At 35.3% G+C, this 52,350-nt stretch overlaps 1 protein-coding gene across 1 annotated transcript; it reads right to left on the reverse strand.

Moving 5' to 3' along the window:
• Positions 1 to 26,475: 26,475 nt before the first annotated feature.
• On the reverse strand, positions 26,476 to 29,563 carry LOC145088634 (uncharacterized). The gene is made up of 5 exons (XM_079027008.1): positions 28,965 to 29,563; positions 28,188 to 28,673; positions 27,576 to 28,094; positions 27,361 to 27,496; positions 26,476 to 26,655 (listed from the first exon to the last, which is right to left on the reverse strand). Exons 1-4 carry the CDS (start codon positions 29,409 to 29,411, stop codon positions 27,413 to 27,415), a joined length of 1,536 nt encoding a protein of 511 aa, XP_078883134.1. The 5' UTR covers positions 29,412 to 29,563; the 3' UTR covers positions 26,476 to 26,655; positions 27,361 to 27,412.
• Between the last annotated feature and the right edge of the window lie 22,787 nt (positions 29,564 to 52,350).

Genomic DNA, 52,350 nt, shown 5'->3' on the forward strand with positions numbered 1-52,350 from the left:
TCCAAAATACTTAAAAACACTTTCTTTTGCTCACAAGGCTCAAACTATGTAACACTCGATTTATTGCACATTTCAGTTTAAACCCTTTAGGGGTGTATTGTTTGCAAAATTAGTCCATGAGGGGCTAAATTGTCAACTTTAGGAAAGTTGGAGTACGCTGGGCATACTCTTTGTACGCTAGCCGACAAGGATTCCTCTATACACTCAAATAAATTTTATATGTTTGAGAAGAAAAAAAGTATATAATGAGTGGATGATGTATTGATCAAAGGGTAAATGACACTGTAGCCCTACAATGTTTTAGGTTTTGATCGAATCAGTCCCTTAACTTAATTTATTGTTTTTTAAGGGAATAAAATGTATGTTGACCTGTTTATTTGGTCCCCTTAACTTGGAATAACCGGTTCTATCTTCCGAACAATCAATCGAAGATGACGTGGCTTGTAAGTCAAAATTAAAGAACTGTAGAATGGAACATATAAACATACATACACCATTACTGTTCACACCGACTTATCAACTATCAAGCTTCGATCATCACGTCATGAGTTTAACCCCCCCCCCCCCCCCCCCCACCTCTCCACTGGAAATTGTTACAACCGTTTAGCTGCTTTTGTTCTCAAACATGTTGATCTCCCCTGTTTTTAAGCTTTTACCATTTGCATATGTTCGTAATAAAAGACCGAGAAATTACAACACAAATTGTCTTAATCTTCCTTCATGCAAATAATAGCGCTACTGTTTCGAAGATTTTCTAAACACACTTACAAACTTCCCTTGATTTCAAGTTCAAAAGCAAATACAAAAAGAAACATTACAGACACACACACATGCACAAATAATATGAGAATTATGAAGTCGATAGTGCTTCAATACACAAGAAAAACATTACAGACACACCCTACTGGCACCCAATTCACCTCCGACAACCACTATCGGTACAAACTCAAAATCAAACTAACATAAACCTCATATATGCAATTCAAACCTCAAATCACAATTACAAATTAGAATATACTTAGCACAAACCTCATATGATCATATATTTGCTTAAAATATGATCAGAAAACTAATCACAAACTAAATGCTTCATCATGGAGTTTGCAATATTGATGTTGGTCTAAAGGTCGGCGATGGTCAAGAGGCCGAGGAGTATGGTGGATCCCTATGGACCCTAACACTACCTCATTAAAGATATCTCCTCCTATTAGAGAATTGTGATGCATGGATTGAGAAACAGCTTAGAGACCTAAACATCATCGATGATGGTGAACAATCAAGGGAGGCGTCGAAGGCAATCTGCAACCGCCGCCGCCAGTCCGACATGAAATGTGGAGGTTTCAAATGTCGTTCCATGTCGTTCGATTCTTTTTTAGGTTTATGGAGGTTGGAGATATAGGAAGTGGAACACAGATTTGGATTTGTTGAAGAAACAATTTTGATAGGCGGAGTTGTCGAGGGTGGAGGGAATTTTTCAGGGGAGATGGTGTTCTTTTTTAGATAAGGACGATGGATCCAATCAAAGACAATAACAGAAGATAATAAATGGAGTAATAAGGTGAAAATGAGCTGGAAAACATATTTGATAATTCATTTAACGAGGTGGCAAGGGGTAACCGGTTTACCCCTTCATATTTTACAAAATGGCCAAAAAGACCCAACAAAATGGATTTTATTCCCTTAAAAAGCAAGAAATTAAGTTAAGGGACTGATTCGACCAAAACCCAAAACATTATAGGGCTACAATGTCATTTACCCTTGATATAAAAAATAAAATAAAAAAAATAATAAAAAAAAAGAGCTTGGAGAGAGAGAGAGATTATAAAACTATTTTAGGAAAAATTTGAAAAGCAAAATGACCATTTATGAAAATCTATCCAAAAAAAAAGTTACAATAACCACAAAATTTGTTACTCTATCAAATTATTATAAGTTTAGTCTAATAAATAAAATTTCAGTTAATTGAATCGTAATTTGACTTTGGGAACTGAACTTATTATTTAATTAACTATTAAACTTTTTTTAGAAAAAAACTTTTAAATATATTTTAGTGAAAAGTAGGTGTATTTTATGTCAGACTTGTCTTAAGATCAATTCGTAAAGATGTTTTTTATCTTTTATTTAGGAAGTGGCAAAGCTATTTATATTTTATGCGGATAAAAAAGGGATGTCTGCCGGTGTGATTGTTTTATTCACCGATTACTTTGATATAATATACCTCTGGCCCTGGCCTGTGTCATGTGCATCATTCTTGGTGTCAAGGTATGCCACTGCTCAACCTCATTATCATCATTTACGAAATTTACAAAATTAAATAACGAATTTCTATAAATAATCTTCAGGCTTCACAGTTATAAACTAATAATTGTTATTAAATTATGGAGAGTGGATGCGGCTAGGCTGAATCTTTTGCCACATGAGCACGAACAACCTCTTTTGCCACATCGTTTGCCATATATATATATATATATATATATATATATATATATATATATATATATATATATATATATATATGGAAAAGTGAATATACCCTTAAGGGTATATAAGTTTAGGTACCCGAACACACCATAATACGTCGTTTTGTTTGATAAATTCATTATAATGTTCATAAACTTCAATCTTAAGTTGATTTCCTTTCAAGATATTCGAAATTTCCGTATAATCTTTCTCTTACATCACATCTTTTTGCCGAACACTTATTAGGCTATATATATTGTAGATGAAAATGAAAATTATGTAAGAGAAAGATAAATGTGTAATTTATAAAAATTTTCGAAGTAAATCAAGTTAGAAGTTAAATTATAAGAACATTAGACAATTAGAATGTATTATATGATACAAAACAACGTATTATGGTGAGTTTGGGTACCTAAACTTATATACCCTTAAGGGTATATATATATATATATATATATATATATATATATATATATATATATATATATATATATATATATATATATGTTCATGTGAGACGACCTAATTTTGTAAGGCCGTGAGACGCATTTTTTTATTTTTTTTATTTTTCTTTTAATTTTTTTTAGTTAATTCAAGTTCCGAAAATAATATTTAAAAAAAGAATTTTTTGATTTTTCCATTTATTTTGCATTTTAAAATTATTTTTAGAATATGTACAGTGTAATATTCTATTTAAAATATTTCACGTATTTTTCAAAAAAAAAAATGGGATTTTTTTTTATTTTTTTTAGTTAATTCAAGTTCCGAAAATAATATTTAAAAAAAGAATTTTTAGATTTTTCTATTTATTTTGCATTTTAAAATTATTTTTTAGAATATGTCAGTGTAATATTCTATTTAGAATATTTCACGTATTTTTAAAAAAAAAACGGGATTTTTTTTTATTTTTTTTATTTTTTTAAGTTAATTCAAGTTCCGAAAATAATATTTAAAAAAGAATTTTTGGATTTTTCCATTTATTTTGCATTTTAAAATTATTTTTACATTTGGTCTCACGGTCTCACAAAATTAGAATGGTCTCAAATGAACCTGAACCTATATATATATATATATATATATATATATATATATATATATATATATATATATATATAGACAGAGAGAGAGAGAGAGAGGAGAGTTCAATTGAGAAAAAAAAGGTTGAGAATGGGGGAATCATTCTCAGCCAACAAAACATGTTTCCTTAAACTATGTTAATCATTACCTTAATATATACAAAAACATAGTTTTTTTCGTTTTTATTTTTATTTTTAAGAAGCTATTTATATCGAAAAATGATTTTAAATATACTAAAATTCATGATTTTTTATTCTCTACAAATAGAAATCTATATTGATATTGTTTTAAGATAAAATAAAAAATTTGTTTTTTTTATATTTTCAGCTATCGTTATTCATAAGTGAATAAAAATGAATCAGGTTTTTACTATAGTACATTCGTTATTCAGTTATGAATAAAAACTATGATTAATTTTTTTTTTTTTTACAATTTAAGTATCATTCATATATGAATATATGATATAATAAACATAGTATATTCATATTTAAATATTAGACGATGCATTCACTTATGAATATTACATAGTATATTCACTTGTGAATATAAGATGGTATATTCATTTATGAATATTAGATAATATTTTCATATCTGAATATTACATAATATTATATTGTATATCACATGTGAATATTATATAATATATTTATTTGTGAATATATTAGATGATATATTCACTTATGAATATTACACAGTATATTCACATATGAATATTACAAGGTATTTTCACAAATATATATAATTTTTATATGTTATTCACATATGAATAACATACAGACTTGCATATTTGTTTTTTTGTTTTAATAATCATATATTGAGAAAACATATTCATATATGAATATAACGTAGTAATTTCGTTTATGCATTTCATCAAACAGTTGGAGTGCATACAATTTAACTTTTTTTAAAAATGTTAAAAACATGATATTTTGACTATTTAAATCTTACAAAAGAGTAGATTGATAGAGAATTATATGAAATTTTTCAAAAAAAAAACGATTTGATATTTTTCCAACCTCAACTTTGAAGTTTTATTTGATAATCGATGTTGAATGAATGATATGAAGTGGATTTTTGTTGATTATCGATGATGCTGATCTAATAACGCTGGGAGTATAATTAATCATAGATGTTGAAGATCTGATCGTATTCAAGCACAATTGAAGGTTGAATTAAAGGAACCAAAAACGGATTTTTATTGTTAACTGTTGAATCGTGTTGATTATTGACGAAGATCGATAATTGATTAGCACTGGATGATGTTAATGATGGTTTAATTGAAGAAATCTGGATGATTGTTGAAAGTTGGAGAAGAAATTTGGATGACGAACGATGAATGGGTTTGAACTGTAATCTAATTATCTACAGATACGTATTTGAGATTGAAGGTTGTTATCATATTTACAAGTTTGTCATCGTGTCTTTTTATGCTTAGATAAAATGAGTGGCTGAGAATGATTCCCCCATTTTCAATCTTTTTTATTTTCTCAATTGAACTCACCTCTCTCTCTCTCTCTCTCTCTCTCTCTCTCTCTCTCTCTCTCTCTCTCTCTCTATATATATATATATATATATATATATATATATATATATATATATATATATATATATATTGAATTGTACGATAGCTATAAGAATGAATTTTTATGGATGAGACATGTATGTGGGGATCGACCACCGTATAAATGTGATGGAAGTTTATTTAAGATCATTTTAATACATTTTCAATTATTCCATACCAAATATTTTTTTTCATGTAAAGTATAATATCAATATTCTTTCAGACCTATAAAAGTTTATATTTATTTTTAACAAATATTTTAATTAATTGTAGTTTATTATTTAATCTATCAAAATAATAATTAAAATAAAAATTGAGTAATTGCTCTTGGAGTTCAGGATCACAAAGTAAACATTAGAAAATACAATCTCATCTAATTTACAAATGTAAAACATTCGTCATAGAGTATATAGTATTATAGAAAAGTGATTTAATTATAACTAGAAATAATATGTCAAGTGGCATTGCAATTGAAATTTCTAAATGTGAAAAGAACACAGCCAAGGATGAGGACATGACCTTGCTATAACTTCTAAAAACGTTATTTTCGTTATTTTTATTTATTTTTCAGCTAGTATAATTACAAATACTCATAATAAGTCAATTTTGGGGTTTTCAAAGAATTCGAACACTTTTTACATTGTTCTCGTTTTCATGGCTAAAAAACAAAAATATCTCTGCAGGATTATCCTGTTGAAAATTAGAACCAATAGACACACAGGGAAACTGACAAACAATATTGAAAATTATATGTCGATTAGTTGCGAATCATAAATCCAATCATTATTATGATTACCAAGTTTCGTCTAGAAACCAGATCAATCATTCTCGATTATATCTGATTATAAGAAAGATAGAAGAATAGTGTCATGTTATTGGACGAAAGTAAATTTGAAACAGTAAAGTAAAACCAACATGTTAAATGATGATCTTAAACTTAAAGAACTGCATAGATCGGACTCTTATCCTTAAAGGTTTTTACTTCGCTTCTATTGGTTGTAAGCAACAGAGTAAAATCCCATGATTTAATGCAGACTTATCGGTTTTCCAACAACAGTGGAAAACGATAAACGCAAACTGAATACTCAGAAAGTTGGAAGAAATCCCAAGAGAGGGAGAGAGGGCTTCGAAATTCATGTGTGGAATACGAATCCTAGGGAGCTGTATTTATAAGTATCGAAACCCTAGAAGGCAATAAAGGGTCCTCACAGACCGGACCCTAGAAACCCTAGGGCAACGCCTTACTCTCCAAACAAACCGTTTTTAGGCCTTCTAGAAGATTCTTTCACATTTTCATGAAGTCAACGTTGGTCAACCGTTTGACCGGATCGATCATGTCAGCTTGACTCGAACATTGCCAAAACTAAAATCTCCTTAGCTCTCAGCGACCGATGCATTGTGCGAAGTGCCAAGTACGCCATTCCGCGTACTCACAGCGTCAGCTAGTGCTAGGCTAGGCTAGGCGCATGTATGTGGGGTTGGCCCATCCCTTGATCCACTAAAAGCCTTTGAAGATCTATCAAGAGAAAAGCATTATAAACCCACTAAATATTTCTTCCCCCACTAATATAGGATAATAGAAACTAGCCAACTTGCTTACTCCGTTAAAATTTCCAACAATCCCCCACTAAGTTGGAAATTTTCCTTTAACTCAGACAAATGATGTTACTTGGGTGTCACTAAGATCAAACCTTGTTTAATGAGGACAAATAAGAAGTGACCAATTAAATGGTATCCTTATAGGTTTAAACCATAAACCTTGTGACCTCTCCAGTTTAACCCCCCCCCCCCTCATCACATGTCGTCTTTGCGTTCTCCTTGAGCACTAATATGGCCATACGCTATAAATACTTTTCATGACCCTTTAGAATATAAACCACTAATATTCACTTGAGGCGGCACCACCTCTAGATCATATATGCAAAGTTTTACAGCATCTTCGTTGCTCAGATGTAACACCCAGAATCTTAAGGAATAATTATGGAAATAAATTCCCTTTCTAGGTTTAGACACGACGTGTTGGAGGAACTAACATGGCTTGTCTAAACTGAAGAAACACGGCTTTCTTTAAGGTTAACACAGCATGTTTATGGAGCAACACGGCGTGTTGGCGGCTGGTTGAGAAAACCCTAATTTTCAGAGTTTTGCACCCTATATAATCTCCTTAAGTCCTAAGGAGTGGTCTTTTATCAGCCTCCAACTCCCCATATCGACCCTTGAGAACCCTAATCATATTTCCCTCTTATTTGTGAGCTAGTGTGGTGTTTTTGGATCCAAAGAATGAAGGAGTTGGAAGAAGGAAGTAAGGATTCAACAAGAAAATCCTCATCCTTTAGTTTGGCACTCTTCTGGACCTTTGTAAGTGTCCAAGATCCGATTTTTATTCCTCTATGTTGCTAGATCTTGATTTTTGGCCCTTTTTCTTGTTGTTCTTGAGTGAGGGAATGGTTAGATCTCATAAAGTTAGCAACTTTATGAATCTCCAGGTCTAAGTGACCTTGGAGAGTCTTGGATTTAGCTTATAGTCGAGTTTTGATGCCATGCATAGAGAGTAGGTCATAAATCCTCATTTTTGACCTATTTTTGGTTCAATACATGAATTGTACATGCATGTTTATAAAGCACCAACATTTGGGATCGTTTTGGTGCTAGAATCTCTCCTGGAAAGGATGGGGTTCTGACATCAAGGATTTAGGGCTTCTTAGTTAAGCTTTTGAACCTTCAAGCCTTGTGGTTGGTTTTTGGGACCATTGGAGTAGTCCCAAAGGATAAATTTGGAAGCTTTATCCTTCTTGATATCATTTGGGTCCAAATCTGAGCCTTGGAGTCCCTGGAATCGAAGAAAACAGTTGAATATATTAAGTTGTTGGAGCTTGGGCAAACACGTTGTGTTTGCAAAGCCAACACGGCGTGTTGGTTGGAGTTTTCCTGATCGTCTGGATGCTATCGAAACATGGCGTGTTTGCTAGTAAACACGGTGTATTGGGTCAACATGGACTGTTGACCTTGATCATTGACTTTAAATTTGACCAAGTTTGACCATGAGGGTATTTTTGGTATTTCTGGGATTTTGATGGAATTAGTCATTTGATGGTTGTAGGCATTTGAGTTGAGAGTTGAGATTCGGAGTCGGACCTTATCAGTTTTGTGCTGCTTGTGAGGTGAGTCGTCCTCAGTGTACTTACGGGTCGAAGGCACCAATGTTGGTCCATTGGATTGATATCCTGTTATGCATGCTATTATATTGTTATGATTTGTTAGATCGGTATCCTGGTAGATAGGATGTTGCTATGTTGTTATGATTTGTTAGATTGGTATCCTGGTATATAGGATGTTGTTATGGTGTTATGGTTTGTTAGATCGATATCCTGGTATATAGAATGTTTCAATGATGTTATGATATGTTAGATCGGTATCCTGGTAGATAAGATGTTGTTATGTTGTTATGATCTGTTAGATCTATATCCTAGTAGATAGGATGTTGCTATGCTTAGTGATCTGTAGATTTGTGTGACTAGCTGTAGACTGTTATATGTGCACATGTTGGTCGGTGGTTGAGGCTTCACCGCTTTGTGTGTAAGCCAACAAGTCGGGGCATTCCAACCCGATGGTTGAGGGTTAGGGTATTCTAACCCGAGGATGATTGGACCCATAGTATGTTGGCATTCCAACCCGATGGTTGATGGTCCTGGGGTATTCCAACCCGATGGTTGATTGGACCCATGGTATGCTGGCAGTCCAACCTGATGGTTGATGGGCCTGGGGTATTCTATCCTGAGGATGATTGGACCCATAGCATGTTTGCATTCCAACCCGATGGTTGATGGGCATGGGGTATTCCAACCTGATGATTTCTTGGACCCATAGTATGTTGTTATTATATTTGTGTTATTGTTTGTGTGTTGGTACTTTGGGGGAACTCACTAAGCTTCGTGCTTATAGTTTTGGTTTACGATTTCAGGTACTTCAGTGGATTATGGCAAGGCGAAGGCGTGACCGTACACATCCTTGGTTTTGCAACTAATTGGATCTGGGGAGACTCTGATTTCAAATAATGTTTTGGAAATAATAGTGTGTAAACACTTTTATTAATTAAGGGTATTGCTTTTGAAAGGTTTAAATTTATTGAAATTTTTGGGATGTTGCATTAGATGTCTCTAAAACTTTGTTAAGAGTCGTAACTCAAATCTCATTCTCGGCAACGACGTACTATCATACCTCACATAGATTTATCATTAATGACAGTACCTTCTATCATTAGTAACTTTGTTATTACCCTTTAAACTTGAAAATTAGGAGCACTAATGCTAAGTTGGGTTTCCATAACTAAGCGATTCTATTGTGGGTTTAGACCCATGACTCTCGTGGTAGAAGTAACCAAATCTCTCGTCAGAGGTTTGGTAAATGGATCAGACAAGTTCCTACCTATCTTGACATAGACAAATTTGATGGTACCACTTTCAATTAGTCGTCTCATAAAATTATGTCTCAGACCTATATGTCTCGACACCCTATTATATACTTTAGATAGTATGGCCTCACTATCACAGTACATGGGTATTGAAGACATTGGAATATCCAACAGACAAATATCCATAAGTAGATCTCAAATCCACTCTGCCTCTTTTCCCGTTGTTTCTTAGGCAATTAGCTCTGCTTCCATCGTTGAATGAGCTATGCATGTCTGTTTCTTGCTCGCCGAAGAAATAACACCGCCAACTAGAGTATAAATCCAACCACTTGTGAACTTTGAGTCACTAGTATGATGTATCCAACTAGCATCAGAATACCCTTCTAGTATTCCATTAGATGACGAAAAAGTCAACTCAAAAGTACTTGTCCTTTTTAGGTATCCCAGTCTATTAACTACCTTCCAGTGCTCGGTCCTTAAAATGACAAAATACTTATTCAGTTTTTTTACAACGGATGCGATGTCAGGTCAAGTGCAATGTGTAGCATACATCATGCTCCCAATTACACTTGCATATTTTAGTTGAGCCATTGCTCGGCCAGAATTCATGTTTAGTTTCACACTTGAATCAAAAGGAGTGTTGAATTCCTTAATATTCAAATGTTGAAACTTTGTCATAATTTTCTCTATATAATGAGATTAACTTGGAGAAATCTGACCGCACATCCTTTTCACCTTGATACCAAGAATTATATCAACTTCTCCAAGATCTTTCATCTTAAAGTTGGAGGATAGGTATTTCTTCGTCTCAACAATACCTTCTAGGTGAGTTCCAGCGATCAATATATCATCAACATACATGCGTATAACAACTATGTATTGGAAGTGCATGTGAAATAAATACACATGTCAACACTATTGTGTTGAAAACTGAAAGCAGTCACAGTGATGTCAAATCTCTCGTGCCACTGTTTGGGAGCTTGCTTCAAACCGTACAAGGATTTAATAAGTCTAAACACTTTATTTTCCTGTCCAGGTATCACAAAACCTTCAGGTTTCTCTAAGTAAATCTCCTCCTTATGATAACCATTCAGAAAGGTTGTCTTCACATCCATTCGATCAGTGTATAGTCCTTTCAAAGCTAATATTTCTATGAGTGCTCTAATAGAACTAATCCTAGCTACCAAGGCATATGTATCAATAATCGATCCCTTCTCGTTGCCTATAGCCCTTAGCAACAAATTTGCTTTATATGCATATACAGATCCATCTAGATGATATTTTTTCTTGAATATCTATTTGTATCCTATGGGTCTCCTCCCCAAAGGTAGATTAGCTAACTCCCAAGTTCCATTACCCATAATTGAGTCCATTTTGTCATTGATGGCTTCCTTCCACAAAGGATCATCTCTAAACGTCATGGCTTCAGTAAAGGTCTTAGGATCATCATCCAAGTTAATGGAAAATATGACCTCTCTTGTCATTTTCTTTTATGTTCCTTCGACCAAATAAAAAAAGAAATTGTCTCCAAAACTTTTCTCTATTCTACCCCTCGTACTTCTTCTTGGTTCCTCCATAATAGGAGGAGGTAGGAGGATTTCTCGAGAAGTACTTTTTGGTGTTGTGCTTTTGGAGTTTTCATTATCTCTAGAAAGCTTGTCTTCGAAGAATTCCACATCTTTGCATTCTACGGCAACACCAGATTCATCATCTAATAATCGATAAGCCTTGTTGTTCTAAGCATATCCAATGAACATGCTCTTCATAGCTTGAGCTCCCAATTTGGATCTCTTAAGATCAAGCATCCGATAATAAGCCACACACCCCCACACTTTCAAATAGTTTAGGGTAGGCTTTCTACTATTACACAACTCATAAGGGCTTGTAGGAATCACACGACTGGTGATTCTGTTATGAACATAACAATCAGTCAATAGTGCTCCCCCCACAGATTGTCTAGTAGACCAGATTGGTTCAACATGCAGCTAACCATCTCACAAAGGTTCCTATTCTTTATCTCAACCAAACCATTATGTTGGGTAGTACATGGTAAATTTCTCTCATGTTTGATTCCATTATCTTCGCAAAATGTGTCAAACTCTTAGTTGAAATATTCTTCGCCTCTGTCTAAGCGAAGAATTTTGATGTGTCTTTCAAGTTGATTTTTGAATTTGGCCTTATATAGTTTAAATGCATCAAAAGCTTCATCTTTTGATCTCAGAATATAAACATGTAGATATCGATTCGAGGCATCACAAAATGTGATGAAATACCTTTTTCCTACTCGAGTAAGTATTCCATTTAATCCACATATATCAAAATGAATCAACTCAAGCAATGATGTATTTATCTTAACTTATGGAAATGGTTTCTTTATGAACATTGACTTTACACAAGTTTCACATTTTTCAAAATCCTTTGTGTCATATTTTCACATTCCTTTAGATTGCATTTTTTCCAGTGTTTTTAACATTAGTGTGTGCTAGTTTATGCCATAAAGAAATTGAACAACCAAAAAAACCAGAAAAGTTCACTTCATTCACATTAGCAACTGATCCACCAATTACATCATTATTAGCAACACTAGACACACTTGCAACACTCGCATCATTACCATCAACACTTTGCCCACTCGTATTACCCTTATCACTAAGGCACAAACGGTACATCCCTGAACAATTGCTCGCCTTCCCAACATATTTCTACCCTTAGTGATCACAATTCGGCCTTTCTCAAGCTCCATCTTAAACCCACCTCTGTCAAACTTGTCCGTAGAAACCAACCCCTTCAAGATAGTAGGAACATAAAGAACATCTCGAAGGGTAACCCATTCACCATTTGTGAACTTCAAACGAACATCACCTCTTCCTTGAACTTTAGCTCTGTGACCATCAACATAGACAACTATCGTTCTTGGTGGAATTGGACGGTAAGTACGGAAGCTCTCTCATTGCCCATAAACATGCAAAGTGGCTTCAGTATCCACGAACCATCTTCGAGCATAGATTTCTCGGGTATGGGATGAGATCACGAAAATCTCTCATAGGTTCACACTTGCCACGATGTTAGTAACCTGCTCGACTACATGTGCTACCGATCCTAATTTGTGATCTTTTCATTCTTTCGTATAGTGCCCAATCTAGCAGCAGACATGGCAAGGTTTGGTCCTCTTTGGCTTTGAGTTAGGATTCTGATGACTCGGTTTCTTGAAGCTTTGTTTATTGGGTCCCAAGTTTCTTTTGTTATGCCCCTCGGACTTGGTCTTATGACCAGAACTCCCAGCTGATACATGGTGCACACTTGATCTGACTTTACGACGCTTGTCCCTAATGCAAGTTTCCTCCTCAATGCAAAGGTGTTTCATCAGATCATCCAAGGAGTAGTCCTCAAATTTTTGCATCATTCTCTTAGAGAAGTCTTTCCACGAGGGTGATAGTCTTATGATTATCGCACCAACCTGAAAGAGTTCTAGTATAGAGATGGAGAGCATGTTCAGCTTGTTGACCATGATGTGGAGTTTATGCACTTGCTCCATGATAGGTTTGTCACCATCCATTTGAAACTTTGGGTACTTAGTGATGGGTTTTGATCATGACAAACAAAAACATATATGTGCATGCAACCCTAATTCCTGATCTATGTTTTCTCTAATTGAACATACAATTTATGAACATCAAATTGAAAACCCTAATAGTAATAGTATATTTTCGAAATTTATAGAATAAGGTTAAGAAAACATACCTTGATTGTTATATAGCAATTAAAATTAAAATCCTAGTCTTCTTCAAACTTTGATAGCAAGCGTCACATTTGTCACGCCTCTAGTAGATCACACCCAAAACAAGCAAGAGGATGAGAGAGGACAGAGGACAAAGAGAGAGAGAGAGAGAGAGAGAGAGAGAGCTAAGAATTTTGGATATTCTTCTAGGGTTTCAAGTGACCGGAAATTATAAGGCTAAGGGTTCTATTTGTAGTGCAGATAGGATGTCCTGGATAATCCTAATTTGAATATAATATTATTAATTCAAATCTGGTAATTATCCACCTCCTTAATTATCCACATGGGATAATCTATAAACCCTAGATTATCCTTAGGAAAACTATCCACCCTTCCCTAGGAAGGTTCTGGAACCTCTTGCTCAACTATTGAACAATTGCACTTTAGCCCCTGTACTTTTAATTAATTCTTTTAATCCATAAATTAATTCCAATAAATTTCTGATTAAATATTAATTAAATATTACTATTTCTAATTAATATATTACTCTCATAATATATTAACAAATTATTTATTTCAATTTATTAATCAAATAATAAATTCAACCTCTCTCCAAAAATCATCTTATCTAGTTGCTAGTTATGAGGGCAATCCAGAAGGACTGTGCTGCTATCAATTCAAATATATATACCAATTATAGTTATGGGCTTAAACACCTAATCCAACAGTCTCCCACTTGGATACATCTAATAACTATAGTTGCCAGTATAACTTCTAAACTGATTAGCAAATTGTAGCTCTCAAAGCTGTTGTCGAACTCTGACTTATTCAGTTCTGTGTCCTAAGATAAGTGATCATATAATCCTCCGTTCTGCAAGATATCATGTGGACAAATGACATGGAATAGAATCAATCTCATTGTCCAATACTTTTTTTTCCTGATTTCTGATTTGTAATGACAAAGAACTACTAATCGAACACATCAATTTAGTCTTGGTTGGGCCCGACACTATAGGTCAACACCAAATCATCGAGGGGCCCAAGATATCGCTTTTCCTGTTAAGGAAAAAGGAACAGATAAACTTTGACTTATAGGTTTGTACTATTTAGGCATCAAATCACGCACAACAATATGCTTTATAACATCAAGATACTGATGTGTTTATGCATTATCAACGCACAACCAACTTGTAAACAACAACTCATATATCTCTGTTTAAAGATTATAAGATATTATCATCTCAGAATTACTCGTGATAAATTCCATGAAGTAATTTTATGAGCGTAGGTTAATCCAATACTTAAATCTCTATTTCAAAGTACTCATGAATATTGCAGCAAAGCCATTGCTATGTCTAAAACTCTTTAGACAATCTAAAATCCAATTCATGATAGTCTTGATTCATTAGTTACTTCAAAAAGTATGATCGACTCTGGATGTTTGAATAATTCAATTATTCGGGAAGTAAAACATGCAAAATGAAAGACAATAATAAACAATTGACAAAAGATAGTAAACAATAATCATAAATAATTCTCCATTACTTAATCATCAAATGTCAATTACATTTACTTTGTTACAAGTTTCTAAATATTTATCTAACTAATAAAACTAATATCATCTTTCAAACCATTGCTCCTTGCATGCAGAACGTGCTTAATCCTACTCAAACCCTTTGTGAGGGGATCTGTAGGATTCTATTCAAATTATACCCTCTTCACGACGAGGTGTCCTTCTTCTACTCTATGTATGATAAAATGGTATTTTTTGTCGATATGTCTCGATCTGCCATGATCTCTCGGTTCCTTTTTCAAGGAAACTGTTCCTTCATTATCACAAAAAATATCCATTGGCTGCTTTATGTCTGGCACAACTCCAATGTCTCTGATGAAGTTCTTCAACCATATAGCCTCCTTCGATGCTTCGCTTGCTGCTATCTACTCTGATTCACAAGTTGAATCAACCACTGTCTCATATTTGGAACTTTTCCAAGTCACTGCTCCTCCATTAAGGATAAACATCCAGCCAAATTGAGATTGGAAATTGTCTCTGTTTGTCTGAAAGCTAGCATCACTATACCCAGTTACTCTTAAGTCATCACTACCACCAAGCACAAGGACCCGGTCCTTAGTTCTTCGTAGATACTTAATAATATTTTTGACCATTGTCCAATAAGCTCTACCTGGATTTCCATGATTTTGACTAACCATGCTCAAAGCAAAAGCCACATCATGGAGAATACACGTTATAGCATACATGATCGATCCAATGGCAGAAGCATACGAAACTCGACTCATTTTTGCTATCTTTGCATCAGTACTCGGACTCTGAGTCTTACTCAGTTTGGTATTACTCTGGATAGGCATTTCTTCTTTCTTGGCATTCTCCATGCTAAAACATTTTAACACTTTATCTAAATACGTACTTTGACTAAGTCCAATTAGTCTTTTGCTCCTTTTTCTCAAAATCCTTATCCCTAAAATATATGTAGACTCTCTCAGATCCTTCATAGTGAAACAATAACCAAGCCAGCTTAACTTCTTGTAAAGTTGGAATGTCGTTCCCTATGAGAAGGATGTCATCAACATACAATACCAAGAAGGTTATTATACTCTCAATAGCTTTGACATATACACAAGATTCATCTTCATTTCTAGAGAAGCCAAACTATTTAACTTTCTCTTCAAAGCAAAGATTCCATCTGCGAGAAGCTTGTTTAAATCCATAGATTGATTTCTCATGCTTACACACTCTATTGGGGTACTTTGCATCCAGAAAACCCTCTGGTTGATTCATGTAAACATCCTCAGCCAACTTCCCATTAAGCAGGGGCGGAGCCAGAATTTTAATATAAGGGGGGCTTCCATCTATCGAAAGTTTTTAAAACAAGTTTATAGAAAACTACACAATGACCGTTTGGATCACTAAGAGTGGAGCGATACTTTGATTTTTGAAGTTGGTATGGTCCAAGTTTAATATATAATAATCTTTTAATATCATCTTCACATTGGTGACTTGAATATCTTAAAACTAAAAGTCGTTTTTTGTCTGGGATCACGAATCAAAGAAGCTAATGTTACTTGTCTAAAATTTGGCACATCATTCTTTTCAGGTTCCATATTAATCAGCTCTACGATATTATCATTATCATTCTTTTTGGCCTGTGGGTGCATATTATGAACACCGTCTTTAGTTTTATCACCAACCGGTGCAATAGGTCACACACTTCTTTTATTTTTGAAAAAAAAAATTGATGGTTTTTATGCTATGATTATAATAAACCAAATTATCATTCATAATTAACTTTTAATTACAAGTTATAGAAAATAAAATATGTAATACAAAAATAAAATTCATCTGCTTATTGATTAAAGAATTAAAATTGTAAGGGTTTATCAATATAGTCGTCGACTAATAAAAACCGTAATGGACAATCTTTGCCATAATCAATATAAATAACTATGAACAAGATTTGATGATTATATAAATGAGATATAAATCAGCAGTTAAAATAAAAATAAATTGGATGGAGGCGGTGTGATGATATGGGCTCAAATTTGGTTAAAATTCTTATACCCAATTACCCTTATTGTTTTTTCATTATAATAATTGTTTTTTAAAGAAATTGGAGGGGGCTACATATCAGTAATAAACAATGTGGGCTTAATATTTAATTGTTGGATTCATTTTATAAAAAGATTGGAGGGGGCAGAGCATCCGGCAGCCCCCTCACTATCTCCGCCACTGCCATTAAGGAAAGCGATTTTGACATCCATCTACCAAATTTCATAACCATGAAACGCAACTGTGGCTAGCATAACCCTAATAGATTTAATCTTAGCTACTGGTGAGAAGGTCTCATCATAGTCAACCCCTGGGGTTTTAGTAAAGCCATTTGCAACCAGTCGAGCCTTGAAGGTGTGTACCTTTCCATCCATGTCATCCTTCTTCTTAAAGACCCATTTGCACCCAACTGTCTTACGACCTGGTACATTGTCAACCAAATTCCAAACTTGGTTTTCATGCATGGACTTGATCTCGCTGTCCATTGCCTCTTTCCACTTGGCAGCCTCAGGGCCCGCCATTGCTTCTTGTAGTTAGCAGGTTCATTCAAATTTACCAGTATACTATCACTGATAAACATATCACCTTTTGTCATTATATGGAAACCATACAAAACAGGCGGAATGCTAACTCTACTAGAATGCCTAAGAGGTAATGGCTCGTTAATTGGTTCAACTGGAGTTTCTTCCTCAGGTTAAGCCCTAGAATTTTTAGAGGTTCCTTCATCATTTGACTCTTGAATTTCTACAAGATCAATTATACTCCCACCGTCCTCTTTGCATATGAGCTCTCTCTCGCGAAAGACTCCCCTTCGTGCTACAAAGACCACGTTGTCAGTAGGTCTGTAGAACAAATATCTAAAGGGCTTTTGTGGGTAGCCGATTAAAATACATCTCTCAGTTTGAGGTTCAAGCTTTTCGTGGGTCTCTCGTCTAACGAAAGCTTCGGAACCCCAAACCTTGATATGTGCTAAGGAGGGAACCTTCCCTATCCACATTTCGTGAGGTGTTTTGGCAACCTTCTTAGTTGGGACAAGATTAAGAATGTGGGCGGCAATCTCTAAGGCATACCGCCATAATGAGATTGGAAGTGAAGCTCGACTCATCATGGAACGAAGCATGTCTAACAAGGTTCGATTACGCCTCTCAGACACACCATTAAGTTATGGTGTCCTAAGAGGTGTTAATTGTGAAACTATTCCACATTCCTTCAGGTAGCCATGTAATTCGATACTAAGATACCCACCGCCTCTGTCGGATCTAAGCATCTTGATCTTCCTACCCAATTGATTCTCGACTTCTTGTTTGAAATCTTTGAATTTTTCAAAGGTTTCTCATTTATGCTTGATTAATTAGATATAGCCATATCTGCTATAATCATCAGTAAAAGTCGCATAGAATCGATTTACATCCCTTGTGGTGGATCTGAAGGGCCCACACACATCCGTGTGTATAAGATCCAATAATCCTTCACCGCTTTCATAAGAACCAGTGAAAGGTGATTTTGTCATCTTTCCAAGTAAACAAGACTCGCACGTATCATCCGACCTTAAGTCAAACGATTACAACACTCCATCCTTTTGGAGTTAAGTGATGCGTTTCTTGTTGACATGTACAAGACGGCAATGCCACAAGCATGCTTTGTTTAAACCATTAGACAAATCAATTTGTAAAACACTATTACCTAAATTGTCTAAAACTATCATAGTTTCATACACACCATCACAAGGTAAAGCTTCAAAATGAAATACACCATTTTTAAAAGCAGAAATAGATCCATTCTCATCATTGAAAGAATATCTAAAACCTTGTTTATATAAAGCATGAAATGAAATGATGTTGCGTTTCATCTCTGATGAGTAGCAACAATTTAACAAATCCAATCCTAACCCACTACTAAGCATTAAGCTATAAACTCCAATCTTGGTAACAGGTGAAGATCAACTATTTCCCATGATCAAGTTCATTCTCCCATGCTCCACATCCTCACTTTTTCTTAGTCCCTGCAAATCAGAACCAATGTGAAAACTACATCCTGTATCAAGGACCCAAGAATGAGAGTATGATGAGTTATTATATAGGATAGTGTAAATACCTGTCGAGGTTGGCTTCACCTTTCCATCCTTTATATCTTGCAAGTATTTCAGGCAGCTTCGTTTCAAATGCCCTTTCTCGTGGCAGTAGAAGCAAGTAGCCTCCTTAGGATCAGAGGCAGGGGGAGCGTCAAAATAGGCTTTTCCTTTGGGTCTATTGCTTGAGGACCCAACTTGGGACTTTCCCTTCCAATTCTTTTTAGGAGGACCTTACCTTTTCTTCCCTTTTCCTTGCCTAATGACCAAAACATGAGCAGCAGCAGGGGTGGAGTCAACACTTTTCCCCTTAATTAGTACTTCAACACTTTGCAGAAGGTTCTGAAGTTGAGCCAATGTGGTCTCTTGGTTGTTTAAATGATAAGTTAGGATAAACTGATCATAACAACTGGGCAATGAGTGCAAGACTATATCAATATCCAATTCCTCATAAAAGTTCACATTTAGCTTTAGCAAGCGCTCCACGCATCATTGTATTCGTTGCACGTGGCTACTGACAGACTCTCCATCTTTCATCTTGCTAGTGATAAGGGACTTTACTACCTCATACTTTTCTTGACGAGCTCGTTGATGGTACTTTTCCATCAAGTCCTTGTTCGTCTCATATGACCTGTAATCCTCGTAGAACCTTTGTAGCTCAAGAGTCATAGTCTCCACCATGATGCATGCGACCTTGGTTGCATCATTGTAGTGTTTCCTATACTCAGCTAGTTCTGCGGCAGTAGCTTTAGTTTCATCAATCTCGATAAGTTCCTTTTCGAGCACATAAACTTTGTCCTCGAAATGTAGAGTCATTTTGATGTTTCACATCCAATCATTGTAATTGGTGCCATCAAAAGTAACATTTGACAAGATGTTCAAAAGCAAGAAATTATTATTGGAGGAGGAACCAGAAGCATCGTTGGGAGTAGACATTTGAAAGAGAAGAAGGACAAGTTTTGATAAGATAGGAGTAATCCTCAATATAACACCCAAATGAAATATTAAGGCTAGGATCCAACTAGATATTTCACAACCTAGAAAAGGGATGTCGTGATCTAATTGTGAAATAAATAAAGGTAGGTAAATGATGATTTACCAATTTCACCATGAAAAACAAAATTTGAACGAATTAGGTTTTTAATGAAATTCCTAGATCTTTTGAGATTCATTAAACTATTCAATGGCATGTTTAATCTCGATTTGTGACTGGAATACCAAGGATCATAAACAAGATGTGAATAACCATGCAAATTAGCTTGGTACTCTCGATGTCATTTATCATCTCATTCTAATGTGTCGGTTAGCCACATGCGCTCCATTAATCAATGATAATTTACGAGACACTTATTTCCACTCTTTATTAGTCCATATTAGTGTGTCGGTTAACCACACATGCTCCACTAACGACTTATAAAGTGCAATGTGCAATTTCATGGATTAGCATCAAATTCACATTTTTCCTAAAGTAACTAAGATTGGGAATTTATTAGAATAATTTAGTTAATTTATAATTCATTATACCTGTTAATGAAAATTATTTATCCTATCAAACCCGTTCGGCTAACGACCATCCACCAATCAAGGAAGCGGTGGGTGAGAGTGCACACTCATTCAACAACCATTTTATAGGCAGTTTCTTTAAACCCCCCTTATAGATCGGCTTCGTGAATGAGACGTACTAGCGGTTCGACTGACTTATCTTATACATATAGTAAATATTAAACATTTAATTTTACATATCGTATAATGTATATTTTAAACATTTCAAAATACTATGGTTTTTAAATCTTAAATTTTGAAATTAAACAGTTTAATTTAAATTTAAAAATTAAAAATTTAAATTAATTTATTAAATCAATTGAGGATTACCCAATTAAATTAATCAATATGATTTAATCCTAATCTTCTCCCCTTAATTTTTGAAAATCATGGGAGGGAAAAAACAAATTTTACAATTATCCAATTAATCAAATAACAGATAATTATCAAAAATAAGATAACCCTACAAAGAAACCTTAATTTTCGAAAATTGCCTTATCTTGGGGAGGAAGGGAAGGATTTGAATCCTTGCCGTTTTTTGAAATTCTTGAGGGTGAAGGAAACCCTAATTTCGAAATTTGTAGGGCAAGGGAAAGGGTTAAAACCCTTTCCAAAATTTTGAAACCTAGGGTTCAAGAAACCCTAGAATCGAAAAACCCTAAGTCCCAAAGGGTTTAATTTCCATAAACCTTGATTGATCTGATTGAAACAATTGTAATCAATTCAATAGAAAACAAGTCAATGCTCTGAAAACACTTATGGATTTTGAGCATAACAAACAAAAACTTATGTGTGCATGCAACTCTAATTCCTTATCTATGTTTTCTCTAATTAAACATACAACTTATGAACATTAAATGGAAAACCCTAATAGTACTAGTATATTCTCAAAATCTGTAGAATAAGGTTAAGAAAACATACCTTGATTGGTATATAGCAATAACAATTGAAATCGTAGTCTTCTTGAAACTTTGAGAGCAAGAGTCACAAGTGTTCCGCCTCTAGTAGATCACACCCAAAACAACCAAGAGGAGGAGAGAGGAGAGGGAGAGATAGGAATTTCGGCTATTCTTCTAGGGTTTCAAGTGGCCGAAAATCATAAGCCTAAGGGGCTTAGATAACCCTAATTTAAATATAATATTATTAATTCAAATCTGGTAATTATTCGCCTCTTTAATTATCCACATGGGATAATTTAGAAACCCTAGATTACCCTTAGGAAAACCGTCCACCCTTTTCTTGGAAGGTTCTAAAAGCTCTTGCTCAACTATTGAACAATTGCACTTATCCCATGTACTTTTAATTAAATCTTTTAATCCTAAAATTAATTCCAATTAATTTCTGATTAAATATTACTATTTCTAATTAATATATTATTCTCATAATATATTAACAAATTATTTATTTCTATTTATTAATCAAATAATAAATTCAACCTCTCTCCAAAAATCATCATGTCTAGTAGCTAGTTATGAGGGCAACCCAAAAGGACTCTGTTATTATCAATTCAAGTATATATATATATATATATATATGTATATATATATATATATACCAATTATAGTTATGGGTTTAGACACCTAAACCAACACTTAGACACAAGGTATTTGTTAGTACCTTCCTCATGTGCCTTGTACTTGAGTTCCAAAGCACTCCATAGATCTCTTGGATCTTTGACTGACGCGTAAAAATCATAGAGCCGATCAGACAATGAGTTCTTGATGTGACCCACACATAGTTCCTCAGACTATCTATACAGAGCCCTTTGCTTTTTCTATATTAGAGATGACCATTGGATCCACAGTTTTCCCCACTTCGGGAATTGGATCAACAGGAATTAGGGTCAATTTTGGGTCCAAACATAAGCAAGCTTTAGCACAAGAAGTATGAACTTGACCCTGTCTGCCCAATGGGTATAGTTCTAACCATCGAATCGGTCGAGCTTGGAAAATTCTCGGTTCGTGTAGTGGAGACTAGCAGTTGGGATTTGTGTGTCCATTAGTCTGAAATTTATAAACTAAAAAACCTTTAAGATTGTTGAAAATCAGAACCAAACCAACAAATAATATTAAGAGTTAAATGTTGATTAGTTGTGAATAATAAATCTAATTATTATTATTATGATTACCAAGTTTCGTCCAAAAACTAGATCAATCATTCTCGATTAGATCTGATTATAAGAAAGGTAGAAGAAGAGTGTTCTATTATTGGACGAAAGTAAATGCGAAGCAGTAAAGTAAAACCGACATGTTAAAGGTTGATCTTGAACTTAAAGAGCTTCAAGAATCGGACTCCTGTCCTTAAAGGTTTTTACTTCGCTTCTATTAGTTGTAAGCAACAAAATAAAACCACAAGATTTAATGCAAACTTATCGGTTTTCTAACAACAATGGAAAACGATAAATGCAAAGTGAATACTCAAAAAGCTTGAAAAAATTGCCAAGAGAGGGGGAGAGCTTCAAAATTAGTGTGTGGAATAGGGCTCTTATGGAGCTGTATTTATAGGCATCGAAATCGTAGACAACAATAAAGGGTCCTCATAGAGAAACCCTAGAAGTGCCAAGTGCACCTAAATCACCCACTCGCGACGTCGGTTAGTGCTAGGCTGGGCTAGGCGCGCGTGTGTGGACTTGACCCATCCCTTGATCATCTAAAAGCCTTTGAAGGTTGATCAAGAGAAACCCACAAAATGTTTCTTCCCCCACCAATATTGGGATAATGGAAACCAACCAACTTGCTTATTCCGTTAAAATTTCCAACAATATATATTGAAATTCATGTAACTCACACATATAGTCAAGGTGAATCACCATAAGAACCTTTGAATTTGTAGGTTTTTGTCGTTTTATCAAAAGTTGTATTTTAAGTCCATTAAGGTCTTAAATTTGAATATTTTTTCAATCTTACTCCTTTTTATATATTTACGAGGTAAAACTTGAATTTTTTGTCAAACTTAAGACTTTAATGAACCAGAAAATCAAACTTAAGAGCTAGAAAAAATGATGAAACCCAACATTTTTGCCAAATATAAAGTTTTTAATAAACCAGAGGGTAAAAGTTTTATTTAAAAAAAATTATAAACATCCACTTATAATTAACTTAAAATCCACAAAAATATAAAACCAACAAAAAAAAATTACAAATTTAAAGATTTTCATGTCATTTGGGTTTCCGCAAATGCGAGATACAAATATAAAGCCGCTTCTCAATAACATGTGATGGATTTAACATGACTTTGTAACAATGTTCATGTTTTCACCAACTTTGTTCCACTTTGTACTTTCCCATTAATTCTTATGTTTTTAGATTTTTTTCATTTTTTTTTGTTTGCATGTATAGTGTTATTTTTCCTAATATTTTTTTAACGTGATTCATCAGAAAATATGTTGTTCAAACAACACTTGTTATTAGAAAAATAGGATTTTACTTTGCTTACAAACAAGACGAGTATTTGTATATAAATCTATTTTATTTACACTTAACATATCTTAATCAGTGAAGAGTTGGTAAGCGATAAGGGTATCAAGTCGTCACTTTATAATAAATATTCCATATTGAAATTAATGTGGAAAGGACAATGATTTGGACAAATAATTTCTAGACTTAGAAGAATTCATTGAGGCCCTACACCTTCCATGTTAGGTATATCTTTTCAAAGTTAGCAAGAAATTTGTAATTTTAAAAAAGAGATATCCTTGATTTTTGTCGTCAAAATACATTATATGTGGGTCCTCTTCTCAATGGACGAATTAGACTTCGACAAATATTTGATCGTCTTAGAAATTCCAATCTACTAGTTGTAAAGTTAAGGATACAAAAAGTTCAACTAAAATCTGTCCTTCCAATCCAAACAATTTCTAACTTTAGAATAAATACAAAACTAATTAAAAGCAAATAAATTTAATTTATAAAATACATAAAACTAATTAAAAACATATAAAATTATACATTATAGAATACATATGCATAAGTTACAAGTAACCAGTACATAGGTTTTAAGATAGTAAAACCATGGAACTAGTTAGGGAACTTATTGAAACATGGGTTTATATATAGGTGTCATAAAGGAGAGAATGATGTTCCTGATACCACTAGGACCTATAGTTCAATGCCTTCATCAAATGCTCTTCATAATTTAATTGTTTAATTAAAACAGTGTAAATAGATGGATGTTTTATCCAAAATTAGACACATTAAAATTGTTTCCACAAGTTTGGATCACAGCCGCCCTTTGAAAATTCTCCTACATTGAATGAATCCATCCTTTTCATATGTTTGATTTTAAATACGTTTTGTGATTAAAAGATTTTAGTTATAGGTAAATAAATCAGTCATTTTTATTTCTATTCTCAACAATGTGGCCCCCCTTGAAACCTATCACTCTGAAGTGCAAGTAATCAAATCAAAGTTAACCAAATTCTAGCAAATTGTCCACAACATTGTCATCCACAAATTCGATCTCCAGTACCAATTATCACCAAGGATGTTTCATGGTTTGGTTTTACCGGTTTAGGTCTTAAAATCTTAACTAAATTGATTATATCTAGGTTGAATATTATTTTCAAATCTTCACACTACTCAGCCTATATGGTCATGGAGGTTCTAAGGTATGAGGTTATGCTTTATGTTTGCAATTGGAGATTATTCAGTGCACGAAAATTGACACGGGACCCTTGTTAGGAAAGATCACTTTCCAAAAAAAAAAATCAAATCATACAAGTTTTTGAGACAGTAATCTAGGCTGAACCAAACATTTGGACCAACTTTTTTAATGATTTTTTCACATTAAGATTAATATAACCAATTATGTTCAAAAATAAAAATCTAATTGCTGATGTTAGAAAACGAAAGAAACAGACATTGTATACAAAAACACATTTATAAAATAAAACTAATACACAAATTAATAGCAATATGATATTGCATAAAGAAGAAAAATACATGTCACAATGGTCATTACTCGTCACAACTGTAAAGTCATTGACATAAAATCCAGATTTGATAAAAAAAAATCTAATGGCTATCATCAGGACTGTTTGATAAAAAATAAAATAAAAAATATATATATATATATATATATATATATATATATATATATATATATATATATATATATAATAATAATAATAATAATAATAATAATAATAATAACAACAACTTAGATTAAAGGCGGTTGTAGATGGTTATAAAAGTTAGGGTGCGCGCCACACACACACACCATTTTCCAGCATGTAACTGCTTAACAAAAAATGAGATTGATTCTTAAAAAATTTCATCATGCGTTTACTTGTTATTTGATATTGTTTCGTAAAGTAATAAATGTTCAGCAAAACAATATTTAAATTTTGGATTCACCGGTTCTAGTTTTTGTTTTGTTTGTTTAGTAACCAATAGAATGTCAAGAAATAGATTAAGATCTTTACAGAAAAAGAAAGGGGTATCCAAGGAATTGGAAGAGTTTGAATATCCTTAATGTTGCAAAAGAAGAGCAACGACCAACTTATAAAGAATAACCCATCCTTAGAATTCAAAACACGATTGAGCATCAACAAATTGCTGGATGCTCGTGCTTATGACCATGATTTTTCTCTTATGAGATCATCTATAGAATTAGCATTATAATATTAGAGCCTCAATGTTTTTGGGATCTTAAAAATCTCAGTGCACATGCTTTATGATTATTAAAATTGATTTACTTATTGGATGTTGCATTCGTTCACTATCAAATGCATAGCTTAAAATGGCTTGTGTTTTCAAATCTCGTCAATGCAGCTGCTAGCAATTTGTTTTGTCGATATAACAGTTTATTCTCTAGCATGTGTATAATGATTTAATAATTAATGATATTCCAATTTCTTTGGAGACACTAAATTATTATTGAACCTGTTTCAAAATAAAAGTTAAACCGATAAAATAAATATAAATTGAAACAATATCAAAACAAAATGCAATATATCAAGCATATTAAAATAATTTAGATATTTGATGAATTTATCATAAATAACAATATTAACTAAAATCCAAAAACTAGTTCGACATACTCGAATTATCATAACTATATATTGAAACCAATATACCAAAACAAAAATTCAAATATTCTATAGATTTATTAGAAATAACAATAGTAATTGAATCAAAAAAAAATCAGTTATTTATTAGAAATAACATCAACTTGAATACAAAAACCAAAAAGCCTCATCTCCTTCTCACATGTTATCTAAACATCAGCGTGTTGTTTGATGAAAACAAGTTCACTGCAATTGCAAACATTTCAAATTTCCATCATATCAACATGAACTCGAATCTTTATATAACATATCAAGGCTAACGTCACAAATCATTGGTCATTTTTAACAAATAGCCGTAATTATGGGTTAATGATTTTTAAAATCCCAACACTGATTCGAAGAATATAAAAGATGGTTTCTACTTTGTACAATGTTAGATCACATCCTTTTTATAATCGACTTTAATCAACAGATTTTAATCATGGGAAAATAAACCAATAGTCAAGTTGTGAGTGGTAACAAGAAAAGGTCCCACCAAGCAGCGAGTCAGCTTTGTCCAAAGTGGTAGTTAATTAACTTGTACGTTACAAGTTAACTATGCGACAATGGGGTCCCTTCAAGTAAACCAAATCGTTGGACATTGTCCACAACGTTGTCAACCCACAAATTCCCAAGTACCAATCACAAGCAGTGATGTGCAATAGTGCAGGGTTAGGTTTGACAAATTTATGCCTTCAAATTTTGACCATATAAGTTAAAATAAGACATCAGGAAAGAAACAAAAACAAAAACAAATGATTTAACTACGTTACTGTTTGACATGAACATGATAAAGCAACAGCCAAAACCTCTAGAATGTTTATAAAGGCTGACTGATTTTATGAGAGGATTGAGGTTGAATATTATTAATCAAACTTGTCTTTTTTTTTTTTTTGAACTGAAAAAATATACCTGCCGAGTGTCAACTCAGGATTGGTGGCAATGAAATATATCAAGGTTGATTCTACAACGGTGAAGAAAAGCTAAACTGCACTCCAGTCTTTGCTCTGTCATGTTCATGTTGTCTTAATATGTAGCAATAGTTCACCTGAACGATAAAAAAAAAATATCAACTTAATACAGAAAGAACGACTTAATATAAAAAATAAATAAATAAATAAATGTACCTCCATACGAAACAATTTGGTGGGTACAATAAGCCCGAACCCAGCAGAGCTTCTGAAGGAGTCTTTGTATTTCTGAAAGGAGAGACCATGAAATGAATTTTCGGTTAATTTGACGAGACTTCCCGCACAAGCAAACGCGTGTCCATGAATATTGGAATCTCTGAGGACTTTCAATGGGAGATCAAAAGAAAGGTCTGCAAAGGTAGTAACAGCAAGGTCTCCACCAAGAAAGTCTCTTTCGGGACAGGTGTCAGATCCTGATTCGTTGTTGGATTTGTCTTGGACTTGGCGTCTTGGCTCACTTGGGCCCAATCCTCTAGTTTTGAAGCCCAGTAATGATGTTGGGCCTCCTAATGTGCAAACAGGAGAAGAGTTTCCACCCAAGAAGAATCGATCGGGTAGAGATACAGATGTGGTTAGGAATCCATTTCCCCATGGAAATACAGCACCACCAGCAACCCCAAAGTTTAATGCAGCTCGAGCAAAACCCAAAGGTAAAGCATACCGAAGATCAAACTCCTGTCGAAATTTTAAAAAGACTAAATTTGTTTTTTAGCCCTACTACAGAAAATAAAAAATAAATAAATAAAAGGCATGAAGGAGCAGCAAAACCTGGCGGATAAAACGAACACTGCGATAATCAGGAAAAAGGCCACCAATTTGAGAAGTGGAAACAAAAGCAAAGCCTCGAGTTGGTCTAAGAGGTGAGTTCCTTTTATCGATTTTAAAAGTGTACTTCAAATGTGAGAGCAAATTATGTCCAAGCTGTCTCCTTACAGACACAGAAGCCCTTTGTGATGGATCGGTTAAGGTGCGCCATGACAGATTATATGCTAAGTCATGCTTCCTGGTTGATATCAAGCCAAGAGATAACCCCATTGCTTGTTCTTTATAAGAGGAAAACTTTAGCCAATCTTGAGAAAGAAGAGATACACGAGCCATAACAGGATTCACCAGTTTCATGAATCTTGGTAAAGCCACACCAGTGCTAACTTCTGATGTTTGGTCCCACCCATAAGATAAAGAACCATCCCATATATCTCCATACCCTAACATGTTTTTAAGCTTCAGTGAACCCTCAACTGACCATGATCTAGCCTACAAATCAAGTTAAACAAATGCATATCAATAAACAACGTCTTATAGAGTTAATGGTACAGTCTCATCTCATCTGCAGGTGGATAAATGTATATTATACTTAAACTTAATCATGTATATGAGTATATGACTAATTGCAGCATCAAAAGTGACTATTTCTGATTTAAACATGATCAAAATCAGTGGCATACGTTTCACGATTTGTGATTAATTGTTGGAGATGAAATAGGAATTAAGAAGACATTGATGATCTATCAGAGACATAACTAAGTGGAAACAAACGGAATGTACCTCAGGCTTGGTGAAAATGCCAATATCACCAGTGATAGGGTTTTTGGACTCCACAACTTCAACTATGACGTTAGAAGTCCCAGGCAAGTCAGGCGGACCTGAATCAAGCGTAACATTTACGGAATCAAATATATCGAGCTTCTGAAGCCGCGCATTAGCTATAGTGGCTGCCTGAAGCAGTTCCTGGACTGAGGTGGCGGTCTTTAGGGCTTGGACCTCGGCTTCGATTAAGGACTCCTTAGTCTTGTTGTTTCCTTTGATTATCACGTCGTGGACTCTCAACGGAACTCTTTCAGATGACATTCGCCGGAGAAATCCTTCCATTGTCGCCCTTTCATCCCGCATTCTTGATTGCGAGTCTACTGGTTCTTCCTCTTCTTCTTCTTCATCATCAAAATCTTCTTCGTCTTCATCTACTTCTGCAATTGGATTTTCTTTTTTCACCATTTTCGTTTTCTACGATTCCGCTCTTCGTTTGTGCAGTAAAAAGCTGAGAGAGATGCGTAGGTCGACGCCGGAAGTGAAGTCACTGGAATCCGTCCCTCAGTTCGCTCTCCTCTTTCTTTGGTCCGGTCTGATGCCCTGGCCTCGACGGCAAACTCCTATACCTGATGTTGGGCTGGGCTTCCGTTCGGAATCGCAAATACCCATTTTAATAAAATGGTTTATATTATTAAAAGCATTTGAGAAATTTAAAAAAAAAAAAAAAAAAACTAAATATTTTGGTTTAATTTATGAAGAAGTTTTAAATTTTATTTTATTAATAAAAAGTTTCGATTATCGGATATAAAATTCAAATCAGTCAATTTTCTACATGTAAACTTTTTTTTGTTACTTTAGAAAAGTTTCATTATTTGACACGGTTTATTTATCATACATATTCTAAAGGCAAGATTTAATTTTTATGATATCTTTTGATAGGTATCATTCACTATCATAAGCTTTCTCATTTCCTCCATTTGCTCAGTCGGCTATAAGTCCTTATCATGATATTCTAAACACCAAAGCAGGCGTTCAGTATACCGAGACGAGAATATATATAGGGAAGGTTTAGACGCGTAATACTCATTATTACTCCGAAAAGTTATATGTCAATTCTAATATCATAATTAAACGTTTAGAAACTTGAACACATAAAATTTCCTAATTCTAGGTCAGCAACAAACCTTAAACCTAATAACAATTTAGATAAGCAACCTAAGGCATGCTATCATATAAATCATTTAGCATATAATAGCAATTAAGGCACATTCCTTAATGCATTCTAGTGCTCTGATACCAACTGTGACATCCTCATTTTCACGGCCAGAAAAGATCGATTTGATTATGTTTATTGAATAAAGAGTTTATTCATTAATGCAAAATTTTGGTCCCATAAAAGTATTTTCGAAGAAATGTTTCCATTAACTTATTAAGGTTGGGGTGCCATAACTAAACAAGAAACATAAGCATAAACAGAGACTTACAAATTCTTAATATTCTAACGATCCACGTCTCCTTGAATCTCTTAGCAGATAATTACATTATCTATCAGTACCTTCGCATTGGTACCTGTGATACAAAGAAACTGAGTGGGTCAGGCTTGGGAGTCTAGTGAGCTTTCTAATTACTATCTCGTCTCTTAAGGTTTCTCTCTACCCTTTTTACCCAATACAATATAAGTATGGTAAATTAAATATATAATTACTTCAAGTAAAATCATTATCTCATTTTGCACACTTTCATGAATGCATATAGTAAACACATAGACCAATAAAGCATATTAAATACTTGATATCTATGTGTAAGCTGAAAGTAACTATGCACTCGCTTAACTTAGGTAGGTGACTTGGAGAATTCGGCAGCACTCTGCCAAACGCATTGACTTTTCCTCTGACATGACCTAGATACGATTGTTGCTAAGTCTTAGTTTAATATTCCTAGCGACTAATGATAGTCTAGATTCATCATTAATCCCAATGTCTACATCAAGATCTATCAAGTAAGGAACAACTAGGTAATATCATAAAGGAAGTAGGGTCTATTTGGTATACATAGTACACTGTTTGGAAATCCACTTTAACCCCCTCACTAAATCTAACCTAGACATCATCCTCGTAAGTAGATCAGTCGGTATGATGACTTAGAATCACTGATAAATCTTAATTATAGGTTCATAATAACGACTATGACTATAATTAAAAGTTACACTAAAAATAAGTTTAGCTTAACTTACAGAGTACACTAATGAAAAACTAGGAATTAAGCATGTAGAACTATGACCCAGGAGCTTCTATTCACCGGCTATCTAACACCGCAGGGCTTCGTCGAAGGGGCCGGAAACTCGAGAGTAAAAGGGAATAAGGGTGGAAAGTGTTCCAGAGAGAATGTGGAAGACTGGTGTGAGGAAAGAGCTGATTTTTGAAGGTTTATATAGGCTAAATTGGAGTGCGCGACGCACATAGATAAGGTGTGTGTTACGCATCTGGTCGGAAGAGGGTGACAAGTCGCCTTTTGCGTGGTGCTACGTGTCGTATTTTGGGTGGTGTGATAGTATGCATCATGCATGCTGTAACGCCTGTGTTTCTGGGCTTGCCATTTTTAGCAATGTAATAGTCTAGGTTAACTTTTGTAACCCGTTTTGAAATAATAGAAGTATATTATTTGAGTATTATGTGTTTTGTGCCTAATTGCTTAATTATGTGGTTTGATTAATTAAGAATAAAAATAAGCGTCAAAAGTAAAGTATGAGATAAGTCCGATATCTTTACATAAAGTTGTAGTGGTCGAAATGAGGTTTCCGAATATATAAAGAATGCCAAAATCCGAGTTATAACGAAGAAGTTATGACCTGTCGAAGTTTCGCGACAGAACCGGCACGACCCAGTGCGACCCAGCGCGACGTAAATAGTGAATTTAAGGTAGATAGATATCTATCCTTAGTGATCCAAATGAGAATTGAAGATCTCATTGATAGTAGTGCAACGACGGAAAGACGGACGGAAACGGAGTTCAGATGAAGGAGTTATGAATTTCGAACGGAGTTTTCCTGTCCCGGCCTACTAAAGATAATACATAAGTAATATACTTATAATATATTAAAAATAAAGTCAAAATTAGCCAATGGAGTCTAAACGAGAGTTGTAGAGCATAATCTCACCTTCGCGGCGATATAAAGAACGTCGAAAACGAAGTTCGTATGCGAAAGTTATGAATTTCTGAAGTTCGGGGCGCGAAACCCCAAAACTGTCAGATGCCACGACGTGGCAAGCAGTGCCACGACGTGGCAAATCTTCTGTCACCTCCGGAAGGTCCCCAGGCGCAACTTGGGATGACGCATGCAGTGACGACCAAGCCCACGACGTGGAAAAAGGTTGCCACGACGTGGCAAGGGCCAAATTTGCCCTATAAATAGATTTGAAGGGCCAGCCGTTTATGGTTGCTATTTTCTCTCTTCTCTCTCCCATTTTACCTCGATTTGCGTGCCAGAAATACCCCGAAGCCCCGGTATTATTCTCGAGCCCCAAAGCAAGTCCCGAGATCCCGAAGATCCCGAGAAGTGCGGTTCCCAAGCCGAAGCTCTGCCCGCGAGAAGTTCGATTTTTGTGGAGATCTTCCAGATCTGCTGTGGATTACTACTTCTGCAAGTCGTAGTGTTGTCCGATCATCTTCTGATCTAGTGAGTGTATACTACCTTTCATAAACACGATAATAATACAAGTATGGTTCGAATGTATTAAGTAAATGGTGGTTTATATGTGTAAGGGTGCAGTTACTTTCTTCTAACAAGTAACTATGAAGTATTATATGCGATATACTTGTTATGTGTATATTTTGTGATTGTATGCGTGAATGGATATTCACTTTATTCCATCTCATAGATCTGAATTTCTTTTTATGAAATACGTGTTATGTGGTATGCCTCATCTGTTATGTGGAATATATATTGAATGAAAATGATATACAGGTTTTAAACTATGTATGAAAATATATATTTTATCTACTAATATGTTGGGTAGAACATGGGTAGATAGTTGGTGTGTAATAAACAGATGAGAGGCCTCGATGTTGTTGTTGTTGTTGATCTAGTTATTCAGCGGAGTATGGATAACGACCACGGACTCTTTCTAGACAGTCCAGTGGAACGCTAGCAGGTTCATAACCTGTAGGTGTTGTGAACGATGTGTTCACCGGTGTACTCTATCCCCCTCATGGTTGCCTTTAGGATATCTATTGTTGAGGAAACCCCTTAGCAGTGATTTCCGTCCCGATGAAAATCCTAGATTAGGTCCCTTGAGATAGATGTTATTTTAGGGACGTAAGGTGAGGATAACGGGAATGGGTAATCGGGATAGTGATTGGTTGGTGAAATTAAATATAACTTATTTATTGTGGGTTGAAAACCCTATATGCTCACCAGGCTCCCAAGCCTGACCCACTCAGTTTTATTTGTATTACAGGAAGTGGCGCAAGGGCGTAAGATGGATGAATCATCGAGTTGTTTTGTTTACAAGTCTGTATATGTATACATTTGTTGAATGACTTGTAATGTTATCGTTTATGCTTTATGGTCTGTATCGGAACATGACATCCCGAGTTTTGATTATATAATGAAAATGCATCTCTTGATGAAATGTTTTGATAAATATTATTTTATCATGTTTTGTTTTGGGAACAAATTCCGCAACTCTTTCAAATCAAAAGGATTTACTCTGAAATTATTTAAAAGCATAAATGAAAATCGGTCTTTTCTGGCCGTGATTTTGGGGATGTCACACATGCTGACTGTGCATGCGGTTGCGTGAAATTTTTTTTGTTTTCTTAGAAAATTCATAACTTGCTTATACCAGCTACGTTTTCAAAAGGTGTTATATCAATGCGCAACTATCAACGAGATATACAACTTTCATTTAGACTTTGTCGGTTAATTTTGAATTTGTCTTTAGAGTTATATTATAAACAAGCTTAGCCTACTAAATTCCGTTAAAATGTATCATCTTGATTCAGTTAACTTACATCTTTAACTCATGGAATAAAAATTGTTTGCAAAGTTGGTCCCTTTTTCCTTTTTATGAAAATTGTGGGTTTATCAGGTACGTTGGGCATACGTGGTCAGGGGTCAATCCCTAATTTTTAGCGTTTAGACCCTATTTAAACATTATTAACTCCCAAGACCCCCTTGTGTGTGCATTTTTTTATCTTGCAAGTGTGCCTTGTGGTGTCCTTGAAGGAAGGAGATGCATATGAAACCATCTTAGAAGAGTAAAGCACTTTGGATCCAGAAGTATCTTGCCTTCAAGATTCATTTGAATGTATAAAGCACTGAGGTTATTCCTTTAGATCTTTTTAGAGGTGGAGTTTTGTGCTTATTAGTACCACAACCTTGGTCCATTTTAGCATGAGATACTCTAGACCAAATGAGTTATACTTTTTGGACATTTTAGGGTGTCTAGAGTGATAAAAAAAAAGGAATCTTGATTGTCCATATCCCTCCATGCATGCTCTTTAGTGGTTTTGACTTTGTGTTAAGTTTGGGTTTAGGTATTGGGCACTTAATAGCCATGCAAGATCATAAAGCTGGAAACTTTATGATTAAGAACGTCATTTGAGGACTAGATATGGGTTTTAGACAAAGTGTATAAATAGATTAAGCATTTATTAGAAAGGAAAGTTGGCAGACGTGTACGTTGGGTGTACCTGATGGTACGTTGTGCGTACGTGGTCAACTCCCCGCAATCTGTTCAAAATAAATATTACGTCGAGCGTACAAGCTGAGTATGTTGGGCGTACTCAGCTTAGTTGACTCGATTGACCCCTTTGACTCTTGACTTTGACCAGGATTTTGACCTAGCAGTATTTTGGGTATTTTGAGCTGTAATCTGATATTTGGTCACCGTTGGTTGTAAAGGTGATCGATAGAGTTGATATTCGGAGCAACACATTGTTCATCTATTTTGTCAGACTGTGATGTGAGTTTTCCTCACTGTACGTGTGGGTTGAAGGCACCAATGTCAGTCCACTAAGTTATGTATCCTGGTATATAGGATGTTTTTATGATGTAGTGATATGTAGATCTGTATCTTGGTTTATAGGATGTTGTTATCAGATATTGATCAATAGAGTTTCCTGTTTGTTTGTTGACTATTTTTGTGTTTATTTGTTGTATATGTGGACATGGTATGGTTGGTTTAAGGTTGCATTGATTTGTGTTGTAATCCAACAAACCCGGGCCAACCCAATCGGAAGGTTGTGAGCCAGGACAAGCCAACCAGGAGGTTGTAGGCCAAGGTAATCCAACCAGGGGGTTGTGGACCCAGTACGTTATATGTAGGGCAATCAAACCAGGAGGTTATGGGATAGGGCAATCCAACTGAGAGGTTGTGGGCTAGGGTAAGCCAACTAGGAGGTTGTGGAGCCAACATGCATTATGTATATTTGTTTAGTTGTATGTGGTACTTTGAGGGAACTCACTAAGTTATGGCTTACGATTTTTGTTTTATGTTTCAGGTACTTTAGATGATTGGGGAAAGCAAATGCATGATAGTGCACATCCTTCTGATTTTATGACATTTGGTTTTTGGGACACTCTGATGTGTGTTGTTGTCTTTGGAAATGATGTTTTGTAAATAATTATAGTTTGTGATTTGATTTTAAAACCAAAAAAATTACTCTGATTTTTGGGATGTTACAAGTTGGTATCAGAGCCCAAGTTTGACAGAATTGGATGAACATTCGTGAGAATCCAGACTCAAACTAAGGATTTGCAAAAAATTTCAAATTGTTTTAAAAAAAATGTTATTAAAAGTAACCAAGGAAGTATGAGATGTGTACGATTAGCTAGAGCAAGCAAGTTTACCCCATGTTGCCCACAATGTTATTTGTTATTGATGATTATGATAGAACTGCATGCTAGTGGTAGTCTAGGGATCTTCAGGAATTGCATGCTAGAATTTCCTGATGTATGACTCCTTATAGCTTAAGAGGACTTCTTGTATGTTAGACGAAATTGACATCACTATTGTAGTTGCTTAGTATGTGCATCATGGTTATACATAACTAAGATTCTATAGCATGAGAATGTTTGATTTAGCCTTCCATCTTGTTCCTTGTTTGGTTGTGGACTTAGGGTAGAATCAAGTATTCGACTGTCTATGAGATCCAATGTTACATATGATTAGCATGTACAAGCGGTTACATGGTTGGTAGAAGTTTCATGAGTGGGTATGTAGGCGTAGTAGGCCAGTTGAAGAATGATTAGCCGCTCTCGAGAGAGTGAGGGTAAGATGTATGTGTATCTAGTTATGGGTTGTTTTTCAGGCGGTTTGTGATGATCCATCGAGACAAATATGGGTAGGTATGGAATATAGTACGGGCCCGTATTACTGGAAGCATAGGACCCGTACACGTAGCAAGGAAGTCACATACCCTGAGGGTTTAGCCTATTTGTGATGGTATTGATGGTATGAATTGTGGAATTTCTGATATATTTTTGGTTCATTTTCAGTATGGTGTTCACGAGAGGATAGGGTTCCAGAGCGGGTGGCCAGGATATACAGGGGTTAATTGATGACCAGATTCAAGAGATAATTGCTACTGAGGTGGCTACTGTTGTCTGGGGTTCTATTATGGAGTTGTTTGGGTCTATCAAGACCGCTATGATTGAGCTATTTAACGACCACTATGTTGCATTCAATGAGGTTGTTGCTGTTGCAGCTACTGTGGTTGTTGCTGCTGCAACTACCGCGGTTGTTGCTACTGTGGAGATTCGAGGGGAGAGGACCTTCCAATATCGGTACTTCAACAATACAAAGCCACTAGAGTTTGATAGGGTCAAAGACCCGATTGTGGGATGAGGTGGTTGTATTATGTAGAGGGTTGCTTCTTCACATGTTCATGCCCAGATAACCAGAAGGTAAAGTGTTTCATGAACCTTCTCAGATTAGGGGGAAAGGATTGGTGGAGGTTGGTTATTGATTCGTATACTCTTGAGTAGAGGGGTGTTGTTACTTGGGAGTAGTTATCGGAGATGTTCCATACGAGATATGTTCCCTTGGTGGAGAGGAAGAGATTGGCTCGAGAGTACTTGGATCTGAGACAGACGACTGAGACGGTGACGGAGATCACCAAGATGTTCACTGAGAGGGATTTTTTCTATCCTAAGTTCACAGCTTTAGAGCAGGCTCAAATTACACAGTACTTGAATATGCTCAAGACCAACATTTGATAGTTTGTGTCGACCCAACGTTATGGTACCCTCGTCGAGCTTCATGATGTCGCGAGGAGGCAGGAGATTGAGATGGAGATCCGCGCGAGGGAGTAGCGGAAAGCTCCCGTTTAATCATAGCCTGCAGCCAAGCGGTTCAAGCTCGTTGATGCATGATCTAGGGGTCAGAAGGGTCGCACTTGTGGAAAGTGCGGGAGAGCTCTTGAAGGGATGTGTCGATCATCGACATCCTGCCATAATTACGGTAAAAAGGGACACTCTGCGAGGTACTGTTGCAAGCAGGCCCTACCACTGAGCACCAAGATTTGTTATCATTGTGAGCAGTTGGATCATGTAAAGGCCCAATGTCCCTTGCTTTCTACCAGTCTGGTTCAGAATCCATCCCCTGACTACTTTGATGATCACTAATGGGTGCCAGTTTAGGGCGGAGCCCCTGATGGATTAGGGTCGTGCTTTCCAACTGACGGTAGAGGAGGCCAGGGCGTGTTATGACAAAGAACATGGTTTGGCATGCGGAATTAAAGCTTGCACAATTGAACATGGTGATTTGGGTGTTTAAGAGATATATTAAATGTATATGGTGTTACAAAAAAGATCTAGATCTAGACTACATAATTAACACACACTTACACACTCACTTCTACATCTCTCAAACACACCTCTACAAGTGTACAAACCCACCTTATATAGAGGTGTTTACATATCTCTCTCACTCTCACTAACAAATGGGTCTAAAGGCTAAAGCACCACATGCAAGTGGGTTTTACAAAAGTCAAACATTTACAAAGTCATGAATGAAGAACTTTTCACCCCAACATTCCCCCCCTCAAAGTTAGAAATGAATGACCCACTTCAAATCTTCCAAAATCAAGCACTACGCGGTTCGAGCCTCAAAGGTGACACATGTCGAAACGAACTTCAATCTTCAATTCTTCCATGATTCTTCAATTTGGGATCTAGGATGTGAGACCATACAAACCGAGCAGCAACGAATGATTAAGAGTATTCCAAACTCCAAATAATCACCCAAAAGTTGCGCATAAAAACACACCCCAAAAATCTTCAATAAAACCAAACCCATTTCGAATACATCACTTCCGAACATCCAATTGCATCATCTCGTAGGCTTCAAAACTTCAAGATCACTGCGGTCTTCAAATCCGCGTAATATGAAAAATTCAAGTTCGAATTTCCATATAAAACTTCTCCCCCTTTTTATAATCGAAATTTGATTATAAAACTCCAAAGGAAAAAGAACGTGCTCTATTTGGAATGTTTCGTGTCAAAACTCCCCCTTAACATGTGGCATAAACTTTGTGCTTCAATCCGAAAAACCCAAAAAATAATGAATTTTTTTATCTTCGTTCACGGATCGCCTTTGACAAAATTTCTCAAAAATGGGTAGAAATTGTCAATTTCAAAATTCTGTAGTGACCCGTTGCGCCCAAAACAGCAAAATATGCAAAACTCTCCTCCTTTTCCAAAGCTGGGTAAAAAGCGTCAATTTGCACAAACTGCAGGGGCCTGAAATGCACTTTCTTCAATTTTCAGCAAAAATAGTCATTTTTCGAATTTGGGTGAAAACAGCCAAAATTTCGAAGTTTCAGGGACCATCTTCAAAAATTCTGCTCTTTGTGTTCAAACATACGAAGACTTGTTCCAAAAATGCGAAGCCTTAAACAATTTCCGAAGTTGGGTGAAAAGTGTCAAAAATTCGAAACTTGCTTTAATTTGCGAAGTGTCAAAAATTCGAAGGTTCAGGGGCTGTTTTTGAAAATATGTCATTTCCTTTCAATTCATCAACATACGAAGAGTAGGATACTTTCTCTCTCCTCTTCGTAAATCTATACCCTTCGAAAAATACACCCAAAAATATAACCCTTCGCTTTTAGACCCTTCGTTTTTTTTTTGTTTTTTTTATATCATCCTCCATCTTCCTCAATTAACCAAAGATACGAAGCATACGAAGACTCTATTATGAACAGTAATGAACAATACCTCCTTCGTACGTTAACCCAATTCTTCATTCTTCGTTTTTTTTTTTTTTTCAATCGTCTATTACCCTTCCATTTTTACAATAGATCCTTCGTTTCTTACTGATCTTCCCAAGCATGTACCCTTCGAATCGATCAACTAACCAAGGCTTCGTTTTTATCGACCAGCAGGGCTTCGTTTTTAAGCAACCAAAATCGACCCCAACAACAAACTCGATTTAGACCCCAAAATCCATTCTTTCCATTCGAAATTAACACACTAAGACCCTTCGATTCAATAACCCAAATTTTTTTCCATATGTTTGTCGATTGGTTCAAGGCTTCCGTCGATTCTTCCAAATCGCGACTAACTATTTCCGTTACTGAATCATACGAACCCATCGAATATCAAAGATTTCTTCCCAAAATCAAAATCCCAAACTACAGAAACCCAACTCCGGCATAATCAACTCTGGTTTCGACTATCAACACTCCAAATATAGTCAGCCAACGAAATCAAATAAACGACCCAATTTTCAACCAAAATTACAAGTGTTCTTCATCTGTTCTTGAAAGTTCTTCATCGATGTATCAAGTAAATTTCATAACATCTTCAAATCGAAAATCAATTTCCAAAAACAATAATATTCAAGAACACACAAAATCAACAAATCGATTCGATGAAAAGAAAATCGATTCTATTAAATAGATAACATATTCGATACATAAATCGAATCGCAATAACAAACCAAATAATATGATGAAAATCGATCAGGACTCAACATCAATAAATCTATTACGATTTTCAGTTAATGAACCGATTCACAAGAATTTATATAACGAGGTTGAAGAATCGAGAGCCATCATACAACAGATAAGTTGAATGTACAAGTGATATATGCGTATGTATAGTTAGACTGACAAACAAGATTTTTTAAGCGACTAGTATTTCTTTCAGATACACTCACACATATTGGATTACTTAAATGAATAATTGGGCTCAAACAAATGAACACTAACAGATTAGGAGTATTGGGCTCAAAATATTCATGAATCAATTGGGCCTTCGAATTTGATCTATTATTAAGTACCAATTAACGAAGTGATATTAGAAAACTTGATTTGGGCACAAAACTGGTATGAACAGTAACACACAAGATTCTTATTTGATTTTGGATCAAATTTTGATTTAGAAGAATGATTGAAATTTAAAAATAAAATCGAACGAACAGATATTAGATTGGATCGAACCTTGATCAACAAAAAAATATTGGATCACAACAAATGGGTTTTTCAAAGAAAATTTGATCCAACGAGTCAAACGATCATGAATCAAGAACGCAACGCACGATTCAAATATTACGAGAGATCATAGAGAGAGACTCACCAAAATTGATCAAATTGCGACAAAATTTGTCAAACCGAGAATCGTTCTTCAAATATCACCTTGATCTTGAAGACCTGCTCTGATACCAATTGTTATGACAAAGAACATGGTTTGGCATGCGGAATTAAAACTTGCACAATTGAACATGGTGATTTGGGTGTTTAAGAGATATATTAAATGTATATGGTGTTACAAAAAAGATCTAGATCTAGACCACATAATTAACACACACTTACACACTCACTTCTACATCTCTCAAACACACCTCTACAAGTGGACAAACCCACCTTATATAGAGGTGTTTACATGTCTCTCTCTCACTCTCACTAACAAATGGGTCTAAAGGCTAAAGCACCACATGCAAGTGGGTTTTACAAAAGTCAAACATTTACAAAGTCATGAATGAAGAACTTTGCACCCCAACAGGGCGGCGCCATATGTTGGTACTGGTATGTTTCTATTTATGATTATGTTGAGATATTTATTTGTATTCTTATGATTGTATTCCTGTTAGGTACCTTCTTACTGAACTCTTTGCTTGCTCTTGTGCTATTTGACTCGGGTGTGAGACAGCCTTTTGTATCTCAATCTTTAGGTAAGAGTTTTGATATGAATCTTGGAGAGTTAGTGTAACGCCCGTATTCCTAGGCTAAGCATTAATGATGATGTAATAGTCTAGGTCAACCATTTTAACTCGTTTTAAAGTAATAAAGATGAATTGCTTGAATATTATGTGAATTATGTGCTTTTGTGTGCTTATTACTTGTTTATAATAATATAATAAATAAAGGATAAAAATAAGCATAAAAAATAAAATGTTACATAAACCCGATATCTATGAAGAAAGTTGTAGTGGTCGTGACAGGGATTCCGGAGATATAAAGAACGCTGAAATCTGAGTTATAACAAAGAAGTTATGGCCTGTCGAAGTTTCGCAACAAAACCGGCATGCCACTGAGTGACGTAATTAGTAAATTTAGGATAGAGGACTTTTTAGCCCTAGCAATCTAAATGAAAGTCGTAGTATTCGTTAAACCGAGAGCGTGCATAAAAAGAACGCCTAAATCTAACTTCATATGAGGAAGTTATGATTTTTTGAAGTTTTGGATCAGCAGTGCACAACCCGAAACTCGAATTTTAGATCGAGCAATTTTTTGCCAATGCGACCTAAATGAGAATTGAAGATCTCATTAATAGGAGCTCAGCGATAAAAAAACAGACGAAAACGGAGCCCGTATGTAGAAGTTATGAATTTTACGCGGCCATTTAATAATATAATCTCCTCCTAGTGTAAAATTTAAGATCGGTCGAGAATTAGCTGATGGAGTCAAAAGGAAAGTTGTAGATATTGTTTTTACCTAAGTGTGGATATAAAGAACGTCGAAAACAGAGCTCGTATGTGAAAGTTACGGGGTTTAGAAGTCGGCATGGTGTTGTTGTAAAAGGAGTGATGTGGCACAATCTAGGCCACCCACGTTCTGCCACCAGAATGGTGACACCTGGCCATGGACTCGACGAGTTGGAGGCCAACTCGACGATTTGGACTGCCAGCCAGCCTATAAATAGAGGTTTCGGGTGCAACACTTATCTCACACCTTCCAACTTCTCTTTCTCTCTCTAGAATCTCTGTCTAAGCCCCCAACCCCCCCCCCCCCCCCCCCCCCAAAAAAAAAGCCTAGGAAACTTCCCTAGCACTTGAAGAAAGCCTCGGAGATCCCTAATCTCCAAGAAAAAGAGTTTTCCGGTTTGAAACTATTCCCGCACAGAGCCCGTTTTCAAGCAAACCTACCGGTTTCATCAAAGAGGATTATTTTAAGAAGCGAAGTGTTGTCTGAATCACCACCTTATCAGGTGAGTGTATAGTCACTTTCATCTTACACATAGACATGAAGTATTTTATATAAATTACGTGCTATGTTTATAAATATATGTTGTCTGTTTACCTGAGATGTTTGTTGGATGAAAGATCTGAACCTCTTTCTTTTCAGATCTGAACTTCTTCCTTCAGATCTAAACATTTTCTTCTAGATCTGAACTTTCTCCTTCAGATCTAGATTTTTCCTTCGGATCTAAAATTTTTCTTGTTAGATCTAAGACTTTTATTCAGATATGAATGGTATATGTATTTTTTTTGTCAGACCTAAACCTTTTCTTTCATATATGAACTTTTTCCTTCAGATCTAGACTTTCTCACTACAGATCTGAACTTTTCAGATCTAAACCTGATATATGGATGATTTATACTTGAGATCTATGTTGTATGAAAGATAAAAAAAACTTCGTTTTCATATCTGAGTTGTATATGTGTTTTATATCTACAAATGTGTTGGGTAAAACATGGGTAGATAAAATAGTTTGTTTGTGATGAAATAAAATGATGAGAGGCCTCGATGTTGACGTTGATCCAGTCATCTAACGGAGTATGGATGACGACTACGGACTTTTCTAAGAAGTCCAGTGGAACGATAGCAGGCTCGCAACATGTAGGTGTTTGTGAATGATGTGCTCACCGGTGTACTCCATCCCCCCTGGTTGCCTTACGGACACATATGGCTGAGGAATCCCCTTAGCAGTAGTGTCCATCCCGATGAAATTCCTTAGGATAGGTCCCTTATGATAGATGCTTTAGGTACGTAAGGTGATGATAACGGGAATGGGTAATCGGGTTGAATGATTGTTGAAAAAACACTTATTTATTGTGGGTTGAAAACCCTATATGCTTACCAGGCTCCCCAGCCTGACCCACTCAGTTTCTTGTATTACAGGTAGTGGCAAAAGCATAGTTGGATGACTTGACGAGAGATTATAGATTTTAGGCCAGTAGAAAATAAATGGAACGTTGTAAGGCCTATGTTGTTTTGAGGCCATATTATGTTTTGTGGCCTATGAAATTTTTGGTTCATGCTTATGATCTGTATCGATGATTGACATCCCGAGTTTTTGTAATGTAATGAAAATACATTTCTTTAAGAAATGATTTGATAAATTTTTATCATATTTTGTCTTGGGAACAAATTCCGCAACACTTTTCTTAAGAAGTTACTCTGATTTTTATTTAAAAACATAAACGAAATCGGTCTTTTCTGATTTTTTGGTTTAGGCCACCCACGTTCTTGTTGGATTAGTGTCTAAGTCCATAACTATTTTGGTATGTACTTGACCCGATGGTGCATGGTCCTTTTGGGTTGCCTTCACCAAAGCAACTTGATAGGATGAATTATGGAGAGAAAGGATTAAATATGATTTATTAATATATTATGGGAATAATATATTAAAGGAGAAATCATATTGTTTAATTAATATTAGTCAATAATTAATTGGTAATTAGTTTTGTGACTAAAAGAGATTAATTAAACTTAAGGGACTGGAATTGTAATTTTAGGATAATTGCAATTTGGGCTATGGATTGTCTTAAATTAAGGAGTGGACGAAATCTATGGGGAAACCCATAAGGAAATCGTCCAAGGCCCTAATTAAAGGAGTCCATGGGTTGCTTAGGGCTTAAGCATCCAAATTAGGGTTTCCTTGTTAGATAACCCTAATAGCCTCACCATATATAGACCCCTTAAGGACCAAAAACGTGGCTAAGACTCCTCTAGGGTTTGTAGACGTTTTTGGGCAGCCTCCATCCTCTCTCCTCTTCATCCTCTTGCTTATGGTGTTTGTGAACCATTAGAGGAGTGACAATTGTGACTCTAAGCTTTCTAAAGTCAATACAAGGAGATTTGGGATTGTTATTGCTACATAACAATCAAGGTAACATCTTAAACCTATTCTCACGTTAATATGATTAATAATGTTAGAATTAGGGTTTATAGTCTTGGATAACTTGCATGTACAATAGAGAAACATAGATCCAAGAATTAGGGTTTGTATGAGCACATAGGATGTTCTTAGGACCAAAACCCAACAGTGGTATCAGATCCTAGATTGGTTTCTATTGTATTAATGCTTTGTATGTTGAAAAAAAATTCGATTTTTGTGTTTCTAGGGGCTGGACTCGCCGAGTCCATGCTGACTCGACGAATCCATGCTTGACTCGACGAGTCAACTCGTCAGATGGAGCAAACCTCGGGATTTCTTGCTGTTTTTGCTTAAGGATAGTTGTCTTATCATATTAGATCATTATAAATCCGATTTTATGATATATTTGACTATATTCTTGATCTAATTGAAGATATTTATCAATTAATAAAATATTTGTTTCCATATGTGATAATTGATTAATTATTTTGATTAAATTGGTAAATTATTTTGCAAGAAATCATTAAATAAATCAAATATGGATAATTATGTGATTAAATGTTAATTTAGATTATTTGTTATTTGATTCTTGTTGTTATGAAAAATTTCATGTTTTCCCCTTTAGGTTTTATAGTTTAAATTTGAACCCAAAAGTTTTGTTGTTTTGAAAATTAGATAGTTGAAACCCTAATGTTTTGAAAAAGGTTTCAAAACTTGCCCTCAAGTTTTGGAATTTATATTTTGATTAATAGTTTAATTTTGATGTATATTTAAATTCTAAACCCTAATGTTTTGAAATGTTTCAAAACTTGCCCTCAAGTTTTGGAATTTAAAAGTTGATTAAAAGTTTAATTTAGGAATGTTAAATTCTAAAACCCTAGTATTGTTTTGAAAAAGTTCAAATCACACCCTTACGGTTTTATTAATTAATTAAGGTGTATAATTAAAAGAGGTTTAATAAATCCATAAAAGTTTAGGTTTAAAATTTAATTGAATTAAAAGTATAATTGTTAAATTTGACCACCTAATATTTTAAAAGTGTAAAATACACCCTATACTATATATAACATTAAAAGTCTAACATTATATATATATATATGAGTAAAAGTCAGTCTTACCGTTAGTAGGCCTCATTCACGAAGCTGATCTATAAGGGGTGTTTAAGGAAATTGCCTATAAAATGGCGATTGAATGGGTATCCACTCTTACCCACCGCACTCTTGACTAGTGGAGGGTCGTTAGCCGAACGGGTAGGATAGGACGAAACCTTCCATTATAAGTATAATGAATTACTAAAGTAACTAAATGTTTTTCAAATTCCCAATCTTAGTTACTTAGGCAAAAGTGAATTGATGAAATTCCATGGAATTACACTTTGTGCCCTTGCGAAGACGTTAGTGGAGCGTGTGTGGTTTACCGACACACTAAATGGTTTTAAGCAAAGGTAGCAAAGGGTGACTCAATGTTTGTCATAGTTCGGTGGAGCGTGTGTGGTTTACCGGCACATCGAATAGGTGACTGTAACATGTGAGGGCACCATGTAAGTTTGCATGGTCATTCACACCCGCTTTGTGATCCTCGGCATCCCAGTCACAAACTAGAGGGGCATATCGAGATTTAAACATGTCGTTGAAGCGTTTAATGAATCTCAAAGGATCTAGGAGTTTTCATAGATTGAAAACCTAAATTTCTTTTTCGTTTTTCATGTTGGAAATTAGTGAATCGTCATTCACTTACCTTCAAATGTTCTGCAATTTTGGTTACGGCATCCCTCTCCCGAGTTGTAGAATATTGTGTTGGGTCCTAGCCTTAGTATCTCATTTGAGTGATTTACTAAGTACTCAATCAATCACCTAACTTGAATTCGTTTTCTCCCATTTTGTAGATGTCAAAGTTTGACAACTATGGTCTTCTCAAATCCTGTGGAACTAGCATTCCACATGAAGATGATATTCCACGATTCGATCGAGGAACAAGAGGTCATACTTCACTTCCTCCTCCTCCTCCAATTGTTCTCCCTAACCCAAAAGTTCAAAGGCTTGAAAAGTTCAAGATCACTCAAGCCCTTTTGGCAAGTAAACATAAAGAAGGAAAGTCGGTGTGTGCATACATCCTAGGGATGAAGTCACACATTGACAAGTTAAGAATGTTGGGATCCGTTGTCTGTGAGAAAATGGCTGTTGATTGGGTTCTTCAGTCACTTCCTAACTCATATAGTGAGTTCGTAAGAGAGTACTATATGATGAACCGCGGCGTGACCCTTATAGATATGCTTATTGCTGCTGAATCAGCAATGGTTTGGCGCAATAGAAAAGCAAAGTTGATTGGTGAATCTGCCTTCAAGACCTCTATGGATATAGACAATGGCAACGAAAGACATGCTATGATCAAAAAGTTTGATCATAAGAGAAAGGCAATGTCTGAAGTAGTTCCATGTCATGTTCCAAAAGAGTCAATTTGCTTTTATTGCCAAGAGAAAGGGCATTGGAGATGAAGCTGCCCCATTTACCTAAGAGATCTAAGAGATGGGAGAGTCGAAACGTATGGCTCTAATATAGGTAAAATCCATTAACTAACTCTTTTAAGCTTTTATTCTAGATTCTTAATACATAATGTGATAAGATTGCAATTGATGTTTTGTAGGATCGAAGAAAAGAAAGGAAGCTTAAGGGAAGAAGTGAGCAGAATCTAACCGTGAAGGAATGGATTTCGATCGCATTTCTCGAAGATTAGATTCTTGAGCTACTACTTAGAGTTAGAATTAGATTTCTAAGAAAAATGTATTAGCATAGTTTTTCAATGAATTGCATTGTAAGGACAAAATTTTTCCGCAATAAAATAAATTTTGATTTTATATTATTTATTTATCCTTGCAATGGCGTATATGAAAAAATTGATGTTTGAATGTTTCTATTATTAGCAATAATGGATTTGGTTCTTATTATGTTATTTATGGAAAGTCGAGAGTTTACCAAATAGAGAGAGTTTCTCATCGCCCAAGTTTCAATTGGACAGAAACTTGGAATCATGCAACTTGGTTGCACGATGAATGAGAAATTTCATATTTAGAAATTAGACTAATTCATTGACAAAGTGTCAAGTGAAGGACTAGGAGATCGAGCACACAAAGCTGCGTGTTGATCAAGTCCACCATAAGAGTGACAAAATATTCGTCATGATTTACTAAAAGTTTAGTAAATACAATTATACTTATAAGATTAAGTGTAATTCTGAATTGATTGAAAAGGTTTAAATCAATAGCAGAACGAATAAGAAGAATCAAGTAGGTAGAAAGATAAAAGTTTCTCCATTCTAAGAAGAAGGGAGAGTACCTTTTATGCTTTATGATAAGTCTTAATGATTAAGAACCATACCTCAATTGATCCTCTAAGTGAATCTTAGCACAATTGTATGTCTAAGAAGAGGAATCAAGAATTGAAGAAATGGTTAAATCAAGAAGTCAATCATACTTCGTTCCAAAACAAGTCTTAGAGTTAAGATTGTGACATTGAGTGATAAGTATTAAGAAGGTTTATAGCATTCATCAAATATGGAAAAGTTGTGATGTCTTGGATAAGACAAAGACCAACTAGGACCAATTTATGAAGTGTTTTGATAAAAGCTACACTAACTCTTGAATATTTGTTTGTCAGGAAATGTTTTGACAAGAGAATCTTATATGTCAAGGAGTCAGTGGGAGTCTTAATGGTCTTGAAAGGGTTCAAGAACAAATCAAATAAACCTTATCGATCATCACTAGCACACGAGTTGAGGTTTACAACCTATCGTGTTGACATTATTTTGTTTCTATGCCAATCCAATCGAGTTAATTATGCATGTGAGTCCTATGAGTTCTCATTCGAATGCATAAAAGGCAAGGACCTTGATCAATGGAAAGTACATTGATAAGAAAATGTGAGCTGCTTAACTACTTGGAAGACATGGTGGGCAGCTGTGCTACCATAAGACAAGAAATCGAGATTAAGAAAGTTCGATCCATATAAGTTTGAATTTGTCGTAAACTTTGGTTTTGACAAATTCACATGGATAGGAACAAATAAACCGTTTAAATATAAGTGTCATAAGATTTCCTCCTTCATGAAAATGATTATGAGGAAATGCTTTCACTAAGAAAGATTTTAGGAAGATAGTGATTGTAAAATTGCATTCTCGAATTCAATTATGGTTACGGTATCCCTTTTCATAATTTGAATTGTGAGGTTTGGCAATTAGTCTTAAGTGTTTAGACACACATATGAACTATCTAAGGCAAAGGTGTATAAGTTCAAGAAGCCTTGATAAAATATTATCAAAGCATTAAGTATTAGAAACATGGACTTAAGAAATTCAATAGGTATTGTTTTTCTGAAAGTTAAGATGTTTATGAATACATGTCGAAGCTAGTGGGAGCATAAGTGTTATGTTTTATAGTAATCATCATGATAGTGGGAGCATAAAAGTTATGATTGTATGATTATTATGGAAAGTATTGCAAGTTGGCAATATTAATGATAGAAAACAAGAGTTATACCTTGCAAAGTCGTAAGGGTTGTAAAGTTGTTTTGCTATAATTAAGGGAGAGAATATTATGCTTCATTTCAAATCTAAAGGATTAGGTTGAGAAATGTTAATAAATTTAGTCAAAGGTACATAGTGTGTTCTTAAAATTTCGATTATGATTACGACATTCCTCTTCACAATTCGAATTTTAAGAACATAGCAAATAAAACATTATGCGTCATGTCACATACGCTTCAGGTATAGGATCGATTGCAAATGCTTTAATGTTTGACCATTCTAAAATTTTCCAAATGTCGAGCGCATTTAGAGGGAAAAGGGACTAGAATTGGTTTTGACTAAAATAATTAAACAACTATCAAAGGACAATCCAAAGTTTGACGAGGATTGGTCGCTTGTGAGTAGTTGGAAGCATGGTATTGGATGGACCATATCGACATTATTATGAGTAGATGAGATTCTATTAAGAATGAGTTGTCATATGGAAAATATGGAAACGTGTCCATATTGGGAATTGAATATTGAAAATCTATGTCTAGATTAGAAACTTTTATGCAAAAGGATGTTCAAAGGAATGTACTTTGAGTGAGAGACATCATATCTAAGGAGTTGTCTTGTAACAATATCCGATAGAGAACTTTGTAATATCATTGGCAATAGTCTTTGTGACTTTAGTGCAGTGAATTTACGAAAGGACAATTTCATAAAATGTTAGAATCTAGCATATTCTATAAGTAGCAAGAATTTGATATTCTTTCACTTATGAAAAAGGATTTGGAGCTGTGAAATGAGAATGATTGGAAATGTGCTCAATTTGGTCTATTTCACAAAGTAAGAACCATAGGTAAACATTGTGTGCATGCTAGGAGCATGGGACAAGTGTAATAATTCAAGTAAGAAGTTGATTACCCGAAACGACAAATAATGAGTAATCGATATGGTGATAAATAAAAGGTGTTTTATTTATACTCAAAGGTTTGAGGCCATATGGGATTAGTATTATTCTTGTGTTTCACATTTGCATGTTTTGACTTCCTGAATAATTGAGTTTATTAAGAATAATCGAATTATTCAAACGGACCACCAGTTAGTCATACGTTGGAAGTAAGTATGAATGAAGACTGTCATGAATTGGTTTGTAGATTGTCTAGAGCGTATTAGACATAGCAAAGGTTTGCTGCAATGTTCGTGAGTGCTTATGAATATGATTTGAGCATTGGATTAAACCCACGCTCAATTGGATCACTCCATGAATTGTATCACGAGTGATTGGTGAGACGATAACATCTTATATTCTTGAAACCGAGATGTGTGAGTTGTATCTTGCAAATCTGTAACACCGTAAATTTTCAAACATATTTTTCATTTCAAAATAAGTTATTTTCATTCAAAACAAGGCATAAACATTTCAAGTGTCATATCAAAAATACAAGTCATCTAAATCCCAAGATCACAAAACATCCTTCAGTGTGTACAGATCACGCCGGCGCCTTCCCACGGTCCTCGCTAATACCTCGTGAATGTCGAAAGCTAACAATTCCCCGAAGTCACTCGTACTCGATCCGCCGAGCTACAATCTCCCTATAACATCATACATCTCTTATTAACACTTTTATCTTCTAAGTTTGACTATCCCTAAGAGGTCAAACATAGGTCAACTCTGGTCAATGGTCAACGGTCAACTTGACCTGACTCGGCGAGTGCTAGGGCGACTCGACGAGTCTAGACGTCCTCACCAATTCTCTAAGATCCCCTTTCTACTCGTCGAGTATCCTCCTTGACTCGACGAGTTTCTCCTGGAAGAATCGTGGGGCCACCCCGACTCAACTCGCCGAGTCTGAAGAACAACTCGACGAGTCCCAGTTAATCTTCAAGCTACTCGCCGAGTCTGTTCATCGGACTCGGCGAGTCCATGCCATGCAACCGCTCAAACTGCTTTCTAAGGTCAGAACTGCTCCGACCATTCATAGGTCTGGCCTTCCTAGACTGATTCATCACGTAAGGTCCTCATTTCGGTGCTCATAATACACCCCATGACTCATAATTTACATTTTGACCTAAGGCATAAGGATTCCAATCCAAAACCTCCATTGATTCCCGAAATGCTCAGGCATGGGACATTCTGGACTTCCAAAGATCCCAATACAGGGTTCTAATCGTTTGGGGGACTAAGGTAACACTCAATCTAGCCACAAAAGGGTTCAATAAACCCTAAATCCATATATACATCAACATAGAAGGATGCAACTCGAAATATTACCTGAATGACGTGCTCTCTGTGTCCCCAATCCTCAGAACGTGGCTTCTCTTGTTGTTCTCTTAACCAAGCCTCCTCCTTTTTGCCCAATAACACTTCCAAGATCAACAATGGTCTTCTATCTTGCTCTAGGTGCTCACAATCGAATTAGGGTTTCTCTCAGAAGACTAGGGTGAACAATGACGGCCATAAGGTCCCCTATATACGTCCCAAACCTGAACGATTAGGGTTTTCGCTAAACAGCACAGACTCGCCGAGTCCATATCCGGACTCGTCGAGTCCAGTCGCGAACCCGCAACCAGTTCCGCGATCCTACTCGGCGAGTCTAGGCTCCAACTCGCCGAGTCCTCTCTTAAAACACCCAAAATCATAAATATAGCAATACCTGAAATTCCGGGCTGTTACAAAATCGGTTGCACATTGATAATATGTAAACGCACTAGTAACTTGGTGTTATAAAACATATTGTTGTGTGTGATTCGGTGAGTAAGTGCAAGCAAACATTGTATCAAATTTTATCCGTTCCTTTTATCCAAAGTAGGATAAAAACGATATCTTTGGGCCACTCGATGATTTTGTGATGACAAACGTAAATGCTCAGTCGGGCTTGGGCTAATTTGATTTGTTCAATTAGTCAGTCGTCATAAATCGGGAATCGAGATATAGTACAAAGAGAATGATTTGAAATCATATCTTATATGATATCTAGAATGGAGGAATATATGATCCCTTATCTAAGGACACGCGTATCTAATAGGATCAGAGTTGACAACGGCTTTGGAAAGCTACGATTGCAGATCAGGATCTGAAGTCATACGCATAAAAGTTATTAGACTTATCCAAGTGGGAGACTGTTGGATTAGTGTCTAAGTCCATAACTATTTTGGTATGTACTTGACCCGATGGTGCATGGTCCTTTTGGGTTGCCTTCACCAAAGCAACTTGATAGGATGAATTATGGAGAGAAAGTATTAAATATGATTTATTAATATATTATGGGAATAATATATTAAAGGAGAAATCATATTGTTTAATTAATATTAGTCAATATTTAATTGGTAATTAGTTTTGTGACTAAAAGAGATTAATTAAACTTAAGGGACTGGAATTGTAATTATAGGATAATTGCAATTTGGGCTATGGATTGTCTTAAATTAAGGAGTGGATGAAATCTATGGGGAAACCCATAAGGAAATCGTCCAAGGCCCTAATTAAAGGAGTCCATGGGTTGCTTAGGGCTTAAACATCCAAATTAGGGTTTCCTTGTTAGATAACCCTAATAGCCTCACTATATATAGACCCCT

Source organism: Lactuca serriola, chromosome 2 (genome assembly GCF_051521515.1).
Source record: "Lactuca serriola cultivar US96UC23 chromosome 2, Lser_US96UC23_V15, whole genome shotgun sequence".
Taxonomy (NCBI): Eukaryota; Viridiplantae; Streptophyta; class Magnoliopsida; order Asterales; family Asteraceae; genus Lactuca; species Lactuca serriola.

Excerpts from the sequence above, each read along its gene's own strand:
- LOC145088634 (XM_079027008.1), bottom strand. The coding sequence starts at position 29,411 with ATGGTGAAAAAAGAAAATCCAATTGCAGAAGTAGATGAAGACGAAGAA. Across the intron at positions 28,095-28,187 it reads GTGTTCGTTTTATCCGCCAG|GAGTTTGATCTTCGGTATGC; the intron begins GTTTTGCTGCTC and ends AAATTTCGACAG. Across the intron at positions 27,497-27,575 it reads CCAAATTGTTTCGTATGGAG|GTGAACTATTGCTACATATT; the intron begins GTACATTTATTT and ends TTTATCGTTCAG.